This window comes from Bufo bufo, chromosome 6 (genome assembly GCF_905171765.1).
Source record: "Bufo bufo chromosome 6, aBufBuf1.1, whole genome shotgun sequence".
Classification (NCBI taxonomy): Eukaryota; Metazoa; Chordata; class Amphibia; order Anura; family Bufonidae; genus Bufo; species Bufo bufo.
In genome coordinates, this window is record NC_053394.1 from 395421827 (window position 1) to 395493915 (window position 72089).

At 45.1% G+C, this 72089-nt stretch overlaps 1 protein-coding gene across 1 annotated transcript; it reads right to left on the reverse strand.

Annotated features, from left to right (window-relative positions):
- Window positions 1-6952: 6952 nt before the first annotated feature.
- On the reverse strand, window positions 6953-27880 carry LOC121003543 (gastrula zinc finger protein XlCGF26.1-like). The gene is made up of 5 exons (XM_040435445.1): window positions 27739-27880; window positions 27533-27656; window positions 27355-27449; window positions 26384-26552; window positions 6953-8425 (listed from the first exon to the last, which is right to left on the reverse strand). Exons 4-5 carry the CDS (start codon window positions 26511-26513, stop codon window positions 6990-6992), a joined length of 1566 nt encoding a protein of 521 aa, XP_040291379.1. The 5' UTR covers window positions 26514-26552; window positions 27355-27449; window positions 27533-27656; window positions 27739-27880; the 3' UTR covers window positions 6953-6989.
- Window positions 27881-72089: the final 44209 nt, after the last annotated feature.

The following is a 72089-nucleotide window of genomic DNA, read 5'->3' on the forward strand; positions in this document are numbered from 1 at the left end:
TGTAAAGTAATAACTATTATATGAGGTATCACTATCTATTATAAAAGTAGAGAATTTGAAATTAGAAAATTTGAGAATTTTTAAAAAATTTGGGTAAATTTGGGATTTTTTCACAAATAAAAGGTGAAATATATTGACTCAAATTTATGACTGTCATGAAGTACAATGTGTCACGAGAAAACAATCTCAGAATAGCTTGGAAAAGCTATTACCACATAAAGTGACACATGTCAGATTTGCAAAAAATGGCCTGGGCAGGAAGGTGAAAACTAGCCCTGGGTAAAAGGGGTTAATGGATTATTCTGCAATGTTATTTTGATGTTGCTGCCATCTAGTGGTCAGAGGTAGTTGTTATTATGCCTAGTTAAATCAGGACCTAACAGGAAGTGGTAATTTTCACAGAGAGAGAGACCGTATCCTTTAACCTTGAAGGAGATGAGGGAGTCTCTGGAGCTGAATAGGAATTCTGCCTCTCCTATATGGGTTTGGGAAGCCTTAAAAGCATTCATAAGAGGTCTGTATATTAGTAGACCTAAATCAAAGCAAAAGAAAGGGTTGAGGTCTCTCCAACTTCAGGTCGTGGATTTGGAAAGTCTGTATGTTAGATCCCCGATCGATTATCATAGGGCCTAATGGCTGAAAATCTTACACAAAATATTCAGCTTAGAGTGGAAAATAAGAGGTTTTTTAATTCTTTGAGATACTTTAAAGCAGAGGAAGGACCGGGCAAGTTACTGACCCAGGTCATTAAAGGGGTTATCCTAGACTAAAACATGTCCCCCATATGTCCAGGCCCCTCACACAGAATCTACTTACCTGGCTCCCCGCACTGCTCCTGGTCCCCGCACCGCCGCTGCTGCTTCTCCCTGTGCACGGTTGAAAACATCCAGTGTCGGCTTATTTGTCTGGTATTCCAATACCTGTCTTGAATGACAGCCAGAGACAGGATCTGGAGCGACCGCTTACAGTGGAGGAATTGTCTGAGGCGCTTAGGAAATTCACCAATGAGTAGGCCCCTAGGGTTGATGGATTGCCAGGGAAATTCCTTAAGGAATATCAAGACTTACTACTACCGGAACTCTTAGATGTATTTTAGACAGCATTGGTGGTGGGCAGGATACCTGATTCGATGAGACAATTATTGTGGTTATTCTAAAGCCCAGTAAAGATCCTACTACCCCCCACTTCGTATCGGCCAATATCTTTGCTCTGTAATGATGTGAAATTGTTGGATAAGGTGCTTGCAAACAGGTTCAATAAACATGTTATGAGTCTTAGAAATTTCGTTATTTATTATCATACTTGGTAAAAATAATAAAAAAAACATACATAGAAGTTCACATTGCAAGGTTAATGACTCAAAGGAGGGACTACTGGAATGAGGCTAGCAATGGACTATTACATATATGAACAAGTCAGCATAAAAAAAGGCATATCAGTATTTTATTATATGCAATCTAAGTTTAAAAGGAGCCCAGCCTATAAATGCCATGCAATCAAATCAGTAAAAAGGCAGAAGAAGCCTATAACAATAATTAGCATATTTAATGGCAATTGTCTAACAATGTCTCATCTAAAGTATCCCTGCCATACCAGTGTCCCTCACTTACCCAACGCGTTTCGCCCAAAGGCTTTGTCTGCCTTTTTACTGTTTACTAATCCTGTTCAGTTTCTCTATTGCTGTGTCCTGCACTGACTCAAAACCTGACATGGCCAAAGTCCTATGTGAACTACAACAGCATACCATTCATAAGCAAGTAACATCATATCTCCAGCATGTGACTGCTCTTAGGGATTCCTTTTCTGCAGCTATTGAACTTATGGTATCATCTGCCACTACTCCTCTGACTACTACTGCTTTTGATGTTTGTTTGTCCCTGCCTTCCCCCTATAGCGGAGATCCCAAGTAATGAAGAGGATTCCTAATCCTGTGCACTATCCATTTTGAACTTTTACCTTACCAAATTCCTTCTAAAGTGGCATTTATTATTACTCATCTTAGCATGGGCAAATCCTACCTGGGAGAGAGCCAGTCCAATCACTTACAATATCGCTGTATTTCTGGACTCATTTCGCAAAGTGTTTGAAGAACCCAGTCGTCTCTCCTCTGCATCCTCAGCTCTTCTGCGCACCTGTCTAGGTGCACGCTCGGTTGGACAATATGCTATTGAATTGAATTCTGTACCTTCTCTCAGAGACCAGGGTGGAATAAGCCCTGGGGAGGTTTATTAGAACCTCCCTCTCCCTATGCAACTTTATGGGAAGTCAGACACAAGCACATTTTCATGACACACAATCACAATATTAAGGAGTGTGTTTTATGTCACTGCATATACACTTCCAGAACTGTCTTATCCTCTCCATTTGGGCTGCCTGTTTCCGAGTCCATGAACCCTTCGTGTATTGGAAATCAGAAGAAATAATCTGCTGGGGACAGTTGTACTAGAGCAAAAGCCTGACTTTTGTACAGCCTAAAGTTCACTCCCAACCACCTGCAAATTTTGAAGGCCTACGGACCGCCTACAATCGCAGATGTCTTTAATAAAAAAGAAGCAGAGACTCCTCCCCATTGTCCATAGGACTGCCCCATTGATCTGTTGCCTGGATCTACTCCTCCATGTGATAGGGTGTATCCCCTCTCACCCGCAGAATCTCAAGCGAAGGCTGACTACATCAAGGAGAATCTGGAAAGGGGGTTCATTTGCCGTTTTTTAGGAATTTATAAATGACATTTTCAGAAACTTAATATACTGTATATGCATGGTCGTATACCTTGATGACATCCCCATCTTTTCCAACGATCTTCCTTCTCACCACAAACTTGTTCAACTGGTCTCAGAGAGAACCTGTCACGAGGGTGTCAAGAGCCACGCCTGACTCCGTTATACCCGGGGTCAGGAAGTCGCAGCGGGTGGCTGCACGCTCTATGTATAAAGATTGCGCTGTTTCTTAATGGTAACTTTCTGGGTTTGCCTTGCAACCCTTTTTGGCTCACTCAGGGATCCGTAGCTTCTTCTCCTCAGCTGTTTCTTGTCCAGCACTCCCAACCTCCTTATATTCCCCTCTCCCACTTATCTGGTTGCCAGATATAGAGCTTCCTGCCTGGACTTCTATACTGACCCACTGGAGCTGAGTAGCTGAGATTCCTGGTTGTTGTTCCAGAGCGTTACCCTCCGGATCCCTGTTGGGCTTTTGTTGTCTGCAGTTGTCGCCCACCTGGGATTATATGTTTTGTCTGTATTGTCTGTCCTCTCCTTGGTGTTTTCCTTTAGTGTTAGTGGTGCGAACTAGTGTTCCCACCGCCCTATTCACTACGTAGGGCTCATCTTAGGGAAAGCCAGGGTTTAGGCACGTGATCGGCGTACGGGTGAGGAACCCGTCTAGGGACGTCAGGGCAGTCAGGTGCCAGCCTCAAGGTAAGTTAGGGGTCACCACCTTTCCCTCTCCCTTGGACAGGGCCTTCCCTTTTCCCTCCCCGTGCGTCACGTATGTGATCGGCACGCCGGTCATGACAGAACCTTTTATATGCAAAATTTGAAAAGTGTTTTTTTTTTAAATCTTTAATCTTTACCTTTCTTAGGCTACATTATAATCAGATCATGGGCTTTAAATGGATCCTGAAAAAGTTACTGCTATACTTGATTGGCTCTCTCTTCATCACATCCCATTCTTCATTGTCCTGATGTCAATAGACAATTTTTCATGGAGGTGGAATCATCCTCCACCGTTGCTGGCATGGTGCTTTCTCAAAAAAATTCTTCTGGCAGGTTATTACCATGTGGCTTCTTTTCCAAGTCTTTTGTCTGTTGAAAGGAATTATTCAATTGGCGAGAGAACTACTAGCAGTAAAAGAGGGCCTTTGAAGAATTATGTTATTTATTAGAAGGAGCTCTTTATCCTGTAATTGTCTTCACTGATCATAAAAATTTGACCTATATTCAGACTGCTCAGAGGCAAAATCCCAGACAATCTGGATGGTCAATGTTCTTTGCACGCTTTAACTTTCAGCTTCATTTCTGTTCTGCAGATAAGAACATTAAAGCCACTGCTCTTTCTAGGTCCTTTGAAGTTTCTGATGTTGAGGACGATCCACAACCCATAATTGATCCTTCTAGATGCATTTTTGTGGCGACTGTCAAACAATCAGAAGTACCCATGGGTAAGATTTTTGCTTCAATTTTTGCTTCAAGTCCTTCAATGTGGTCATGCCTCCAAGATGGCTGGTCTTTCTGGAGTTGGGGGAACTCAGAAATTAATTGCTCGTCATTACTGGTGGTCCTCCATGAACAAAGATATTCAAGACTTTGTATCCTCTTATACCCTATGCGCCCAAAATACAATAAGTCTTCTAAGTTAAAGGAGCTATCCAATATTAGAAATACCCCCTCAGACACACACACAATTCCCGGTCCTTTCCTATAGACGATACTTACCCGGTCCCCGGAATCCATGTCTGCTGCTGCTGTGGCCATGTGGGGATACGGGGGGATGCAGGTGTCGGGGACCAGGTAAATATTGTCTTAGGAGGGGCCTGGGCATTGTAGGGGGTTATTTATACTATTGGCTAACCCCTTTAAAACCAGCCAGTCTCCTCCTTCCTCTGCCTGAAGTCACTTGGACAACATATAGGAATTAACTTTATTACTGATCTTCCACCCTCTAAAGGTAGCATAGTCATCTTGGTGGTACCTGACTGTTTCTCTAAAATGATGCATTTTGTACCTCTACCTGGTCTACCTTCTGCTTCTCGTCTGGCTGAACTGTTCCTGCTCCATATCTTCAGATTACATGGATTTCCTCTCCACATTTTTTCTGATGGGGTTATACAATTTTGGAAATTTTTTGGGAAATAGCTCACTAGCCACACAATCACAGAAGGTGCACAGTCTGATGAATTCACCCTTCAAATTAAGTAACTGTCGATAGAAGATTGGCACACTCATACATACGGAGCCACCCGGAATCTAAACAATTTATTATAACTGTATCTGGTTAAAATACAATAAACATGCACGTGTAATAAAATATCAAAAATAAAAATGAATTAAACAGTGGATTCAATTGCTCCCAATGTTACAAAAGATTGCAAATGCCCTGGGTATTTCTTTAATATAGCCTACTCTGCTGGTGTGCAGGCGGCTATAGATGCACATAAATTATGACTACTATCTTAACAGACGTGTTGTTTCTGTGTCTGATTAATGCATATCACAATGGTTGAGATAGGAATACACCCAATTGCAGATATCTATTATATCTCAGCAGCGAACCAACGGCACACAGGTATGTACCACTACTTATCAATGCAGTCCATGTGCTTCCCAAATGCTCTGTAATTGATTCTCATGAGAATGTTCACAAAATGTTGCATATACTTTCGTGTAGGTTTTCGTTTGAAAAAAACTACATGAAAAAATTGTGTAAAACAATCGCATTGGCAGGATCAGTGCTGGTATTATTTCACAGGGTGTAAGTCAAAGTCAATGCCAATAACCCACACTCATGGGCTTACCTTCCCTTTTGCTCAGCTGGTTTTTCGAGTTGTTGTTAGATCCGGCTGCAGGTCGGCGTCCCGGCTTCTGCTATGTCGGCGTCTCGATAATCTGTATGTCACGTGGGTTGTGTTCCCAGTGATGGTTTCCAGCTGGTTTAAGGAAGGTTGTGCGAAGCGTCTATTTTCAAATCCTCGAGGTCTTTGTAAATAACAGTGCACTGTTCAATCGAGGTTCAAATCTTTGTGGGGTGATGCTTTTACCAGACGCATTTCGGGGATGGCGCTCCCCTTCCTCAGTGGCAACACCACTGCACACCAGCAGAGTAGGCTATATTAAAGAAATACCCAGGGCATTTGCAATCTTTTGTGGACACCTGTATATGTCAGTATCCGCAATAAGAAAACTCGAGTAACATTGGGAGTAATGGAATCCACTGTTTAATTCATTTTTATTTTTGATATTTTATTACATGTGCATTTTTATTGTATTTTAACCAGATACAGTTATAATAAATTGCTTTTATTCCGTGTGGTTCCGTATGTATGAGTGTGCCAATCTTCTATCGGGGGTTACACAATTCACTTCTCGTTTTTGCAGAGAATTATGCAAATTACTGGATGTCACATTAGATTTTTCTATTTTTAATCTCGACAATAGTTTCCCAGATTTATTACCATGATCATAGAATTTAAGATAATTTTTTTTCTAATGTTAATATAGTGGCTTGCCACCCTGTATATCATGAGCTGTGAAGAGACGCATGTGTAGAATAGACTGAGGTTCACCAAGAGCCTAAAAGGAGCACGTAAGTCTGTGCCTCACAGTAGAGGACACACCAACCAACAGTTCTTTTCCAGGTGATCCCCCAACTCCAGTCACAACACCTCACTGGGGACGCAGTGAGCGAACACTAAAACAATAGTGTAAAAGAATCAAGTAATCGTAAATATTACAAATATCAACATTCAAGGCCTTTATTTTTATTTTTAGTATTTGCACTTAGCCTATTACAAAGTAACAAAAAGAATATCAGATGCATATAGAAACAAATGGACATTGTTGGTAACAACAAAAAGAACATTTCAATAATTCTCACTAAAGTCAGAATACTGAACTTAAAGGGGTTGTCCGGGTTCAGAGTTGAACCCGGACATCCCTCCATTTTCACCCCGGCAGCCCCCTTGACATGAGCATCGGAGCAGTTTATGCTCCGATGCTCTTCTTAGCCAGGGCAAATGCATTTTTTGGAGATCCGGTGACGTACCGGGGCTCTCCATGGGGCTGCCAGGAAGCCTGGTGACGTCACCGGCACTGATCGGGGGCTTTTTGGCTGCCCTAGCCAGTAAAATGGCTAGGGCAGCACTAAAGCCCGCCCAGCAGAGTCGGTGACGTCACCGAACACACTGCCGGGCGGAAGTTTCCGCCCGGCAGTGTGTTATTGAAAACAAAAGAGTTAATGACACTGACTACCATAAAAACAAGTAAGGGTGGTTACTAACGGGCTAAGAAGGAAGATAGCTTCTCTCTTGTGTGAGCATTTTTATGTGCATTAAGACCTGATTGCTGCTTAAAACATTTCCCACATTCTGAACATGAATATGGCTTCTCTCCTGTGTGAAGATTTTGATGTGCAACAAGAGCTCCTTTCTGCTTAAAACATCTCCCGCATTCTAAACATGAAAATGGCTTTTCTCCTGTGTGAATTCTCTGGTGTACAACAACAGCCGATTTATGCTTAAAACATTTCCCACATTCCGGACAGGAAAATAGCTTCTCTCCAGAGTGAACTCTCTGATGTGTAACAAGATCTGAATTCTGGTGAAAACATTTACCACATTCAGAACAGGAAAATGGCTTCTCTCCTGTGTGAATTTTCTCATGTATAGTAAGAATTGATTTAGTGCGATAACAGTTCCCACATTCAGAACATGAATATGGCCTCTCCCCTGTGTGAATTCTCTGATGTTCAACAAGAATGAATTTATCCCTAAAACATTTCCCACATTCCGAACATGAAAATGGCTTCTCTGCATTGTGAATTCTCTCATGTATATTAAGACGTGATTTATCATTAAAACATTTACCACATTCTGAACATGAAAATGGCTGCTTTCCTGTATGAATTATCTTATGTTTCCGGAGAGATGAATAAGAGTGAAAACATTTTCCACATATGGAACATGAAAATGGCTTCTCTCCTGTGTGAATTCTCTGATGTTTAAGAAAAGATAAATTATAGTAAAAGCATTTCCCACATTCTGAACATGATAATAGCTTTTGCCCTGTGTGAGTTCTCTTATGGGCATCAAGAGCTGATTTGCGGTAAAAACATTTCCCACATTCTGAGCAAGAAAATCGCCTCTCCCTTGTGTGAATTTTCTGATGTGTAATAAGAACTCCTTTCTGCTTAAAACATCTCCCACATTCTAAACATGAAAATGGCCTCTCTCCTGTATGAACTCTCTGGTGTACAACAACAGCCGATTTCTGCTTAAAACATTTCCCACATTCCGAACATGAAAATGGTTTCTCTCCTGTGTGAATTCTTAGATGGTCATCAAGACCTGATTTAAGGTTAAAACATTTCCCACATTCTGAACAAGAAAATGACTTCTTTCCTGTGTGAATTCTCTGATGTTCAACAAAAACCATTTTCTGCTTAAAACATTTACCACATTCTAGACATGAAAATGGCTTCTCTTTTACTTGAGCTGTTTGATGTTTAACACCATTTCTGTAACTTTTATTTTGTGTTACAGTCTGTGATGAATCAGAAGATTTGACCTGTTTAGAAGGATCAAATGATACTTTTTTTCCATGCTTGGATGAAGCTATATCTTGGATATTGGCATGCTCTTCATATGTATCTTGTGTGATACCACAATCATCTGAAGATACCAGCTGTTTCTCTATGTTCCTATTACAGTCATCTGCCAAGAATAAAACACAATAGTTATCTCCCCTTAGTGCCTTTTTCACGGTGGAATTCCCATATAGTGCCAACTTCACAGTTCTGATGCAGCCTTAGTGCCCCCACGGAGCAGTTATGCTGCCTTTGTGCCCCTACAAGGTAGTTATGACCCTTTACTATATTGATGCTTCTTAGTGGCCCCATGCAGAAGCTGTCCCATAGTGCCCCCCTTTACAGTAGTGAAGCTTCAGTACTGTCAATAAAATAAAATAAAGTAATACCTAGCACATCATGCTCTTCCCAGCAGCAGACGTAATGAGATCATCTCTCCTGCTGAGCTAAGGAGAACACACAGACCGGGGGATTATCTCTGGCATGTATGCTCTCCCACTCAGCCCAGCAGGTGTAATAAGATTAGTGCATCACACCTGCTGCTGGGGAGAGTGCAGGCCAGGGAATGAGACCTAGGGTATAATGGATGACAGATAAAGGAGCTGGACTCGGAGGGAGGAATATGAGTAGAATGGCAAGTAGGAATGTCACACATAATGGGGAAGGGACAACACAAGAAAACACACAGAAGGAAATAAACCAGAGTCTAGGCCTCAAAGCGAAGGAAGAGGAATGGTGACCTCCTAGGAATCCCTAGACCTCTCCGTGACTCCTGCCAGTATGAGCAGACCCTGAAGGTGGAAAAACTCATACACCGGAACCTAGGCCCTGGAGACCCAGGAAGTCCTAGGAACGGTGGCAGGGAATAAGACCACTGGTTCTTTCCCAGGTGAAGGACTCAGCATCTCCCTGAGGCCTAGAAACACAACACACAAGTGTCACAACAAAATGCACAACAAAAGCACTTATCTTTAAAGAGAGAATGGAGAAGCCAGTGATCCACAGGAACAACACACCATCTCAACAAACACCAAGCAGGAAATATCAACTGCATGGTAAGCAGTGCGAGAGTGATCTAAATAGAGCCTCAGTGATGACCACAGGCAATACCTGACAAGGGGTGTGGTCATCACTAAACAACAAACTGCAAGGTGAGAACAGAGACTGTCAGATAGCCTCACGTGCTGCCAATCTCCCTGATCTTCTCACATCTGTCATGGGAGGGGCCATGACAAGGAAGCACAGTAAGCTGTCACTGAACATTGCAGAGCTTCTCAACATGATTTAAATGGGGTCCATCTGGCAGTTACACACAGTAGCACTAGCCACTTTTCTAGCAGACACACAGTAACCTAAACAGTTATACATTTAAGACGGAGTTAAATGGGTCTGTTGTAGGTTAAAAGACAAACCATTAAAGAATTTGATGTAAAATATTGTACAGTACTTAGTTATAAGAAATAGACATACATACAGGTGTGCAAAACAGTTATAAAAATAAAAAGGATGAAACAGAAAAGAGTCTTTATACTTGGTACAAGTCCTGGGGATAGTGAGAGAAATCTAAACACAACCCAATGTTGATCCGGATCCTCAAATTGTGTAGACCAGTCAATATCCTCCCTCTTGATTGGCTGTGAGGCTGACTGCAAAGAATTATGGGGAAACCCTGCTGGCGAGGGTCCTGCGATCCTCTCTCTTTCCTGCCCAGTGAACTGAATATGATATTTAAAATTATGAGCGACATGTTGAACCATTCAGCCGAACCAAAATGCCAAAACTTCAGCTTCGTTGGGAAATAGATTTTTGGGGAAATTTGTAATGAATCCAATGAGTTTAGAATTGATTTGCTCATCTCTATGTATAACTAATCTTGTGAATGTCCAGTAACTTTGATGAACTTGGGTGGAAGTAGTCCAATAAGGTCCAGAGAGCAAGCATTAACACATCTAGGATGCTTGAGGAAGAGGGAGAATCCCCAAAAACATTACAGGTGAGCTAATACTGGCCCTCTGGAGTCAGATAAGATAAAACATACACATTGTAACGGGCAGTGGGTGTGGTCAAGATCAGAATAAATTACAGTAGCCAATAGCAATACACAGGAACAAGCAAGGAAAGGAATTTAACTCAATCACCGGCAGTACATGCCAGGATGATTCCTCTCTAATCATTGAGCTAAAATAATTATATTTTTTTATATGGACCAACTTGAAATCCAGAATTTGCTCAAGCTTTAAAAATCAGTTGTGCATTTGAGGGCAGAGGTAACTCATTAGTGCTGAGCAAAGGAACCATTTGAAGCGGAATTTGGTCCAAAGTTTAAGAAGCCTTCTATTTGCAACAAAGCCAAATTTCCTTGCGCTACATGGTAACCACATTCAGAATTAAACCCTTAATTTAGTGATACAGTTATGTTGCGTCCGTATTCTAGGACGGTATAATTTTTTGCCCTCTAGATGTGTGCAGTAGAGCAAAATTGATTACAGCGAATGCCATTTGTACTTATCCCTGTACATGTGTGCATTGTAGCAAAATGTATCATAGCGAATGCCTTTTGTTGGCTGTTGTGTTACATGGTGTCTGTATGACGCCACAGTTAAATACTTCGCACTGTACATGTGTGAAGTGGAACAAAATTGATTACAACGAATGACTTCTGTTAGCTGTTGCGTTACATTGCATCAGTATGATGCTGCAGTTAAATACTTCACCCTGTACATGTTTGCAGTAAAACTCAATTGATTATAGGGAAACTATAGGCCAGTTAGTCTAACATCTGTCATTGGTAAACTGTTTCAAGGTTTTCTAAGAAATGCTATCTTGGAGTACCTCAATGAAAATAAGCAAATAATGCCATATCATCATGCTTCATGAGGGATCGGTCATGTCAGACTAATTTAATCAGTTTCTATGAGGAGGTAAGTTTTAGATTTGACCAAGGTGAATCAATGGATGTTGTATATCTGGACTTCTCCAAAGCAATAAAGTTAGTATATAAAATGAGAATGCTTGGACTGGGAGAAAATGTCTGTATGTGGGTAAGTACCTGACTCAGTGATAAAAAACAGAGGGTGGTTATTAATGGTACACACTCAGATTGGGTCAATGTCACTAGCGGAGTACCTCAGGGGTCAGTATTTGCCCTATTCTCTTCAATATACAGTCAGATCCATAAATATTTGGACATCAACACAATTCTAAAATTTTTGGCTCTATACACCACAACAATGGATTTAAAATGAAACAAACAAGATGTGCTTTAACTGCAGACTGTCAGCTTTAATTTGAGGGTATTTACATCCAAATCAGGTGAACGGTGTAGGAAATACAACAGTTTGCATATGTGCCTCCCACTTGTTAAGGGACCAAAAGTAATGGGACAGAATAATCATCATAAATCAAACTTTCACTTTTTAATACTTGGTTGCAAATCCTTTGCAGTCAATTACAGCCTGAAGTCTGGAACGCATAGACCTCACTAGACGCTGGGTTTCATCCCTGGTGATGCTCTGCCAGGCCTCTACTGCAACTGTCTTCAGTTCCTGCTTGTTCTTGGGGCATTTTCCCTTCAGTATTGTCTTCAGCAAGTGAAATGCATGCTCAATCGGATTCAGGTCAGGTGATTGACTTGGCCGTTGCATAACATTCCACTATTTCCCTTAAAAAACTCTTTGGTTGCTTTTGCAGTATGCTCTGGGTCATTGTCCATCTGCACTGTAAAGCGCCGTCCAATGAGTTCTAAAGCATTTGACTGAATATGAGCAGATAATATTGCCCGAAACACTTCAGAATTCATCCGGCTGCTTTTTTCAGCAGTCACATCATCAATAAATACAAGAGAAACAGTTCCATTGGCAGCCATACATGTCCACGCCATGACACTACCATCACCATGCTTCACTGATGAGGTGGTATGCTTAGGATCATGAGCAGTTCCTTTCCTTCTCCATACTCTTCCCTTCCCATCACTCTGGTACAAGTTGATATTGGTCTCATCTGTCCATAAGATGTTGTTCCAGAACTGTGAAGGCTTTTTTAGATGTCTAATCCGGCCTTCCTGTTTTTTGAGGCTCACCAATGGTTTACATCTTGTGGTGAACCCTCTGTATTCACTCTGGTGAAGTCTTCTCTTGATTGTTGACTTTGACACACATACATCTACCTCCTGGAGAGTGTTCTTGATCTGGCCAACTGTTGTGAAGGGTGTTTTCTTCACCAGGGAAAGAATTCTTCGGTCATCCACCACAGTTGTTTTCCGTGGTCTTCCGGGTCTTTTGGTGTTGCTGAGCTCACTGATGCGTTCCATCTTTTTAAGAATGTTCCAAACTGTTGTTTTGGTCATGCCTAATGTTTTTGCTATCTCTCTGATGGGTTTGTTTTGTTTTTTTCAGCTTAATGATGGCTGTGACAACTCTTTGGATCTCATCTTGAGAGTTGACAGCAACAGATTCCAAATGCAAATAGCACACTTAAAATGAACAATATATATTGTGAGGCAGTGACAGGCCTCATGGTTGTTAGGGGAGATATATGGTAGGATTTGCTGTGTCTTCCCCACAATCACCAGGTCTGAAGCAAGACCAGGTGCAGTAATCACCTGGGGATAAAGGATTCCTCAGAGTGAGAGGGGGTGGTGTCTTGCACACAGAAGCCTGGAATGGTTCTGTGTGGTCTGAGCCGTGAGGGCTGAGAGACCACAAGGCTGGGTTTAGCCTGAGGTTTGGGGAGGGGGGTCCAGCAACATCTAAGGAAGAGGGTCGCACGGTCAGCGTTGGGAAGACTTCTAGACCACTATCCCCCAAGAAACACTGTTGTGGGAGCAGCATGGAGGCTGCTGGAGGTTAGGCTGGGAAAGCAGCATCTGATCACTGGTGTGAACTGTGTTATACAAGGCGAGACAGGGATACGTTATTTGTGTAATAGGTAGTGCCTAGACGGGCAGGTGTTTATTTTGTTTTGTTGATGCTGAAGTACGATAATAAATCACAAATTTGGACCTTAAACTTGGTGTCTGGCGAGGAAGTCTGTGAGAGTGACCCCCTGTAGTAAAGCGATCCCTTACAATAGTTATATATTACAGAGGACAATATACTGTACAGTGCTCCAGACTAAAAAAAATACCTAGTAGCCATTGGCTCCTGAACTGAAAAATTTAGGAGCCAAATCAAATTTTTAGTCGCCAAATCGAAACTGAATCAAAATTTTGCTATCGTGACAACGCTACGCTGATCAGATCGGCGTAGGGTTGTTTTGAAACCAAAATTTTGATTCGCTTTCGTCACCATAAAAAAGTATTTCGATACTCAATACCGCGCAAAAAAAAAAAAAAAAAAACACCAAAAAAAGCCGCGTGCATTTAGCATTTTATGAAACGTTCGGCCCATAATAGAACAGTCCTATGCTATTTTTTGGGGTGACAAGGTGACTAAAAAATGGCGAATGCTCACCGCATAGGAGATACTTTTTAATAATTTAATAGTTTGGACTTTTCGGACGCAGCGCTATGTAATATGTTTATTTATTTAATGTTTATATATTTTATATGTAAAATTGGGAAAGGGGGGATTTAAACTTAATATTTTAGGCTACTTTCACACTAGCGTTTTTCTTTTCCGGCATAGAGTTCCGTCACAGGGGCTCTATACCGGAAAAGAACTGATCGGGCATATCCCCATGCATTCTGAATGGAGAGTAATCCGTTCAGGATGCATCAGGACGTCTTCAGTTCAGTCATTTTGACTGATCAGGCAAAAGATAAAACCACAGCATGCTACGGTTTTATCTCCGGCGAAAAAAACTGAAGATTTGCCTGAACGCCGGATCCAGCATTTTTCCCCATAGGAATGTATTAGTGCCGGATCCGGCATTCAGAATACCGGAATGCACCCGCACTAAATCCGGACCCATTCACTTCTATGGGGCTGTGCACATGAGCGGTGATTTTCACACATCACTTGTGCGTTGCGTGAGAATCGCAGCATGCTCTATATTCTGCGTTTTTCACGCAACGCAGGCCCCATAGAAGTTAATGGGGCTGCGTGAAAATCGCAAACAAGTGCGGATGCGGTGCGATTTTCACGCACGGTTGCTAGGAGATGATTGGGATGGAGACCCGATGATTATTATTTTCCCTTATAACATGGTTATAAGGGGAAATAATAGCATTCTGAATACAGACTGCTAAGTAGAAGGTCAATATAATAAACATTGGTGGCGCAGTGCGCCCCCCCAACACCCCAATATAATAAACATTGGTGGCGCAGTGTGCCCCCCCAACACCCCAATATAATAAACATTGGTGGCGCAGTGTGCCCCCCCAACACTCCAGTATAATAAACATTGGTGGCGCAGTGCGCCCCCCCATCACCCCAATATAATAAACATTGGTGGCGCAGTGTGCCCCCCCATCACCCCAATATAATAAACATTGGTGGCGCAGTGTGCCCCCCCATCACCCCAATATAATAAACATTGGTGGCGCAGTGCGCCCCCCCATATAATAAACATTGGTGGCGCAGTGCGCCCCCCCCATATAATAAACATTGGTGGCGCAGTGCGCCCCCCCCCCATCACCCCAATATAATAAACATTGGTGGCGCAGTGTGCCCCCCCCCCCCAATATAATAAACATTGGTGGCGCAGTGCGCCCCCCCCATATAATAAACATTGGTGGCGCAGTGCGCCCCCCCCCATCACCCCAATATAATAAACATTGGTGGCGCAGTGTGCCCCCCCCCCCCAATATAATAAACATTGGTGGCGCAGTGGGAAGTGCCAATAAGGGTTAAAAAATAAAAAAATAATTTACTCACCTCCTCCAGTTGATCCGTAGCTGCCGGTCTCCTGTACTTACTTCTTTCTTCAGGACCTGTGGTGACATCACTGTGCTCATCACATGATACATCACCATGGTAATGGGCCATGTGATGAGCTCAGTGATGTCACCACAGGTCCTGAAGAAAGAAGTAAGTACAGGAGACCGGCAGCTACGGATCAACTGGAGGAGGTGAGTAAATTTTCTTTTATTATTTTTAACCCTCATTGGCACTTCCCACTGAGCCACCAATGTTCATTATACTGGGGGGGGGGCGCACTGTGCCACCAACGTTAATTATACTGGGGAAGGGGGGGGCGCACTGTGCCACCAACGTTTCTTATACTGGGGGGGGGGGGCGCACTGTGCCACCAACGTTTCTTATACTGGGGAAGGGGGGGGGCGCACTGTGCCACCAACGTTTCTTATACTGGGGGGGGGGGCGCACTGTGCCACCAACGTTTCTTATACTTGGGGGGGGGCGCACTGTGCCACCAACGTTTCTTATACAAATACAGGAGGCGGGTGCCGGAATCAAATAGCTGGCACCCGACCTTTGTGACAGGGAGCTGCGATCAGCTACAATTAACCCCTCAGGTACCGCACCTGAAGGGTTAACTCAACTGCAGCTGATCGCAGCTCCCTGTCATAGAGGTCGGGTGTCGGCTATTTGATTCCGGTACCCGCCTCCTGTATTTGTATTACAGGTCAGTTATCTTCATTGGTGGCGCAGTGGCCACAGCCCCTCCCCTCCTCCTCCCGTCTCTTCTTATTGGTGGAGGCGGCGGCAGCAGCAGCACAGGGGGGAGGGAGAGACTCCTCCTGCGCTGCTGAGAATGATCATCTCCTGTGCCGCCGCTGTATTGAGCAGAGCTGCGGCGGCGGGTCTAGTCGCAAATGGCGACAAGACTAAAAAGTCTTGTCGCCATTTGTAAATTCTAAGTCGCATTGGCGACCATTTTGGTCGCCATCTGGAGCCCTGCTGTATATATACTACAGAGGACAGTACTGTATATTCAGACTACAGAGGATAGTGTATTGTATATACTAATTACAGAGGACAGTATATATACTACAGAGGGGAGTATATACATACACACACACTAGAGAGGACAGTAGGACTGCATACTGCTACAGATGGATCTGGATAAATGGGAGGCTTGGGCAGAAAAGTGGCAGATGAGGTTTAACATTCATGAGAAGGAATAATGCAAGTCACCTGTACATACTAAATGGTAAAACAATGGGTAACACCGACTTGAAAGAGGACTTTTAGTGGACAGTAAACTTTAGAAACCAGTGCCAGGCAGCTGCTGCCAAGGCCAATAAGATAATGGGTTGCATCAAAATGGGCATAGATGTCAGTGATGAGAACATAGTCCTGCCACTTTACAAATCATTAGTCAGACCACACATGGAGTACTGTGTAACAGTTCTGGGTTTCTGTGAACAAGGCAGATATAGTAGAGCTGGAGAGGGTTCAGAGGAGGGCAACTAAAGTAATAACTGGAATGGTTGGACTACAATACCAGAAAGATTACCAAAATTAGGGTTATTCACCTAAAAAATAAAAAATTACTAAGGGGGAGATCTAATAACTATGTATAAATATATCAGGGGTCAGTACAGAGTTCTCTTCCATCATCTATTTATCCCCAGGACTGTGACTGTCGAGGGGACGTCCTCTGCGTCTGGAGGAAAGAAGGTTTCTACACAAACATAGAAGAGGATTCTTTATGGTAGCAGAGCAGTGAGACTATGGAACTCTCTGCCTGAGGAGGTGGTGATGGTGAGTTCACTAAAGGAATTCAAGAGGGGCCTAGATATTTTTTCTGGAGGGTAATAATATTACAGATTATAGTCACTAGAGATGGGTTGTTGATCCAGGGAGTTATTCTGACTGCCTGATTGAAGTCAGAAGTTTTTTTTCCTTAAATTGAGGAAAATTGGCTTTTACCTCACATGTTTTTTTTTTGTCTTCCTCTGGATTAACTTGCAGGATAACAGACTGAACTAGATGGACAGATGTCTTTGTCAGCCTTACACACTATGTCACTATGTTACTATATATGTTACCATGAATGCCTTATGTTAGCTTTTGTGTTACATAGTGTCAGTATTAGGCAACAGTAAAATATTTAAGCCTGTATGTGTGAAGTGGAGCAAAATTTATCATAGCGAATGCCTGTATACAGTTGTTATACATTACAGCCAGCAGACAGTTGGGTGGGCCTTCCAAAGGAACATGAAGTGGCAAAAATGATGCTGTAGCTGGCACAAGTAGCAGCAGAAGAAGTAGTGGTGGTAGCAGCAGCCACAGCAACAGGCCATAGCTGCCAGTGTCATCCAGTGGTCCTGTTTTGACCAACAATCCAGTTGTACTGGAATGGTTGACTCTCTCTTCAACATCATATCAAGTGACAACAAATACACACAGCCAGCAAATCGGTGGGTTCTTCTGACACTACGCTTAGTTGGCATGGCCCAATACTGCCTCTATGCAACCTGCCCTGAACCTGTCTCTTGCTTTTGCTGCTCGGTATGTTAGCCAATTAATTAAATTAATGATAGCCGGAGGCTCTGCTCCGCTTTTCAGTGACTATGACCTTTGGGGGGACAGTTGGCAGTTACAGGACAGGACAGACTTGGAGCAAAGGTCCGCTGTGGACTCCTTTAGACATGCAACTATGGATGATGGGAGCATATGTGGGAGCACATGTTGTGAGAGGTCAGGGACGTGCGCAAGAGTCAGATGAAGATGGCTCTCAAAAATATGTAGATGATGATGTATCTGATCGCACGTGGGAGCTGGATGAACAGCGGACATAGTCATCAACAGGAGGTGAGGGTGGACGCGTGCCCGAGAGACAGCAGAGTGGAAGCAGTGGGAGATCTAGAGCCAAACGTGGGAAGGGTACACCTTCGGCTACTCAGGAGACTACCTCTGAGGAACACACTAGCAGTGCACAGGTTAATCAAATCAGCGGCAGGCATCATGCAAAGGTGGAGGGTAAAACGCTGTACATGTGTAAAAACTGTGCCACTCATTTAGTGGTACAGCCTGATGCAGCAACCGCTGCATCTCCCACTGGGCCGCACCCACTCTCCAGCAGTCAGGCCTCGTCAACGTCAGCAGAAGTTGTTCTTTCCCATTGGTTTCAATGTCGTCTATTGCTCCTGATAGTTCTCCTCCTCCTCGTCACTTGTTTCAACAGCAATCGATCACCAAGGTGATTTCAAAAAGACAACAGTATGTGTGCACAACGGTGCAGAAGATGAACGTGCAAGTTGCTGGTATTACAGTCCCTCCCTTTTCAGGTTGTTGACTATTTTGCTGGCTTTACTTCAGCCAAATCATCCTTTGCATTTTCCATGTCTGAGAAAAGTCAGCAAGATGTAGAGAAAGGAGGAGCTGGATATTATTGAGCAAAATGTATATAGTGGTCAACTATTGACCCCATGTGGCCCCTCTATGTAATTCTCATACAAAAGGGGCCTTTTCAGCAGTTTACAACAGCAATAATTTGCATATTGTGCTATGCACCTAACCAGCCAAACCCCACATCAGCAACAGCCCCTGTTTGACATATTTTTGACATATTACCGTATTTTTCGCCCTATAAGTCACACTTTCCACCCCCCAAAAGTGGGGGGAAAAATAGCAATGCGTCTTATGGTGGCGAATGCTGCGACCGTCGGGTGTATGGCTGAGAGGGAGGAGGGGCTGGGGGCCGGCATCTGTTTCTGTAATGGCAGCGGGGCCCGGTGCAGTCACTGTATTCTACTACACCGGGCCCCGCTCACTGTAGTATACGGTAATCATATCTAAATTGTGGGTATTGTTAAAGTATTCAAATCCTCTTAAATCCAGTGCTGTACTACTTACTACTAACTTCTTGGCAGTCAGGAGGGCGGGCGGGCGCTCGCAGCGTAGCTCACTACGTCACGCGCCTGCTCCGCCCACTTTATGAATGAAGCAGGCGGAGCAGGCGCGTGACGTAGTGAGCTACGCTGCGAGCGCCCGCCCGCCCGGCCTCCTGACTGCCAAGAAGTTAGTAGTAAGTAGTACAGCACTGGATTTAAGAGGATTTGAATACTTTAACAATACCCACAAGTTAGATATAAGTATACTACAGTGAGCGGGGCCCGGTGTAGTAGAATACAGTGACTGCACCAAGCCCCGCTGCCATTACAGAACCAGATGCCAGCCCCCATTCACTACACAGGGACACTGTTATGGGGGATCTGTGGATGACACATTAGATAAGATTCTATATATGTGTCATCCACAGATGCCCCCACAATGATCCCCCATAACAGTGCCATCCACAGATGCCCCCATAACAGTGCCATCCACAGATGCCCCCATAACAGTGCCATCCACAGATGCCCCCATAACAGTACCATCCACAGATGCCCCCATAACAGTGCCATCCACAGATCCCCCATAACAGTGCCATCCACAGATCCCCCATAACAGTGTCACCCACAGACCACCATTAGTTCAAAACCCACCAAAAGCACACCTTTTGGTTCAAAATATTTATTTACCTCCTCAAAAACCTAGGTGCGTCTTATGGGCCGGTGCGTCTTATAGGGCAAAAAATACGGTATATGGCAGCTACTAGTTTTCAGGCTCCTGTCCCTTATGGCAATAATCCAGCGGCCATGTTTGATCCATCCACCATGTTCGGCCACTCTGGTTTTAACCCCAATACATTTTTTAAGTGAAATACCACCCGGTTAATAGTATATATTTCTAAAGATTTCGATTTTACACATGGAATATGGAAATATATATATATTTTTTAAAGGAATTCATATCTACAGTGTTAGGGCTAATGACCGCTAGCCAGCCATGCCCGTGCTGCGGTTCGCAATGCATGGGCACCGGCCGTGTAGCTGCCATTTGCAGATGTGGACCATTCGCTTGAATAATAATAATCTTTCCATTCTGAATTTTTATTTTTTTTTAAATAAAGAACATGTTACATTTTTAAACGGTGCGGAAGGACGGACTGAAATCCCACGGGAACACGCCAGAATGCTTCCGTAAGCTTCCTTTCATCCGCCCCCAAACCTTCCGGATTACAGACCCTGTTTGGGGCTTCATATGCCTGTGTGCATGAGCCCTTAAAAAATCATTTCTGTACTCTTCCAAGTCAGGATCTCATTCATTGCTACCAAGTTCCTCAATTACTCCTACTAGCAACACACTCATTTTATTGCAAGTGAGCCAGGATCCAGGAGTCCAGCCGTACCAAGGTAGGAGACACCATTGACACTATTACTGCTACCACACAGAGACATTATACCACTCTGGCATTCCTAACCTGGTACGTGAGTTGCAACACCTTAAGGCCTCTTTCAGACGGGTGTTGCGGCAAAATGTGCGGGTGCGTTGCGGGAACACGCAGGATTTTTCCGCGCGAGTGCAAAACATTGTAATACGCTTTGCACTCGCGTGAGAAAAATCGCGCATGTTTGGTACCCAAACCCGAACTTCTTCACAGAAATTCGGGCTTGGGATCGGGGTTGTGTAGATTGTATTATTTTCCCTTATAACATGGTTATAAACGGGAAAATAATAGCATTCTGAATACAGAATGCATAGTACAATAGCGCTGGAGGGGTTAAAAAAAAATAATAATAATTTAACTCACCTTAGTCCACTTGATCGCGCAGCCCGGCATCTCCTTCTGTCTCCTTCTTTGCTGAACAGGACCTGTGGTGAGAATTCATTGCAGGAACAGGACCTGTGGTGACGTCACTCCGGTCATCACATGATCCATCACCATGGTAAAAGATCATGTGATGACCGGAGTGACATCACCACAGGTCCTGTTCCTGCAATGAATGCTCACCACAGGTTCTGTTCAGCAAAGAAGGAGACAGACGAGATGCCGGCAGCGCGAGCAAGTGGATTAAGGTGAGTTAAATTTTTTATTTTTTTAACCCCTCCAGCGCTATTGTACTATGCATTCTGTATTCAGAATGCTATTATTTTCCCTTATAACCATGTTATAAGGGAAAATAATAATGATCGGGTCTCCATCCCGATCGTCTCCTAGCAACCGTGCGTGAAAATCGCACCGCATCCGCACTTGCTTGGGGCCTGCGTTGCGTGAAAAATGCAGAATATAGAGCATGCTGCGATTTTCACGCAACGCACAAGTGATGCGTGAAAATCACCGCTCATGTGAACAGCCCCATAGAAATGAATGGGTCCGGATTCAGTGCGGGTGCAACGCGTTCAACTCACGCATCGCATCCGCGCGGAATACTCGCCCCTGTGAAAGGGGCCTAAAGGGCCCTGCGACAGTACCCTACGCACGCTGCAATTGGCGTCACAAACAAAAACCATAGACTATTATACTCATCTCCTGACCCACTGCATAATTGGTGTCCGTGTAACTGCACCCACGGTCCGGCTCACTGCAATAGCAATAACTTTTCTAATTATCCATTCATATGAGGGTTTATTTTTAGGGCATAAGTTGCACTATTTAACCTCAGCTCCCCTAGCTTAAACCCCCTTAATGACCAGACAATTCTGCACTACACTACTTTCACGGTTTATTGCTCGGTCATACAACTTACCACCCAAATGAATTTTACCTCCTTTTCTTCTCACTAATAGAGCTTTCATTTGGTGGCATTTCATTGCTGCTGACATTTTTACTTTTTTTGATATTAATCAAAATTGACCGAAGTTTTGCAAAAAAATGACATTTTTCACTTTCTGTTGTAAAATTTTTCAAATAAAACTACATTTCTATAAAAAAAAAATCAAAATTTATTGTTCTACATGTCTTTGATAAAAAAAAATGCAATAAGTGTATATTTATTGGTTTGGGTAAAAGTTATAGCGTTTACAAACTATGGTGCAAAAATGTGAATTTACGCACTTTGACTTTCTGAGCACCTGTCAAGTTTCCTGAGGTTCTACAATGCCCAGACAGTAGAAACACCCCACAAATGACCCCATTTCGGAAAGTAGACACCCTAAGGTATTTGCTGATGGGAATAGTGAGTTCATGGAAGTTTTTATTTTTTGTCACAAGTTAGCAGAAAATGAATTTTTTTTTTTTCTTACAAAGTCTCATATTCCACTAACTTGTGACAAAAAATAAAATTTTACATGAACTCACCATACCCCTCACGGAATACCTTGGGGTGTCTTCTTTCTAAAATGGGGTCACTTGTGGGGTATTTATACTGCCCTTGCATTTTAGGTGCCCTAAAGTGTGAGAAGTAGTTTGGAATCCAAATGCATAAAAATGCCCTGTGAAATCCTAAAAGTATTCATTGGAATTTGGGCCCCTTTGCGCACATAGGCTGCAAAAAAGTGTCACACATGTGGTATCGCCGTACTCAGAAGAAGTAGGGCAATGTGTTTTGGGGTGTATTTTTACATATACCCATGCTGGGTGAGATAAATCTCTCTGTAAAAGACAACTTTTCCCATTTTCTTTATACAAAGTTGTCATTTTACAGAGATATTTCTACCACACAGTATGGGTATATGTAAAAATACACCCCAAAACACATTGCCCTACTTCTCCTGAGTACGGCGATACCACATGTGTGACACTTTTTTGCAGCCTAGGTGCACAAAGGGGCCCAAATTCCAATGAGTATCTTTAGAAATTCACAGGGCATTTTTTACACATTTGGATTCCAAACTACTTCTCACGCTTTAGGGCCCCTAAAATGCCAGGGCAGTATAAATACCCCACAAGTGACCCCATTTTGGAAAGTAGACACCCCAAGGTATTCCGTGAGTGGCATGGCGAGTTCCTAGAATTATTTTTTTTGCATAAGTTTAGCGGAAAATGATTTATTATTATTTTTTTCTCTTAAAAAGTCTCATATTCCACTAACTTGTGACAAAAAATAAAATTTTACATGAACTCGCCATGCCCCTCACGAAATACATTGCGGTGTCTTCTTTCCAAAATGGGGTCACATGTGGGGTATTTATACTGCCCTGGCATTTTAGGGGCCCTAAAGCATGAGAAGAAGTCTGGAATATAAATGTCAAAAAGATTTTACGCATTTGGATTCCGTGAGGGGTATGGTGAGTTCATGTGAGATTTTATTTTTTGTCACAAGTTAGTGGAATATGAGACTTTGTAAGAAAAAAAAACAATTTCCGCTAACTTGTGCCAAAAAAATAAATCTTCTATGAACTCGCCATGCCCCTCAAAAGTGATCTTTATAGCGCCGCAGCGATTTTACTGTGTTTTTGCAGTGATCAGAAAAAAAAAATTCTGTTACTGCGGTGGGGCGGACTGAACGCAAGTGTGCGCACAAGATCAGGCCTGATCGGGCGAACACTGCGTTTTTTGTAGAGCCTATAGAACATGTCCTATTCTTGTCCGCAATTGCGGACAAGAAAAGGCATTTTCTATATAGTTCTGTCAATGTGCGGATCCGCAAAATGCGGAAAGCACATTGCCGGTGTCCGTGTTTTGCGGAACCGCGGTGTCCGTGTTTTGCGGATCCGTGGATCCGCAAAACACGTACGGACGTCTGAATGGAGCCTTACAGGGGGGTGATCAGGGAGTCTATATGGGGTGATCAGGGGTTAATAAGGGGTTAATAAGTGACAGGGGGGGGGGGGTGTAGTGTAGTGATTGGTGCTACTTACAGAGCTGCCTGTGTCCTCTGGTGGTCGATCCAAGCAAAAGGGACCACCAGAGGACCAGGTAGCAGGTATATTAGACGCTGCTATCAAAACAGCATCTAATATACCTTTTTGGGGTTAAAAAAAATCACATCTACAGCCTGCCAGCGAATGATCGCTGCTGGCAGGATGTAGATCATCTTCTTAGCTGCGCATCGCTGTGTGTGCGCACGCGTTCACGCGAAATCTCGCCTCTCGCGAGATGGCGCGCCGATGCGTCAACGAGGAATAACCCGGCCGCTCGCAGGACGCATCCCTGCGTTAGGCGGTCGGGAGCTGGTTAAAGGGCACCATTCAATTTATCAAGGGAAAAATAAAAACGATACCAAACTTGTGGGTTTGTTTTACTACATAAAAAAAACAAAAACTTAGCATCACCATTTTTTAACAGTGTTGAGCGAATCAAAGCATCTGAAGTGGAATTTGATCCGACGTTTAGTCTTGTGAGAAATCAGAAATTAATTTCTACTGTAAAAAACCTTTGTACCGGACCACTTGGAACCGAACCAGAGTTCGGTACAAAGGTTTTCTACAGTAGAAATTAATTTCCAGAGTTATTACACAAAGTATCACAAGACTTTGCAAAGTAATAACTTCAGCTCATCGGAGCTAATACATTCTAATACTGTACAGAGCGCCCATTCTGTACAGTATTAAAACAAAGTTTTATGCAAATCGACCTCGGATAATGGATAACTTTTTTCCTAAAATGACAGCTACACGTGTTACAAAATGAAAGTAAAAAGCCCTGTAACACCCATAAGGCAATGCAGCCAGCCAATCAACAACCCCTGTGATGTCACAGCAGTTTAAAAGCCTTATACCGCATGGTCTTTGCCATTTCACTGTGAGCTGAGCATAGGAACAGATGTGACAAGTGCTAGTGACAGTATTTAATAAAGCTTAAAATGTAGAATCTTGGATAGGGAAACTGCAGGGACAGTGCACGGAGACTGCAGGGATCCATAGGAGACTGCCAACTTTGTATAAATCCCTGCACAGAGCTATCGAATTGAACAGTGTCCACCTTGTTTAATAGATAAGCAATTCCATTAGACCTTGATTCTCAAGTTGGGTTGAATAATTTGTGCAATTGAATTGTTATTGGGATGCCCACCTTGTTACATAGATAAGCAATTCTATTACGCCTTGATTCTCAAATTGGGGTGAATAAGATGTCTATTTTTACTGTGCCTTGTGCACAGCACAGCAGGGAGCTTACCATGGCAGCCATAGAAAGCTTCAAAAACATCCAGGCTGTCATGATAAGCCATCGGAGCCCCGCAATTTCAATGTAGGGGCTCAGATCAGAAGGCAGAGGAAGCCGCATCTCACAGCCTTACCTCACAGATGCATCGATCGGAGTTGATTGCGGCGTCTGAGGGGTTAAATGACGGCATCGCTATTCCCCTCGATTGTGGCCGAGTGCATATGGAGTGGGCTCACTGCACCAGCCCTCTCCATACATTCCCGAAGCCACATGACAAACGGGTATACTTGATTCATAGCAATTCGTGACTAATTGAAAACAAATAACATTTTTGGGCAAAATTTTGTGAATCGGCCAAATCAAATTTTTCAAAACTTCGTCCTAGTTACCATGATAGAGGGAGTAGCAGGTGTGGCTAAGATGTGCAGATGAAACTGTCAAGCACCTAGTTTCAGTCTTTGGCATGTGGGAGGGACATAAAATCCTGATGGCAGCACAGTTATCACCACTTGTTGACACTGAGCTACAAGTCAGATGTACAACTACAGGAGTTCCATTGACCTCACTTCACCTCTTTCAAAGGCTATCATGGAGCACAACAAGACACAGCAATGGAGGCTGCAGTGGTGGTCTATCCTATTCAGCAATGTGAAATGCATGTGTCTCGGATACAATGAGAGCAAGAGATGGATCTGAAGACCACATGGGCAACGCCATGAAAAAGCCTTCACAAAAGACTGCCACACCCGTCCCACTCCTGGGATTATGGTGTGGGGTGGCATATTGTACAGTAGCCAGGCCCCTCTATTTCTGGTACACTTACAGCTTAACATTACATTCATTTGGCCGTGGAACCAGTGGTACAGTCATTCCTCCAAAATGTCCAAAGGAGCTGTTTTTCAACAAGACAGCACAAAGCTGCATGTTGCTCATTCTACTGTGAGCAGCCTGCATGGCCTACATGTGCTACCATGTCCTGCAGTGTTTCAGGACTTGTCTCTCATCGGGCAGCAATTGCAAAGTTAGATACCATCAGCAGATCTTCCTAATTTGCTTGCCCAAATGCATTCAGCATGGCAGAACATTCCTCAGACAATCATTAGTAACCGTCTATTACATAGTGGCTGTACTTGGCATTGCAGCTCAGACCCATTTTACTGAATCAGACGGAGCTGCGCCCATATGACCGATCACCTATAACGCTATCACATTTTCATTAATATTTAAATTAAAATTTTAACTGAATCTGTGAATATAATGCTATAAAGACTGAAAGACAGAACCTAAAAATGCAACATAAAATAGTAGTATCCAGTAAAGGAGTAGAATCTGTGGGTCTTCTCTGCTTTACTTAGTGGTCACTACTCACCTGGGCGGTTATCTGTAGGGATGTCCTCTGTACTCTGCTCATCACCCCTCACATATGTCTCTGTAGGATTAATATTGTTCAGATCTTCACCCGGATTCACAAGCTGTGAAAGAAATATTGTAGAAGTCATCAGACGGTTGGAGAAGTCGTGTGGAAGGTTTTATATGACCTGAAAAGATCAGTAATTAGAATGAGGACCAAAAGTGACCGGACAGCAGGAGTTATCTGACCCAAATATCTGTATAAATCCAATCTGATTGCTGAGTTATTCCAACCAGAAGTTTGTAATGCAGAAATGTGTAACTGTGCTGTCAATCAACTAATTAACAAGCAAAACTATTCTTCATCGGGTGGGTTCATCATTCATGCAGCACATTAGATCATTGTTTCTAGACATCAGACTGTGATGTGTGAACAGCGATCTGCTGCCCAGAAGCAATGAATCTGTAGCAGAAGCCATCGCTCATACAGTCGAGGAGATTGCAGCATGTAAAAGCAGGAGAGAACACATCAGGTGAGAACTGACAACAACAGAACTCCTTTCTCTGTGCATAGTGCAACTCAGTGTGAAATTCAAGGCAGGCTATAGGAAGGGAATAGCCATCTAGAGATCTAAAGATGCATTGTAGGAGAGGCAAAAGCTGACAATTTGGGCACAACTCAATGCTGGTTGACAAGTTGCAGTATCACACAGTCTCAGCTGAGGACTGCTCTGAGAACTGTAGTCCCACCTGTGTGCAACCACAAAAGTCTGCAGCAGTTCACAGAGAAGGCCAATGTAAAAGTCGCCATGGGCAGAAAATTGTGAGAACCAGAAAGCTATGGTCAGCTGTAATCCTGCCATCTCCACCTTTCTCATTATACAAGGATAAAACATATAATACTGGTGGATAAAACAAGACTGAACACAGGATCTTCACAGCCTTCTACAGATCATAGGGGACATTTCATGAGATCTTATCTCTATCTACCTGATCATCCTGTGGGACATTGTGAGATTCTTCTGAACCATCCTGTGGAAGAAGAGGACTGGGACATCTCTCCGGTGTTCTTCTCTCTTCCTTAACTGTAATAAACACATCCATTGACCGAATTCATCCCTTACATACAGATAATGAGAGGACATGTTTATTTAGTCGTGTCTATTACCTGGGGATGTGAGAGGCCGGTGATTCTCCATCATGACGTCCTTGTACATATCTTTGTGTCCTTCTAAATACTCCCACTCCTCCATGGAGAAATAGACTGTGACATCCTGACACCTTATAGGAACCTGACAACACAATGATACAGTCATCACCCAGATCCCTTCATAGCGTTCCTGTATAATGTCCCAGCATTCCCAGCAGTGTCACCTCTCCAGTCAGCAGCTCAATCATCTTGTTGGTGAGTTCTAGGATCTTCTCTCTATTGATTTCCTCATGTATCAGGGGGTGAGGTGGAGACCCCGTGATTGGGCTTAGGGTTCTTCCCCATCCTTCAGACACAGGGGCCTGACAGCGCTCACTAGAGGTCTTCTTCACTACAGTGTAGTCCTGGATATGGAGAGACACAGTAATAACTATCACTCCATACATGTCCTAGGCCCCTCACTTCTCCAGTCATGTTCATCTGTTAGTAACATAGATAAGATGATGTAATGTGACATCATCAGAACCTCTCACCTCTCCAGTAAGCCGGAAGAGGATCTCTAGGGAAAGATTTATTATACTCTCCGCCATCTTGTCCCTGTCCATTCTTGACAGGTCAATCAGGAGAAGGATCTTATATAGAAGATCTCCACTGAGCGGATCCTATATTGTAGGAACCTGAATGGGAAGAAGATGAGACAATGTAAAATACCAGAAGGTTGCAACTGTAGCCGTGCTGGAAGAGGAAGTAAAGGACCTGTAATGATGTCACCGACACTCGGCACCCCTGCTGATCAGCTGGTTGAAGAGAAGGCTGACTTCTCCTCATTATTCACCTGCTCGCCGTCGAATTTGCAGCGCCACGCAGTGGAATTGCCTTAGCTCCTTCCTATACACTTGAATATGACAGAGACGTCCATAGAAGTGAATGGGACGTCTTAGGTGTAATTACACAGCGCGGTGCTGCGATGTCGACCAGGTAAACAATGAGGAAAACCTACATATGTGGGATAGGGGATAACTATCTGATCTGTGGGGGTCTGACGGCTGGGACCCATGTGATCCTGAGAACAACGTCCTGTGTTCCCCCCGGGCTGATGGAGCGGCACCTGCGATTCCATCCTTTCTCTACGGGACTGCCGGACACAGCCGCGCACAGCGCTCTCAGCTAATTCTGGCGTTTCCACAGAGAACAAGTACAGCAGCAGAGCGAGCTTCTCCACCAGAATGGGGAAACAGACCCCTCCTCTCAAGATCAGAGTTACCGTATTGTTTTGAATTTAAGATGCACCTAGGATTTAGAGGAAGAAAATTTTAAAAAATATATATTTTCCATCAGACCTCGGAGTAGACCTCCAATCCTTATCAGACCCCCAACCTCCATCGGCCACACATCAGAGATTGAAAAACCCCAAAAAACAAACCTCTGCTGCTCTTCCCGCACCTCCATTAGCATTCGCTGTATAAGACACTACAATTTTTCCACCACTTTTATTGCATCTTAAAGAGCGAGAAATACGGTAATTATCAAAAAAAATGATATATATATATAGCCAGACGTCCGGTTTTTAGACTCCTGGTTCTCCGTCAGGCACAAGGCCAGGACGGACGGACAGAAGTCCTCCTTTTTTGTGGTTATTGGCGACTCTCGCCGAGACTAGTACGGGACACTTTAAGTTTCACTCACAATGATCCGGATCACGCAGAGCGCACTGACGTCACACGTTTGTCAGCGCTTCCTGCAGCGCACCGGTCAATTCTGCTTTGTGCAGGAAGTGGAAGGAACAGAATCTGAGGAGAGGTACTCATACACTGGTCTGACTTGTGCTGTGGCTGCTAGCCAGGGATTGCTGAAAGAAGGGAAGGCGCTGCTGATTTTGAAAGGGGTTAATAATAACTACTGTGGGAACAGCTAAGGGGGGAATAAGTAAATATTGTGAAGAGGGGACTAAAAGGGGTTAATAAATACTGTGAATGGGGGACTGCTGATTTTGCTGAAAGTGGTTAAAACTACTGTGAAGGGCCTTCACATTAAGCCCTTTCAGCAGTCCCCCCCTACACAGTAGTCATTAACCCCTCAGCAGTCCCCCCTTCAGTGAAGCAGGGACTGCTGAAAGGGGTTAATAAATACTGTGAATGGGGGACTGCTGAAAGGGGTTAATAACTACTGTGAAGGGGGGGACTGCTAAAAGGGGGGATAAGTTATAACTACTGTGAAGGGGGGGACTGCTGAAAGGGGTTAATAACTACTGTGAATGGGGCACTGCTGAAAGGGGTTAATAACTACTGTGAAGGGGGGGGGCTGCTAAAAGGGGGGGATAAGTTATAACTACTGTGAAGGGGGGGGCTGCTAAAAGGGGGGGATAAGTTATAACTACTGTGAATGGGCCTGCCCCTATAATATACATGCCAGCCATTGAGTCCTGCTTGACATCCAGGTGCCTTACCTTCTTTAGGCAAGTGAAGTGCCCAGAGACAGCCAGGCCCAGCAGCAGCCCTCCGCCCCGGGCCTCAACTCAGCCAGCCACCTAGTAGAAGCTAGGTTTGGTGAGAACTAGTGTTGAGCGAACTTGTGTTTTAAGTTCGGCGTCTAAAGTTCGGGTTCGGTTAGGGTGGCCAGACGTCCGGTTTTTAGACTCCTGGTCCTCTGTCCGGCCGCAGGCCAGGACGGACGGCCAGAAGTCCTCCTTTTCTGAGGTTATTGGCAGAATGGCAGACGGCAGGTACTGGCACTTTAAGTAACCCTAAAAAAAAAATCGGCCTGCACTCACATTTCAATTTGTCACATCCCACTGACGTCACACGCTGCCTGCTTCGCGCCACTAAGTCACTCTCACGCAGCAGCACAGCAGCACACAACAGGTTAGAGCAGCTTGTCGGAACTCCAGTCTCTGTCCACCTCCTCTCATGCTGTCTAGACTAGTCTTGTGTTGAGCCGCCTGCCGCCCGGAGGTGAATTTTATTATAGTCCTGTGAGAGTAACTCCTTCCTGTCCTTCTCCTGCAGTCAAACAGCTCCTCAGGTTGGAGCTTCTTCACTTGTGTACTGCGGTTGTGTCATTCATATAAATGCAGGAGGAGCTGCTGGTGGTGACTCTCAAATTCTCAATCAGCACCTGGTTGGTTGCTCACCTGGTTGCTATGCAATAATGCATCGTTTGATTCGTTTAGACCCTCAGCATCTTCCTCAGACAAGTAGCTGCGTTTAACACAGGTAATTGTCTGAGGAAGATGCTGAGGGTCTAAACGAATCAAACGATGCATTATTGCATAGCAACCAGGTGCTGATCGAGAGTCTATCTAAGGCTGCATGCACGTGGCAGTGACTAATGGCCGTGTGTAACGCCCGTCATACAGCCATTTTTAGCACCAATGAAAGTGTATGGGGCTATTCACATGGCCACTCTTTTTAACAGCCAGTGAATAGCGTCCGTCCAAAAATAGGACATGTCCTATTTTTGTCTGTTTCCACGGCCATGCGAACCCCATTGAAATCAATGGGACCGTTTTTTTACGATAGACAGGAGTGCACCCGTCTAACAGCCGTTAAAAACGGGTACACTTTAATTAGGGGTTAAAAAAATTGTCCCCCATTGTTTAAGTAATGCCCCCATAGTGTCCCGCAGCAAAAAAATATATAAAACTCACCTCATCCACTTGCTTGCGGTGCAGCAGTCTCTTTCTTCATTGAGCAGGACCTGCGATGTGCATGGTGACGTAACCACATGGGAGCGCGCAGTGACATCATTGCGCACATTTGCAGATCCTGTTCAGTGAAGATAGAAGAGACTGCTGCAGCACGAGCAAGTGGATGATGTGATTTTTTATTTTTTTTGTAAAATCAACAAAACGAAAACAGCGGTGGGCCATTATGGGGGCATTATTTAAGATGGGGCATTAAAAAATAATTACTACACTATGAGGGACATAATTTAAGATGGGGACCTACATTGGGGGCATTATTAAAGAAGATGTATAACGTATACCAGCTGTACATATATAATTATATACAGGAGATACCCAGGTTATACCAGCATGGTCCATATCACTTTATACAAGAAGATGTATAACTTATACCAGCTGTACATATATAATAATGTAGTATCTTGCATGGTGTAATATTGAACTATTGTGTGCCACTGTCCCCGGTACGATGTCCTCCTTTTCAGGGTTTGATGTCCTCCTTTTTGGGGTTCTGCAAGTGGCCACCCTAGGTTCGGGTTATCGAAGAATCGCGTTATGGATTCCGCTACCACGGACCATAACGGAATTTAGAATCCATAACGCGATTCTTCGATAACCTGAACCCAAACTTTAGACGCCGAACTTAAAACACAAGTTCGCTCAACACTAGCGAGAACATTTCTTACCGATTTCTTGTTTTATTCAGCTGATTCTGTAATATAGATGAATGTTTTCTTCATAATAGTATCTGTATAATGTAGTAGGATCTTGCATGGTGTAGTATGGAACTACTGTGCGCCACTGTCCCTGGTACGATGTCCTCCTTTTCGGCGTGTGGTGTCCTCCCTTTTGGGGTTCTGCATGTGGCCACCCTAATGTATATACACACATTTATATAAATACACGTGCATACATAGATACTGTATATAAAGACAAATACACACTGATATATATAGACACATATATACACACGCATACATAGATAGAGATATATATATAGACACATACATCACACAGATTGGTCACTTACCTTCCTACTTTTGCAAGTAGCTGTTCTGCAAAAGGAAGCAAAGGACCTGTGATGATGTCATGACCATGTGACTATGTGTGGGAGGAGTCAGGCTCCAGGCTGTGCTGCAAGAGAAGGTACAGGACCTGTGATGATGTCATAACCATGTGATCATGTGTGGGAGGAGTCAGGCTCCTGGCTGTGCTGCTGGAGGAAGTAAAGGACCTGTGATGATGTCATGACCAGGTGATCATATGTGGGAGGAGTCACAGAAATCACATGACCATGTTGTTTATCTGGTGTATGGGGGTCTTTGCTGTGCAGTTTTTAATTCCAGTCTGTATGTAGCAGAGCTGTAGAGCTGTAATGTTTGTATAGTTGAGCTGTATGTGTATACAACCAAGCTGTTTATGTGTAATATGCCTCTGAAGACTTGTATCAGTGTGTGCAGCAGAGCTGTGTATGTGTAATGTTCAGTTACTACAGCTGAGTCTCTGTCATGTCCATGTAGCAGAGCCGGCGATGTAATCTGCTGGTGTCGGGGCTCTGTGTGCGCTCAGGAGATGTTTAGGGGTAACTCTGTCCCCTTTATCCATATCAGTTATTAGAAATGATGTGATATCTTATGTCGGGGCAGATGTAGGATTTCCACTGTGGGGGGAGAATGTATTCTCTTCTGTTATTTCTAGTGTTAGCACATAAATGGCCGCGCTGTGTCTCATCGCTGGGGATTTTCTTTGTAGTTGATTTGAGCTTGTCTGCTGCTCCATTCCAATGGGCCCCGTTCTCATGACTGGCAGGGGCCCCCAGTGGATGGACCCCCACAATCAGTGGACAGGAGATAAGTTCTCTTCATGGGACAACCCCTCCTATAATATCACTGCTGTTATGCCTGCACAAGCAGTAATATCTGTTTTATGCCTCATTCACACGTCAGTGTTCGGTCAGTGATTTCCATCAGTGATTGTGAGTAGTGTTGAGCGAATCGAATTTGACGAAGTGAAATTCAATCCAAATTTCAGGAAAAATTTGATTAGTCCTGAAGGCCAATTTCCTCGCACTTCGTAGTAATGAATTGTATTTTTTCTAAAATGACTGCTGCACATGTTAGAATGAGGAAGTAAGAAGCCCAGGAACGAGGGATTACCCATAATGCCGTGCAGATAGCCCATCAGCAGATAGCCAGCCCCTGTGATGTCACAGCCCTATAAAAAGTCTCCTCCTGCTTGGTCTCCGCCATTTTCCAGTGAACTTAGTCCCGACAGAGACGTTACAGGCACTAGGGACAGTGATCAGGAAAGACTTTATTAACCTAAACTTACAATTGAATAGTTCAGGGACAGATTATTCATAGTGTAGGGATATAATAGGGAGGCATTACTCACACTATAGGGAGAGAGCAGGAACCAATTGAACTGTGTAAAGCCTAGGTAAAAGGAGATATTCTATTACACCTTGCTGCAGTAATTGGGGTTAAAAGTAATTATGTAATTGGGGTGAAATTGAGGCCTGATACTACATATTTTAGGGTGCTCACATTCTCATATATAAGTACATTCATTCATCTTTGTTTCGAGGGTGAAATTACAGCCTGATACCACTGGTATTTTACGCTTATAACAAAATAATAACAAGGACAGGTGCACTCTGCGGTCTTACTAAACCCTCAAACAGATTTTAAAATTGAGAGATTAGCCAACATGTCCTACGGTGTAGGACATGTCTGAGCACGAGCACCGCGCCAAGGTTTCTCAAGTAGCTCGGGGACCTAACACTCACCTACCGGTGCCATATGGGCAATACCAGGAGCCAGTGGGCAAATTACAGGAGCACGAGGCCGACTCACAAACAACTCACCAGTTACCTCCAGCATGTAACCATGCTAGCAATGGGAGGAGGGAGGAGTCTGCGAGTCCCACTCAAGACTGGCTGATATGGCCAGGCCTGACAGGTGCACCTAAATGTAACCTGTAGATGGAAAGCAGGGACATTTAAATTGGAGTTTATACACCTCCAGGCATCTCTATAAATATACAAACTGAAAAGAATGGCGTGGTATTAAACGCTTACAGTTACTATTACGGTACAGTATATCTGACAGACAGGTGACAGGCCCTTCTAAGGGAACAGGCAGTGGTCAAAATGTTTCTGGAGCTGGCAGAAGAAGAAGTGGTGATAGCAGCAGTCGCAGTAACAGGCCAGAGCTGCCAGTTTCATCCAGCGGTCGTGTTTTGACCAGCAACCCAGCTGTCCTTGAATGGTTGACTCGGTCTTTAACATCATCTCAAGTGATATCAGACAGGAGTTCCTCTGACACCTCATTTAGTTGGCATGTCCCAGGAACAAGCTCTGTGCCCCCAACAGTGCTGAACCTGCCTCTTTCATTTTCTGTTCCTTCTGCTCAGGAAGTATTTGCCACGGACTAGGAGACTGGCTATATGTGATGTAATCTAACAGCCTCTCTGGTTTCACTCTTCTGTGTTGTTGCTGGGTATTACCACACCTCTGGTCTCAGGTGTAGCTTAAGTGGTAATTCCTACTCCTCTATTTAGTCTGGCCTCACCCATCATGATATGCGGTTGATAGCTCCTTTTGGTTGTGAAGAACTGGTGTCTGGTTCTCCTCTGAGTTCCTGCTCGTCTGCATATTTTGGAGTTAAATGTCTTTTCCCTATTTCTGGTTTGTGGTTTTACCCTACCTTTTTGGTATTAGGCCTGAGGGAGTCTCCTGTTCCTTCAGCTGGGAAGGAACAGGTCATCTCTTGTCCTGACACTATTTCCAGGGCCCTTTAGGGTCAGATAGGGCCCTAGGTTCCAGCGTATAAACATTCCTACCATCTAGGTCTGTTCATATTTCTGTCATGGCTCGGGTTAGAGATTCACAAGGTGGTGACCTTTTCCCCTTTCCCTAGTTTCCAGGCCTAGTACCTCTTCCCTTCCCTCTTGTGGTCGGTGTGGAGTTATCCTCCCACACAACGCAGTGACAGTATTGTATGTCGTCAGCTCAGCTCTGCTTTTCAGCGAGGACAAGTTGCTTGAGGACAGTCAGCAGTGGAGGAGAGATTCGCTGCTTTCTCCGGCAGGCAGGCAAGTAGCGATGAGAGTCGAGTGGGAGCTGGTGTTGTGAGCAGTCAGGTACGTGACCCTGATACTGCTGAGGGTGAAATCAGTGACGTGTAGACAGTAGTGGATGATGATGCTGCTGCCGATCACACATGGGAGCCGGGGGCTTCAGCATCATGAGGAGAGGAGGGTAGCAGCTTGTGTGTGATTTAGCGGCTGAGCCAGCAGGGTGGTAGCGTGGACATAAGTCAGCAGGGTGGCATCAGTATGAGGTCTGGAGCCAAACGTGCCTGGGGTAGTGTCACGGTGGGGAGTGGGGGAAACCCCCACTGTGCGGTGTCAAAGGGTAAAAGGGGATCAGCCTGGCCAAAAGGAGTAATAAGTGAGCAGGTCACCTCCTACAACATCCCTAATCCTCTCCCTGACTCCTCACCGTATGAGCGGACCCCGATGGTAGAAGGACTCATACTCAGGATACCTAGAGACCCTAAGTCGCCCTGGTAATCCCTAACCAAGGAGCAGGGAAGAGATGACCTGTTCATCCCAGTAATGGAGGAACAGGAGTCTCTATCTGAGGCCAGGCTGCAAGGAGAGGGGAACACATACAGCATAAGGAGATGGCAGGTAAGCGAAACCAATAACACACTTACCTGCCACAGACACACTGACTGGAACCCGTGCACTAGTGCTGCTGTCCACACCAACATTAAAGGACACAGCGCACACCACAAACCACACAGGGACCCAGGACACCCATAGCTGCAATAAACATTAGACAGGGGATTGTCTAGAAAACATGACACCAAACACCACCAGACATGTAACACCAAACTAGACATACAAACACCCTGAACATAACCCACTCCATACAAATAGGGACAGGAAGGGAAGGAGACACCGGGATAACATTGATGACCACAAGGGTGGCCCTCACTGGACAGATGGATCACCCTGGACTGGAGCAGAGCTCCAGCACCAACCACAGCTGAAGTACAACTGACTCCAGCCAGGAAACCACAGAAGAAATAAGCCAAGTGACCACACCCAGTCAAGGAGTAACCCTTACAGCACCAGACAGAGGGAGGCTACAACTTAAAGGGGAAGTGCACACACAAGCATACTAAACCACGTTACCACCGGCAACAGCATGCATGGCAACCATGTCACGGCAATCACCCAGAAGGCCGAGACACTGCCAGCGCATGCTCTCACAGCAACCCGTTGCCGCGGGCAACCGCAAGTGTGGCAACAGTATCACAGCGTACACCATAGGCCGTGACAGGTAGACTCTCTGCTATGCAGGAGTATACCTGTCCGGAAAGAACTAGCGGTGCACGGGTTCACGGAGGCAGCAGGAAGTCAGCATAGAGTGGTGGGGGTAAAATGCCATACTCGGCGGTGTGGGAATTTTTAATCAAGCCGTCGAGGGACATCACCGTGGGGATTTGTAGAATCTGTGGGCAGAAGGTGAAGCGTGGCCAGGGTGCCAATGTTGTCACCATGGCCCTCTGTCAACACATGCAGCATCACCATAAAAAGGCCTGGGAAAACCTTGGAGCTAATATAGTGGTACACCCTGAGGCATCAACCATTGCATCACCCAGTGGCCCGCACGCCTTCTCCAGCAGTCAAGGCTCCCCCACCTCAGCAGAAGGGGGCTGTGTTTCCTTCCCATAATCTCCTGGTCTGATGCTCCTGCTCTTCCTCCTCGTCACTCGTTTCATCAGCAATTGATCACCGAGGCGATTGCAAAAGACAACAGTATGCGTGCACTCATCTAACAGCGCAGAAGGTGAATGTGCTCCTGGCCAAATTGCTGGAACTACAGTCCCTCCCCTTCCATGTGGCAGGACTCTGCATCTTTCAGAGAACTGATGGCTTGTGCAGAGCCAAAATGGAGATTCCCAAGCATTCATTACTTTTCAGCCCTGCACACAATGTTGAACAGAAAGTGGGCCAGTTCTTGAGCCTGTTGGTGTCTGGTAAAGTTCAAGGCAGCTCCGACGTGTGGAGCTGTAACTACAGTCAAGGACAATATACGTCCTCTATGGCCCACTGGGTAAATGTGGTTCTGGCTCAGGCACACCAGCAACTTGGCCAGGTGACGGCCGCCTTCGTGTTCTCAAGTTGTGAGTCCATATCCTCCTCATCCTCCACCTTGTCCTCAGCCTCCACTGCAGGCACAATTCTGAGTGCTCCTCCAGCATACCACCTATACAGAGCACAACGGTGTCACGCTGTTCTGCACGAGTCACACCAGGGAGGAACTGCTCCACGTCCTTCAAGAGGAAATCTAATTCTGTGTCTCTCCTCCCAAACTGAAAATCGAAAACCATAGTCAACAACAACGGCAGAACATTGTGTTGACGCTGCATCAAGAAGGGCTGACCCATGCGCCCTGCATGGCACACGTCTTTAATCTGGTTGTAAAGCAGTTACTGAAGTCTTCTACCCAACTGCAAGACATCCTGAAAATGGCCAGGAAACTGTTAATGCACATTAGCCATTCCACACTGCAAAACACGCCCTCCTTGAACTGCAAAGGCAGAATAGTATTCCCCCAACATCGCTTGAATATGTGATTCACCAGTTGGAGCACCACCCTCCATATTTTGGACTGACTATATGAGCAAAGGAAGGCTGTAAACAATTTCTTGATGATGCATGAGGACAGGAGCACTCCCATATGTAACTTCGATGTTAGCCAGTGGCAGTTTGTGCGTTACACCTGCCATTTGCTCAGGCCCTTTGAGGAGGCCACTTTATTTGTCAGTCGCCAGGGCTATGGGATGAACAATGTCATTCCACTCCTTCATGTCCTGTAGCAGATGCTGATAAATCTGGCTAGGCAGGGGGCAGGAGATGTAGGGGCTGAACTGGAGGAGGACATTCACGCACAAGCAATGTATACAGAAATTGGTGGTTATTCTGCACAAGTGACAGGAGAGGAGCTGGAGGGCGATGAGGAATACCAGGCAGATGACTCTGACACACAGTGGCAGTATGCAGTGGAGATAGAGGCAGGGAGTCACTCTGAGTCCCTTGTGCAAATGGCCAGATGCATGCTGAGTTGCTTCCGTAGTGACAGCCGTATTATCACCATTCAGCAGAGGGATCACCACTGGCTCTCCACCTGCTGGGAGGGTGGATAAACTCAACTACTATCGAGACATCCTATATAGTCTGTCTGACGCTGTCTATGCGCGCCATCGTCCATCCTCATGAAGGTCTGAGCGGGGAAGCACGTTGTGCTCATGCTCCACTGCCATGACTACTGGAGGGGGGGCATTAGAAGCACCAGCTCCATCAGCAGCAACTTAAGTCTGGAGTCTATAATTTGAGATGTCGCGAACATAAAACTGCCATAGACTTTAATAGGCAGGCGAATTTCAAAACCCACAGGGACTCTTTCTGGCCACAATAGTGATGGAAAAGTTGTTTCAAGGGGACTAACACCTGGACTGTGGCATGCCGGAGGGGGATCCATGGCAAAACTCCCATGGAAAATTACGTAGTTGATGCAGAGTCGGGTTTTAATCCATAAAGGGCATAAATCACCTAACATTCCTAAATTGTTTGGAATAACGTGCTTTAAAACATCCAGTGTGTGTATACGATCAGGTATGATGTTGTATCGATCAGGTAGTGTAAGGGTTACACCCGCTTCACAGTGACAGACCAAACTCCCCGTTTAACGGACCGCAAACTACCACAAAGAGTTGTCAATAGTTGACACACTCATGACATAAAATGTATTCCTCTATGCGTCAATCTTGGTGTAGTGTATTACTTTCACCTCTTCCTCTGTTAGATTCCCATTGTGCTGTGACATCACCCTTATACGCTGTGTAAAGCATACTTTTTAACTTGTTTTGAAACTGCTGCATCCTTTCCGACTTCCAGTAATTCGGTAACATTTCAGCCACTTTCTGCTTATACCGGGGGTCTAGTAGCGTGGCCACCCAGTACAGGTCGTTCTCCTTCAGCCTTTTTATACGAGGGTCCCTCAACAGGCATAACAGCATGAAAGACCCCATTTGCACAAGGTTGGATGCCGAGCTACTCATGTCCCGTTCCTCGTCCTCACTGATCTCATTGAAGGTCATTAAATTACTTTTTTATCTGCAAGGTACTGTGCCACCCTATATGAGTGGTGGGCAGTGGGCACAGTACTGTCAGTGGGCCTGACACTCACTGGCAGGCAACTGCAATTATATTACAGAGGAAAAATTAAATGAATTTTTTAACAGCAAGGTGCTGTGCCACCCTATATGAGTGGTGGGCAGTGGGCACAGTACAGTCTGTGGCCTCTCACACACGGGCAGGCAACTGCAATATACACTGCTCAAAAAAATAAAGGGAACACAAAAATAACACATCCTAGATCTGAATTAATTAAATATTCTTCTGAAATACTTTGTTCTTTACATAGTTGAATGTGCTGACAACAAAATCACACAAAAATAAAAAAATGGAAATCAAATTTTTCAACCCATGGAGGTCTGGATTTGGAGTCACACTCAAAATTAAAGTGGAAAAACACACTACAGGCTGATCCAACTTTGATGTAATGTCCTTAAAACAAGTCAAAATGAGGCTCAGTAGTGTGTGTGGCCTCCACGTGCCTGTATGACCTCCCTACAATGCCTGTGCATGCTCCTGATGAGGTGGCGGACAGTCTCCTGAGGGATCTCCTCCCAGACCTGGACTAAAGCATCTGCCAACTCCTGGACAGTCTGTTGGTGGATAGAGCGAGACATGATGTCCCATCCTAGATCAGAATTAATTAAATATTCTTCTGAAATACTTTGTTCTTTACATAGTTGAATGTGCTGACAACAAAATCACACAAAAATAAAAAAATGGAAATCAAATTTTTCAACCCATGGAGGTCTGGATTTGGAGTCACACTCAAAATTAAAGTGGAAAAACACACTACAGGCTGATCCAACTTTGATGTAATGTCCTTAAAACAAGTCAAAATGAGGCTCAGTAGTGTGTGTGGCCTCCACGTGCCTGTATGACCTCCCTACAACGCCTGTGCATGCTCCTGATGAGGTGGTGGACGGTCTCCTGAGGGATCTCCTCCCAGACCTGGACTAAAGCATCTGCCAACTCCTGGACAGTCTGTGGTGCAACGTGACGTTGGTGGATAGAGCGAGACATGATGTCCCAGATGTGCTCAATTGGATTCAGGTCTGGGGAACGGGCGGGCCAGTCCCTAGCATCAATGCCTTCGTCTTGCAGGAACTGCTGACACACTCCAGCCACATGAGGTCTAGCATTGTCTTGCATTAGGAGGAACCCTGGGCCAACCGCACCAGCATATGGTCTCACAAGGGGTCTGAGGATCTCATCTCGGTACCTAATGGCAGTCAGGCTACCTCTGGCGAGCACATGGAGGGCTGTGCGGCCCTCCAAAGAAATGCCACCCCACGCCATTACTGACCCAATGCCAAACCGGTCATGCTGGAGGATGTTGCAGGCAGCAGAACGTTCTCCACGGCGTCTCAAGACTCTGTCACGTCTGTCACATGTGCTCAGTGTGAACCTGTTTTTATCTGTGAAGAGCCCAGGGCGCCAGTGGCGAATTTGCCAATCTTGGTGTTCTCTGGCAAATGCCAAACGTCCTGCACGGTGTTGGGCTGTAAGCACAACCCCCACCTGTGGACGTCGGGCCCTCATATCACCCTCATGGAGTCTGTTTCTGACCGTTTGAGCAGACACATGCACATTTGTGGCCTGCTGGAGGTCATTTTGCAGGGCTCTGGCAGTGCTCCTCCTGTTCCTCCTTGCACAGGCGGAGGTAGCGGTCCTGCTGCTGGGTTGTTGCCCTCTTACGGCCTCCTCCACGTCTCTTGATGTACTGGCCTGTCTCCTGGTAGCGCCTCCATGCTCTGGACACTACGCTGACCTACACAGCAAACCTTCTTGCCACAGCTCGCATTGATGTGCCATCCTGAATAAGCTGCACTACCTGAGCCACTTGTGTGGGTTGTAGACTCCGTCTCATGCTACCACTAGAGTGAAAGCACCGCCAGCATTCAAAAGTGACCAAAACATCAGCCAGGAAGCATAGTAACTGAGAAGTGGTCTGTGGTCACCACCTACAGAACCACTCCTTTATTGGGGGTGTCTTGCTAATTGCCTATAATTTCCACCTGTTTTCTATCCCATTTGCACAACAGCATGTGAAATTGATTGTCACTCAGTGTTGCTTCCTAAGTGGACAGTTTGATTTCACAGAAGTGTGATTGACTTGGAGTTACATTGTGTTGTTTAAGTGTTTATTTTTTTGAGCAGTGTATATATAGAAATAATACATAAAAGCAGATTGATGTACCAGCCCTAAAAAGGGCTTTTTGGGGTGCTGTCAGGACGCTGTCCTTACAGCAGATGAGTCTTTAAGGACTGGAGTGGACACAGAACACTGGCCTAGCTAACGATTTCCCTATTAATTCAGCAGCAGCAGCACTCTCCCTGCTCTAACACTGCAGCTTCAGAATGAATCTAAGAGGGCTGCCATCCTTGCTTTTTTAGAGGAGGTGGGAGGGTCTGGGAGGGAGGGTATGCTGATTGGCTGGAATGTGTCTGCTGACTGTGAGGTACAGGGTCAAAGTTTGCTCAATGATGACGTATAGGGGCGGACCGAACATCGCATATGTTCGCCCGCCGCGGCGAACGCGAACAAGCGATGTTCGCCGGCGAATAGTTCGGGACATCTGTTTTTGTAGACTGTGACACCTGTTGTTGTAGACTGTGTAAGTCACTGCCTCCCTTTTGGCAAAAGCATCCAAGATTAGAGCTTTAACCCCTTAAGGACCGGGCTCATTTTCACTTTAAGGACCAGACCATTTTTTGCAAATCTGACCAGTGTCAGTTTATGTGTGAATAACTTTAAAACGCTTTTACTTATCCAGGCCATTCTGAGATTGTTTTTTTGTCACATATTTTGTGATGTAAGGCTTTTTTTACACCGTTTTTATATATTTTTTTGACTGTGCTCATCTGAGGGGTTAGGTCATGGGGTATTTTTATACTTCAGGTTTTTATGGATGCGGCGATACCTAATATATATACTTTTTTTATTTATTTTAGTTTTACAAAATGATAAGAATTTTTTATTTTATTTTTTATGGGCGATTGTCTGTGGCCAAATAGAATTAAAATTGGGGAAGGGGATTATAAATTTTGTACTCCATGGAAGTGTGGTACTCCCTGAAGCAACCATCAATGCAGAGGCCCGGATGATCGGGGCACGTGTCACACTGGTGTGGTGGTGTCCTTCCGTATCCCCCTCCTGTGACACACTCTGCACTTTTTTTGGGACCGTCCCTTCTTTCCAGTATGGGGGACCACACCTGGAAAGTGTTCGCCAGGGACGATCCGGGCGCCTCCAGTTCCCGAGGTAAAAGATCAGGGCCTTGAGGACTGCAGGAATTTCCCTGTGTTGCCAGCCCTCCGGGACAGCACAAAAGAGTTGTGCAAGGCAACCTGTACCAAGTAGACCGCAACTTTTTTGTACCATGCCCGGGTTTTATGCATGGCGTTATATGGCTTGAGGACTTGATCAGAGAGATCAACTCCTCCCATATACCGATTGTAGTCCACAATACAATCGGGCTTGAGGACCGTTGCCGCAGTACCTTGCACAGGGACAGGGGTGATGCAGTTACCGTGAATTGTGAACAGTACAAGGACATCCCTCTTGTCCTTATATCTGACCGGCAACATGTTTCCACTGGTAAGGGCACGGGTCTTACCCCTGGGGATAGGTACCTGGAGGGGGTGGGTAGGGAGACCGTGTTGATTTTTCTGCACGGTCCCACAAGCGGACGTGGATCTGGCAGTGAGGGACTGGAACAAGGGGATACTAATATAAAAGTTATCTACGTATAAGTGGTAACCCTTATCCAGCAGTGGGTGCATAAGGTCCCACACAAGTTTCCCGCTAACACCCAAAGTGGGGGGACATTCTGGGGGTTCAATACGGGAATCACGCCCCTCGTACACACGAAACTTGTAAGTGTACCCTAAGGTACTCTAGCAAAGTTTGTACAGCTTCACGCCATTCCTCGCCCGCTTAGAGGGAACATACTGGCGGAAAATGAGTCTCCCCTTGAAAGCAATGAGAGACTTATCAACAGTGACCTCCTTTCAAGGTACATAGGCCTCCAAAAATTTGACCCTGAAGTGATTGATGACCGGCCTGATTTTGTACAAGGAGTCATAGGCAGGGTCACCTCGGGGGAAGACATGATGCATTATCTGCATAATGCAGGCATTTCCGAATGGCCTCAAAACGGGAACGTGTCATGGCCATACAGTAGAGTGGTGTCTGGTAGAGGAAGTTCCCACTCCAGTACTGCCTGACACTGTTTTTTTTTTACTAGGCCCATGTGCAGCATGAGGCCCCAAAACATCCTCATCTTGGCTGCACTGACCGGAGTACAGCCACTGGACCTAGCCAAAAAGGAGCCCGGGTGTTGAGCAATGAACTGTTGGGCGAACAAGTTTGTTTGCTCCACCATCAGATTCACAAAGTGGTCACTGAAAAAAAAACTAAAAAAGTCATATTCAGTGAAGCCCACTGTGGGAATCTGTCTTTGGAGCATCAGTAAGGCCTGTATCACAGAGTCCCTAGTTAGCATCAGGATATGCTCATGATTTGGAAGCCAAAAGCAAGAGTGGGTACAAATCACAGAAGACATGCAAACATTCCAATCTCTAGTGACAAAGTAGATATCCAATATTTTATTTTTCTTGCCACAATTAAAATAAAATGAACAGGGAGGCTATCGTGATCTTTCATTTTTACTTTGGATGGTCCATATTCTATATGTCATAAATAAAACCATGGGTCCAATCCATATTGTCTTTCAGCCAACTTAGTTATTAAAGAATTTGACATTTTCCCCAGAACTTTTTTAGGCTGGGACATGACCAAAGACTATGTGCTAAATCAACTTTTTCCTCCGCACATTTCTCAAATGGTAAATTAAAAGCATAAAGGCTTGATGCATTATTCTCCAAAATAATTCTCTCCATTTTTCCCGAATGTGTCGTTTACCTTATCTTGGAGTAATTGTCCATAAATTTTGGTCTGTGATTCCGCTGCCACTTCACATCTATCTAATATTTTTTCCATCTAGACCCTATTAACCCCTTCTGGTCCTGTTCTTCTAACTCATGTCTTAGGTATTTAAATAGATATGATATTCAACATTTGTTCCTTGCTGTACTCATTAAGTTAAGTTATGCACTATTATCAACATTTCCAAGTGTCTAAGGAGACTTTTAACCCTCAAAAATAGACAGTGATAATCAAGAAACAAAAGATTCCTTTATGAGATTAGGTTGGTGTATCTCAATAAATGTCTACCCTCTTCATCCATCAGATCCTTTACGTTTTTTATACCTAATCCCTGGATATAGTCCTATTTCATTGTGTTAGAAAGTCAACACAGTGCGGGGTGAATTCTTATGTCCATATCAAGATCATAGTGAATAGGTAAATTAAACATTTTCCTAATAATCCCCCATCCCTTTATTGTGTCTTTTAGTATTAAGGCTGATATCAGCCTGTATTTGTGGGCAGGGCGTAAGTTCCCTATATATATCCGTAACTCCTACCCACCAGGGGTGTGTCTCACTTACCTCCGTGGGAGGAGCCACATCTTCCTGCCGTCACATGCAAGCACCACGGTCGTTTCAAAGTTCGATTCACTACACGGTATAGTGCAATACTTTGTGTTTCGGGTCCGTCACCAGGTAAGTACTTGCACATGGCATACTTACGGCCACGGGTCGGTCCCCCTTCTCGCAAATGGCGTGCGGTTCACGGTAGAACGCACACGTGACCGCCGGGCCTCCGGAGGCGTCTGTTTTTCTTTAGTGCGCTTCGCTGCACAGCGCTTCGTTCCTGAGAGAGGTCTTCGTCTCAGGTAAGTTCCTGGAGCACGGTGCTCCCGCATATTCACGGTCGGCACCAGCGCTCCCCTCACGAATGTCCTGCGGTCCAAGGTGGAACGCACCCACTTCCGCCCGCCTCCCTAAGGCACTCCAGCAGAGCACCGATCGTTTCCCTCCCACACATGTCCACCGTTCCCTCCGGAGCACGCACCCCTATCATTTTCTTGCGCAGGTTAGCAAAGGCGTCACAGGTGGAAGCAGGGTGTGCGCCGGGTACCCCCAGAGCTCAGCCTGTGTTGTTGGCAAGAATTAGGGCTCATTCGGGTTGTTTTTGGGCTGGGGCTGCGCCGTGACATGGAGGCTGTGCCACGCTGGATTCGGTGGTTGTTAGGGGGGTCGCAGTGTCAACAGGTTCAGGGCTCCACTTGCGCGCGGCCTTAACATGAGTCAACAGGGAAGAGTGAAGGCGGTTAAATTGCCACATGCCAGTAGTATTGTCACCTGGATTGCCAGGCCGAGTTAAGTATTGTATGTCACCTGGATCGCCCAGGTTCAGCTCGCTCTTGTGGCTACACCATGTCACTGTCTTGTCACCTGGCTCGCCCAGGCCGAATTGAATGTTGTGTGTCACCTGGATCGTCCAGGCCAAGTTTCATGTTTGTGTGTTACCTGGATCGCCCAGGACGAGTTAAATGTTGCATGTCACCTGGATCGACCAGGTTCCGCCACTGTAGTTTGCACGCAATATGCCATTGTATGTTACCTGGATCGCCAGGACGAGTTAAATGTTGCACGTCACCTGGATCGACCAGGTTCAGCCATTTCAGTCAACATGCAAAAATGTCATTTGTCTCGTTACCTGGATCGTCCAAGTCGATTTGAAGGTTATGCGTCACCTGGGTCGCCCAGGTTCGGCTGCTGCTCATTCCACGCTATATGTCATGGTTTGTTATCAGGTTTATCCAGGCTAAGTCTTTCACATGTCCCTTCAGGTTATTCAGGCTCAGTCTCTAGTTAGGAGTCCCCTGGATCGTCAGGAGATCTTGCGGTCCTCTGCCTACCTCCACGGTTACAATATTGAGTCAATCAAACAAAAAAAAAAAAAAAACAGAGATGCACAATGTAGCAGAGGCGGCACAGGTAAGAAGCAGTGGGCACATTGGGTGCCGGCGGCAAGTAGGGCAGTGGCAGCCCGGCACCCAGCCTGTGTCTGGGGCAATATTGCAAAATATATACTTATTAACTTGACAAACACAACGGGTCGGTTAAGGTTCATTTGGAACGTGCGGGCATGGGTTGCTTCATAATATGGAGGCGGGGCCTCACAATGCCAGCAGGTTCCAGGGGTCCACGATTGCACGTAATAGGCTCATCACTTCCAACACATGTCCTAGCCGGGAGGATTTGCCAGTGACGAGTGAACAGTCTCAAACAGGCCCGCACGTTATCCAGTCCGTCCGAAGTTCAGCCGCTGCAAATACCGGCTCTGTCATTTGTTTTTCGCCTGGACCGTCCGGGCCGAGTTCAATGTTGTATGTCACCTGGATCGTCCAGGCCGAGTTCAATGTTGTATGTTACCTGGATCGTCCAGGCCATGATAAATGTTGCATGTCACCTGGATCGCCCAAGTTCAGCCGCTGCCGTTACCAGCCATGTCTTTGTATGTCACCTGGATCGTCCAGGCCGAGTTAAATGTCATATGTCACCTGGATCGTCCAGGCCGAGTTTAATGTTGTATGTTACCTGGATCGTCCAGGCCGAGTTCAATGTTGTATGTTACCTGGATCGTCCAGGCCATGATTAAATGTCATATGTCACCTGGATCGTCCAGGCCGAGTTCAATGTTGTATGTTACCTGGATCGTCCAGGCCGAGTTCAATGTTGTATGTTACCTGGATCGTCCAGGCCATGATTAAATGTCATATGTCACCTGGATCGTCCAGGCCGAGTTCAATGTTGTATGTTACCTGGATCGTCCAGGCCATGATTAAATGTCATATGTCACCTGGATCGTCCAGGCCGAGTTCAATGTTGTATGTTACCTGGATCGTCCAGGCCGAGTTCAATGTTGTATGTTACCTGGATCGTCCAGGCCGAGTCCAATGTTGTATGTTACCTGGATCGTCCAGGCCATGATAAATGTTGCATGTCACCTGGATCGCCCAGGTTCAGCCGCTGCCGTTACCAGCTATGTCTTTGTATGTCACCTGGATCGTCCAGGCCGAGTTCAATGTTGTACGTCACCTGGATCGTCCAGGCCGAGTTCAATGTTGTATGTTTCCTGGATCGTCCAGGCCGAGTTCAATGTTGTATGTTACCTGGATCATCCAGGCCATGATAAATGTTGCATGTCACCTGGATCGCCCAGGTTCAGCCGCTGCCGTTACCAGCTATGTCTTTGTATGTCACCTGGATCGTCCAGGCCGAGTTAAATGTCATATGTCACCTGGATCGTCCAGGCCGAGTTTAATGTTGTATGTTACCTGGATCGTCCAGGCCGAGTTCAATGTTGTATGTTACCTGGATCGTCCAGGCCATGATAAAATGTTGCATGTCACCTGCATCGCCCAGGTTCAGCCGCTGCAGTTACCAGCTATGTCATTTGTTTTTCGCCTGGACCGTCCGGGCCGAGTTCAATGTTGTATGTCACCTGGATCGTCCAGGCCGAGTTCAATGTTGTATGTTACCTGGATCGTCCAGGCCGAGTTCAATGTTGTACGTCACCTGGATCGTCCAGGCCGAGTTCAATGTTGTATGTCACCTGGATCGTCCAGGCCGAGTTCAATGTTGTATGTTTCCTGGATCGTCCAGGCCGAGTTCAATGTTGTATGTTACCTGGATCGTCCAGGCCATGATAAATGTTGCATGTCACCTGGATCGCCCAGGTTCAGCCGCTGCCATTACCAGCTATGTCTTTGTATGTCACCTGGATCGTCCAGGCCGAGTTAAATGTCATATGTCACCTGGATCGTCCAGGCCGAGTTTAATGTTGTATGTTACCTGGATCGTCCAGGCCGAGTTCAATGTTGTATGTTACCTGGATCGTCCAGGCCATGATAAAATGTTGCATGTCACCTGCATCGCCCAGGTTCAGCCGCTGCAGTTACCAGCTATGTCATTTGTTTTTCGCCTGGACCGTCCGGGCCGAGTTCAATGTTGTATGTCACCTGGATCGTCCAGGCCGAGTTCAATGTTGTATGTTACCTGGATCGTCCAGGCCATGATAAATGTTGCATGTCACCTGGATCGCCCAAGTTCAGCCGCTGCCGTTACCAGCCATGTCTTTGTATGTCACCTGGATCGTCCAGGCCGAGTTAAATGTCATATGTCACCTGGATCGTCCAGGCCGAGTTTAATGTTGTATGTTACCTGGATCGTCCAGGCCGAGTTCAATGTTGTATGTTACCTGGATCGTCCAGGCCATGATTAAATGTCATATGTCACCTGGATCGTCCAGGCCGAGTTCAATGTTGTATGTTACCTGGATCGTCCAGGCCGAGTTCAATGTTGTATGTTACCTGGATCGTCCAGGCCGAGTCCAATGTTGTATGTTACCTGGATCGTCCAGGCCATGATAAATGTTGCATGTCACCTGGATCGCCCAGGTTCAGCCGCTGCCGTTACCAGCTATGTCTTTGTATGTCACCTGGATCGTCCAGGCCGAGTTCAATGTTGTACGTCACCTGGTTCGTCCAGGCCGAGTTCAATGTTGTATGTCACCTGGATCGTCCAGGCCAAGTTCAATGTTGTATGTTACCTGGATCGTCCAGGCCATGATAAATGTTGCATGTCACCTGGATCGCCCAGGTTCAGCCGCTGCCGTTACCAGCTATGTCTTTGTATGTCACCTGGATCGTCCAGGCCGAGTTAAATGTCATATGTCACCTGGATCGTCCAGGCCGAGTTTAATGTTGTATGTTACCTGGATCGTCCAGGCCGAGTTCAATGTTGTATGTTACCTGGATCGTCCAGGCCATGATAAAATGTTGCATGTCACCTGCATCGCCCAGGTTCAGCCGCTGCAGTTACCAGCTATGTCATTTGTTTTTCGCCTGGACCGTCCGGGCCGAGTTCAATGTTGTATGTCACCTGGATCGTCCAGGCCGAGTTCAATGTTGTATGTTACCTGGATCGTCCAGGCCATGATAAATGTTGCATGTCACCTGGATCGCCCAAGTTCAGCCGCTGCCGTTACCAGCCATGTCTTTGTATGTCACCTGGATCGTCCAGGCCGAGTTAAATGTCATATGTCACCTGGATCGTCCAGGCCGAGTTTAATGTTGTATGTTACCTGGATCGTCCAGGCCGAGTTCAATGTTGTATGTTACCTGGATCGTCCAGGCCATGATTAAATGTCATATGTCACCTGGATCGTCCAGGCCGAGTTCAATGTTGTATGTTACCTGGATCGTCCAGGCAGAGTTCAATGTTGTATGTTACCTGGATCGTCCAGGCCATGATTAAATGTCATATGTCACCTGGATCGTCCAGGCCGAGTTCAATGTTGTATGTTACCTGGATCGCCCAGGCCGAGTTCAATGTTGTATGTTACCTGGATCGTCCAGGCCGAGTCCAATGTTGTATGTTACCTGGATCGTCCAGGCCATGATAAATGTTGCATGTCACCTGGATCGCCCAGGTTCAGCCGCTGCCGTTACCAGCTATGTCTTTGTATGTCACCTGCATCGTCCAGGCCGAGTTCAATGTTGTACGTCACCTGGATCGTCCAGGCCGAGTTCAATGTTGTATGTCACCTGGATCGTCCAGGCCGAGTTCAATGTTGTATGTTTCCTGGATCGTCCAGGCCGAGTTCAATGTTGTATGTTACCTGGATCGTCCAGGCCATGATAAATGTTGCATGTCACCTGGATCGCCCAGGTTCAGCCGCTGCCGTTACCAGCTATGTCTTTGTATGTCACCTGGATCGTCCAGGCCGAGTTAAATGTCATATGTCACCTGGATCGTCCAGGCCGAGTTTAATGTTGTATGTTACCTGGATCGTCCAGGCCGAGTTCAATGTTGTATGTTACCTGGATCGTCCAGGCCATGATAAAATGTTGCATGTCACCTGCATCGCCCAGGTTCAGCCGCTGCAGTTACCAGCTATGTCATTTGTTTTTCGCCTGGACCGTCCGGGCCGAGTTCAATGTTGTATGTCACCTGGATCGTCCAGGCCGAGTTCAATGTTGTATGTTACCTGGATCGTCCAGGCCATGATAAATGTTGCATGTCACCTGGATCGCCCAAGTTCAGCCGCTGCCGTTACCAGCCATGTCTTTGTATGTCACCTGGATCGTCCAGGCCGAGTTAAATGTCATATGTCACCTGGATCGTCCAGGCCGAGTTCAATGTTGTATGTTACCTGGATCGTCCAGGCCGAGTTCAATGTTGTATGTTACCTGGATCGTCCAGGCCATGATTAAATGTCATATGTCACCTGGATCGTCCAGGCCGAGTTCAATGTTGTATGTTACCTGGATCGTCCAGGCCGAGTTCAATGTTGTATGTTACCTGGATCGTCCAGGCCGAGTCCAATGTTGTATGTTACCTGGATCGTCCAGGCCATGATAAATGTTGCATGTCACCTGGATCGCCCAGGTTCAGCCGCTGCCGTTACCAGCTATGTCTTTGTATGTCACCTGGATCGTCCAGGCCGAGTTCAATGTTGTACGTCACCTGGATCGTCCAGGCCGAGTTCAATGTTGTATGTCACCTGGATCGTCCAGGCCGAGTTCAATGTTGTATGTTTCCTGGATCGTCCAGGCCGAGTTCAATGTTGTATGTTACCTGGATCGTCCAGGCCATGATAAATGTTGCATGTCACCTGGATCGCCCAGGTTCAGCCGCTGCCGTTACCAGCTATGTCTTTGTATGTCACCTGGATCGTCCAGGCCGAGTTAAATGTCATATGTCACCTGGATCGTCCAGGCCGAGTTTAATGTTGTATGTTACCTGGATCGTCCAGGCCGAGTTCAATGTTGTATGTTACCTGGATCGTCCAGGCCATGATAAAATGTTGCATGTCACCTGCATCGCCCAGGTTCAGCCGCTGCAGTTACCAGCTATGTCTTTCTCTGTCACCTGGATCGTCCAGGCCATGTTAAATGACGTTTGTCACCGGGACCGCCCAGGTTCAGCTACTGCCGATAGCATGCCATGCCATTAATCTTGTCTCTTAGATCACCCAGGACAAGCTAAATGTCTGGGTGACAACTGGACCGTCAGGCCCAACTGCTGCTGTTACCACGCTATATGTCATGTTAAAGCTGCCACACCCCACTTCAGTCTATCCAGGCTCGGCCTTTAGTTAGGGGGCTCCTGGACGGTCAAGGGGTCTCGTGGTCCTCATCCGATTTCCACGGCTACGTTATTCAGTCTCCTTAATGTTCCCCTCAGATTCCGAGAAGTATCTTCCGGCCACTATCGTTTTCAAATCAGACAAAGCCTCCACAAGGTAAGAAACGCGCAACAAGGGTAAAGGCGGTTTCAGCAGCGAAACATCTCATAAGACAGTCGTTAGCTCCAAACACGACCAGGAATTACAGAGCTGGGTTGAAAGCGTTCGATAGTTTAGACTTCTCTATACTCAGGGCAGTTGGGATGAAATACTTTACATATTGGCGTTCATAGCTTTCTGTTTCTCCCAACAGAAGCTTTCGTCCAATGCCATCAGGATTGAGCCAGCAGGCCTCTAACACCACGTCATACGTAGTAACCCAGGTCGCTCTTCCAAAGATATATTAAATATAAAAATAAATAAAATACAAAGCAGGCTTCCGCCCGCAGACGGCCAGTGTCCAGCGAGTTGTTCAGGGAATTGTCTTCTGCACTGGATGGCAACCCTTTTGGGCCTTTTTCCAGCGGTAATTCAAGCGGCCATGTTTCCATGGCTTCCCCCGGCTAGGGGAGTTCACTAGCAGCTCTCTGGGACACGGCTGTCTCCGCGTAGAACAGCTGTCTTGGCATAATAACCACTACATACTCCGTATCCCATTGACCAAGACAAATCAGATGGGGCCGCCCACGGAAGTTAAATATTTCGCACCCAGAATAAATGGCGCCCAGTGCAGATCCTCAATAAATCAATGTCCCTGTTGCAAACAGCACCTACTGACAGTCCTCTCCTGCCCTCCAAGAACAAGCCCCTCTCTTAAACCAATTCACGTCCCTCATCCGCTCCCTGACAGCAGGTCTTGGGTTCGACTCAAGAGTCATTTCGGGCCATTCATTCCACATCGGGGCAGCATCGTCAGCTCAAAACACCAGGTCCCCGCTCATGTTACCCGATCAACGGGGCGCTGGAAATCGTCTTGTTTCAGCAGGTACGTTCCCAGTCCACACAGGGAGATCTCTCAGGATTTTCAGTCATTAGCGTTACAGTTCATGCGTGTTGGGAAAAATATGAATAAATTGGTCTAGTCAACATAGTGTCCTTGACTTTTTGCCCTCTCCAGGCCTACCCACGCCTGTGGCTCCAGGCACAACTCAGCCATATAGTTCAGGTTTGGCATGTCTTACCCACGACCAATACGTTTTCAGCCCTGCCCATAAGTATTAAGGCTGATATCAGCCTGTATTTGTGGGCAGGGCGTAAGTTCCCTATATATATCCGTAACTCCTACCCACCAGGGGTGTGTCTCACTTACCCCTCCCTCCCATCCCCTTTTTTTCACACACTCCAATAGGGTACGCCCTCTCCAGGCCTACCCACGCCCGTGGCTCCAGGCACAACTCAGCCATATAGTTCAGGTTTGGCATGTCTTACCCACGACCAATACGTTTTCAGCCCTGCGCATAAATAATATATTTGTACCATGACAATTGTTAAGATCCATTTTCCTTGAATATATAAGGGTCTGCAGGGATATAGGATTGGCCAATTCAGACTCCAGTTGGTAATCAAAAATATGATTGACTATTAAACCATTCTTTGACATTTCTTGGAATGCATGCTACATTAAAATAACATATGTCAGGAAAGGCAATATGTCCATTTGTTTTACTGCCACTCTAGCTCTTTTGTTTCGCCATATAAATTTAAGAAAACAGTTTTTTTGATCACCTTAACCCTTTCACACATTTGGACGTAACTGTACATCTAAATTGCAAGTAACTCACTGCATTTGGACATACAGTGGCGTCCAAACTGCTTACCGGGGCTGTGACACTATAAAGTGTCACAGCCCCAGAGTCTCTGCTCTCCCGGAGAGCAGACACACCAGGGAAGCCGATAAGGGACCAATCAGAGTGGTCCCTTGCCGCCAAGCGCTCCGATTGGTTAGTCTCTGCAGACTAACTAATCAAAGTGCTTCATTTAGAAAAATGATGATTACTTACCGGTAATTTAATTTTCCAGAGCCAATGACAGCACCACGAGAGAGAGGATCTGCCCCCACAGTCAGGAAACCTGCAGAATAAAAGGGCGGACACTCTCCTCCGAATTCGTGTTATATCCAAATATTGGAGGAAGTCCGCCAACATAGTGTTAGATGATTATTTTTTTTATGTAACACCCGTGTGAATATAGGAGAATCAAGAGAGCCGAATAAGGGAGGGAAAGGGTGCTGTCATGGGCTCTGTAAAATCAAATTACCGGTAAGTAATCATAATTTTTCCCTTTTGCCTATGATAGCACCACAAGAGATTTACTAAAGGAAAAATCATGGTGGGAGAGTAGAAAGAAGCACCTTTTCCCCAAAGGACGACCCCGAAGGAGAGAAATTAAAATCAAGCTGAGGATCTTTCCGCCCAGGAAGTAGCAACTGCCCTGGTAGAATGTGCCTTAAGACCCACCGGAGGAGACAACCGGGAAGCAAGATAAGACAAAGATATAGCAGAGACAATCCACCTAGCTTATTGTGGCCGCCTTTCCCTTATTCACTCTTTGGAAGTATATAAAGAGTGAAGAAGATCTGCGCCAGTCTCTAGTGCGAGATTACTGTAATTAATCAAGGTCCTTCTACATTTAGGCAGTTAAGAGAGTTTTATTTTTACTGAATAGTGTAGGAAGAACAATCTCCTGAGACCTATGAAATTTGGAAACGACTTTTGGAAGAAAAGCAGGGTCTGGCGGAATCAAAACTTTATCCTCTAAAATAGTGGTATATGGAGGATTAATGGAGATGGCCTGAATCTCATTAATCCTGCGAGCAGATGTTAAGGATATTAGAAGGCACAACTTCAAGGTGAGACATTAAATGGAGATGGTCTCTAAAGGCTCAAATGGAGGTTGAGTTAAAGCCTTTAACACTAGGTTTAAATCCCAAGGAGTAGGTCTAGTGGAAGTTGTTGGGGTGGATCTGGCTACTGCTGAGAAGAACCTGGACACCCATGGGATCCCTGCTATGTCCTGATTAAACAAATCTGACAGAGCCGAAACGTGTAACTTCAAAGTACTACTTGCTAGTAGTGTTGATCGAGCACCAAAGTGCTGAGGCCGAACACCCGAGCACAATGGAAGTCAATAGGAGAACCCAAGCATTAAACCAGGCACCCCCTGCTCTGAAGAGGGAAGGGTGTCTGGTTCACATGAAAAGGTCAGAAATTGATGGAAACACCACTGAAATGGTTCAAGAACAGCATGGGGAAGATGTCTGGATGCATCTTGGACTCCCAACGATGTTGTCTGAGTAGTACGCCACTTTTACAGACTGACAATATTACATACAAAGATAAAATCGATTATAGAGGAAAAATTGTTAGGAAACATTCTTTCCTGTATATTTACTTGTATATAAAGTGCAAGTGCTGTCAAACATTACAAAGCAGAGGCACTCCGATACAACCTGTATATCACATAAAGGAGGGCCTCATTCACATTGTGGTACAATTGTTCAGGTAGTTGGACTCCTACACTCATAAAGCCTATGCACTAAAGTGAAAGGGCTGCCAAAAATTACAAGGAACCAGCACTCCAATACACCCTTTATTAGATATAAAGGAGGGCATCATACACCCTTGAAAAATTATGATTGATGGCCTGCTGGTGAGCTGACCCTCTAAAAAATTATATGCGAGGGCCTGCAGGTAAGCTGACCCTATAAAAGATTGTAGGTGAGGGCCTGCTGGTGCGCTGACCCTATAAAACATTATATGCGAAGGCCTGCAGTTGAGCTGGCCCTCTAAAAAATTATACAATCCTGATCAAAAGTTTAAGACCACTTGAAAATGGCAAAAAATCATATTTTACATTGTTGGATCTTAACAAGGTTCCAAGTAGAGCTTCAACATGCAACAAGAAGAAATGAGAGTGAGACAAAACATTTTTTGAGCATTCAATTAATTGAAAATAACGATTAAACTAGGCTGCTTTTCAGCTGATCCAAATTTTAGGACCACATGCCTTTAAAAGGCCAAATCTTGGCAAAGGCAAAAAAACTCTCCCTTTTTGAACGTGGTTGGGTTGTTAAACTGCAAAAGCAGGGTCTCTCACAGCGCGCCATCGCTGCTGAGGTGGGACGCAGTAAGACAGTCATTTGGAATTTCTTAAATGATCCTGAGGGTTATGGAACAAAAAAGTCAAGTGGAAGACCCAAAAAAATTTCATCAGCACTGAGCCGCAGGATCCAATTGGCTGTCCGTCAAGACACTGGGCGATTCACGACCCAAATTAAGGCCCTTACTGGTGCTGACTGCAGCCCCATAACCATCAGACGGCATCTGAGACTGAAGGGCTTCAGAAACAAAAAACGTCTTCAAAGACCTCGTCTCCTTGAACGCCACAGAACTGCTTGTTTGGACTTTGCAAGAGAGCACCAAACATGGGACATTCAAAGGTGGAAGAAAGTTTTATTCTCTGCTGAGAAAAAATTTAACCTTGAGGGTCCTGATGGTTTCCAACGTTACTGGCATGACAAGCAGATCCCACCTGAGATGTTTTCTACGCGCCACAGTGGAGGGGGCGCCATAATGGTCTGGGGTGCTTTTTCCTTCAGTGGAACAATGGAGCTTCAGGAAGTGCAGGGGCGTCAAACGGCCGCTGGCTATGTCCAGATGTTGCAGAGAGCATTCCTCATGACTGAGGTCCCTCGTCTGTGTGGTAACGACTGGGTTTTTTAACAGGACAACGCTACAGTACACAATGCCCGCAGGACAAGGGACTTCTTCCAGGAGAATAACATCACTCTTTTGGCCCATCCTGCGTGTTCCCCTGATCTAAATCCAATTGAGAACCTTTGGGGATGGATGGCAAGGGAAGTTTACAAAAATGGACAACAGTTCCAGACAGTAGATGGCCTTCGTGCGGCCGTCTTCACCACTTGGAGAAATGTTCCCACTCACCTCATGGAAACGCTTGCATCAAGCATGCCGAAACTAATTTTGGAAGTGATAAACAATAACGGCAGAGCTACTCATTACTGAGTTCATGTTTGGAAGTTGTATTTCTGTTTTGGGGGGGTTTAGTTTTTTTTGGTGTGGTCCTAAACTTTTGATCAGCTGAAAAACAGCCTGTTTCAGTTTATTCGTTGTTTTCATTAAATTGAATGCTCAAAAAATGTTTTGTCTCACTCCCATTTCTTCTTGTTGCATGTTGAAGCTCTACTTGGAACCTTGTTAAGATCCAGCCATGCTAAATAGGATTTTTTTGCCATTTTTCAAGTGGTCTTAAACTTTTGATCAGGACTGTATGTGAGGGCCTGCAGGTGAGGTTACCCTGTAAAAGATTGTAGGTGAGGGGCTGCTGGTGAGCTGACCCTCTAAAAAATTATATGCGAGGGCCTGCAGGTGAGCTGACCCTGTAAAACATTATATGTGAGGGCCTGCAGGTGAGCTGACCCTGTAAAACATTATATGCAAGGGCCTGCAGGTGAGCTGACCCTGTAAAACATTATATGTGAAGGCCTGAAAGTGAGCTGACCCTGTAAAAGATTGCAGGTGAAGGCCTGCTAGTGAGCTGACCCTCAAAAAAATTATATGCAAGGGCCTGCAGGTGAGCTGACCCTGTTAAACATTATATGCGAGGGCCTGCAAGTGAGCTGACCCTGTAAAAGATTGTAGGTGAGGGCCTGCTAGTGAGCTGACCCTCTAAAAAGTTATATGCGAGGGCCTGCAGGTAAGCGGACCATTTAAAAGATTGTAGGTGAGGGCCTGCTGGTGAGCTGACCCTCTATAAAATTATATGCTACGGCCTGCAGGTGAGCTGACCCTTTAAAACATTATATGCGAGGGCCTGCAGGTGAGCTGACCCTGTAAAACATTATATGCGAAGGCCTGCAGGTGAGCTGACCCTGTAAAACATTATATGCGGGGGCCTGCAGGTGAGCTGACCCTGTAAAAGATTGTATGTGAGGGCCTGCTGGTGAGCTGACCCTCTAAAAAGTTATATGCGAGGGCCTGCAGGTGAGCTGACCCTGTAAAACATTATATGTGAGGGCCTGCAGGTGAGCTGACCCTCTAAAAAAATTATATGCGAGGGCCTGCAGGTGAGCTGACCCTTTAAAACATTATATACGAGGGCCTGCAGGTGAGCTGACCCTGTAAAACATTATATGCGAAGGCCTGCAGGTGAGCTGACCCTGTAAAACATTATATGCGGGGGCCTGCAGGTGAGCTGACCCTGTAAAAGATTGTATGTGAGCGCCTGCTGGTGAGCTGACCCTCTAAAAGTTATATGCGAGGGCCTGCAGGTGAGCTGACCCTGTAAAACATTATATGCGAGGGCCCTTCAGGTGAGCTGACCCTGTAAAACATTATATGCGAGGGCATTATATGTGACGAATAAACATGTTGATATGATGGAAGAGGAAGAGGAGGATGAGAAAAGGAAGATTCAACCATATACCCCCTATTCAACCAAATACCGCCATGTGCAGAGCATCGAGATGCTCGAGCTGAACTGGTGTTCGGCCGAGCATGCTCGATTAACACTACATGCTAGCCCTAAATCCAGTCCCTTCTGAAGGAACTCTAAAATTAGATGAATGGGAGCAGAAGAGGGGATGTCATTAATCTGGATCTGAGCAAAGTCTAGGATTTTTTGCCAAACCCTAGCATAAATAGCCACCGTCACTTTTTTCCTACTCTTAAAGGGAATCTGTCACCAGGATTTTGGGTATAGAGCTGAGGACATGGGTTGCTAGATGGCAACTAGCACATCCGTAATACCCAGTCCCCATAGCTCTGTGAGCTTTTATTGTGTTTAAAAAACGATTTGATACATATGCAAATTAACCTGAGGATGAGTCAGAGCTTGAAAATATGACTCTTCTCTGGTCACACAAGTAAGATATGACTCTTTTATGTTAATTTGCCTATGCATCAAATCGTGTTTTTTTTACACAATAAAAGCACACAGAGCTATGGGGACTAGATATTGCGGATGTGCCAGCGGCCATCTAGCAACCAATGTCCTCAACTCTATACCCAAAATCCCGGTGACAGGTTCCCTTTAAAAAGGGTAGAGATTAGGGCGTCAGAGAATCCCTTCTAACCTAACAAGTACCTTTCAAGTTCCAGGCCGTTAAATGGAGATTTTTATATGCCGGGGTGAAAAACTGGGCCTTGGCTCAATAGATTCCAGTTCTCTGGAAGAACCCAGGGATCCCAGATTGACATGATTCGGAGATATGTGAACCAAGATCTTCTTGGCCGAAATGGGGCAATGAGCACAACCCTCGCCCCATCTTCCCTGATTTTGCATAAAACACAAGGAATCAAGGGAAGAGGAGGAAAGGCGTAAGCTAGGGTAAAATCCCATTTTTGAAGGAAAGCATCTATCCTGCAATGGGATCCCGCTGGGTCTAGGGAGAGGAATCTCTTGACCTTCCTGTTCTGGTAAGTAGCAAAGAGGTCGATGTCTGGTTGTCCCCAGAGGGCCGTTATTTTCTTGAAAATGGATTGATCTAGAGTCCATTTGCCCTGAGAGAAAAAATGGTGACTCAGAAAGTCTGCCTGTCCATTTTCTATGCCTCTGATATGTACTGCAGAGATCGAGGCACACTCCTTTTCTGCTAATAAGATTTTCTGGGTTTTCTGCATCAGAGTTCTGCACCTTGTGCCCCCCTGCTTGTTCAGATATGAGTCTACTGTCTTGTTGTCTGTCATGACTCCGAGATCTTTTCCTCTTATTCTTGGGAAGACAGAGGTCATTGCAAGGCGTACCGCTGCTAGTTCTTTTAGGTTGGAGGATCCTATTTCCTGGATATCCCTTCCAATGACCCTGAAGGGAGTTCTCTTGGATGTGAGCACCCCACCCCCAGGGGCTTGCGTCTGTAGTTAGAAATACCAGGTCTTCCAGCTTCCAAGGCACCCCCTGAATCAGATTTTTCTCCTCCATCCACCACCTCAAGCTCTGAAGAGTAAGGTCTGATAATCTTATTTTTGCCTCTAGGGACTCATTCTTCTCCAAGAATGACAGGATTTCCCACTGGAAAACCCTCGAGTGGAGTTGCACCCATCTTAATGCTGGAATGCATGATTTGAGGGACCCCAGAATAGACATTCCCTTCCTCATTGTGATCACAGGGTTCCTGATCAGATCTTTGATTGATTGATCTTCTGGACAAGGATAACTTTTTCCTGTGGTAAAAAACATTTCTGGCAGGAGGAATGTAATATCAGTCCCAGAAAAGACTGTCTTTTGGTGGGATCTGGTCTTGACTTTTTCAGATTCAAAATCCAGCCCAACTTGCTCAGAATTTCTGATACTGTCAATACTGCAGTTCTGCAAGCTTCTTCTGTTCCCCCTATTATCAGAAAAACGTCCAGGTATGGTATGAAGAGAAAATCTTTTTCCCTTATGTGAGCTGCCATTTCTGCAATTATTTTTGTAAATACTCTTAAAGCCATGGACAGGCCAAATGGGAGAGCCTGGAACTGAAAATGTCGAAGGTGACCCCCTATTCTCACAGCGAATTTTTGATGCTCTGGAAAGATTGGGACATGATAATATCCATCTTTGAGATCAAGTACTGCCATGAAACAGTGTGGAGGAAGGAGGTTTATAGCTGATTTTATAGTTTCTATTTAGAACTTTTTTATCTGTAAAAACCAGTACAATTTTAGTACAGTTTATTATTGTCCTTAAGGACCCATCAGTTTTTTTCACTAAAAACAGGGTAAGGTAAAAAAAAAAGACCGATTTTTCTACTAATTTTAGCACCTCCTTTTCCATGGACGAATTTCCTAGAGCCCAGGCCTGATCTTTTGTAATTAAGAATCATGCTGGCAGGGACAAACAAAATTCTAGTTTAAATCCGTTGTGGATGGTGTCTAGTATCCATGAACTTGAAGAAATCTGGGACCAGGCATGACATTTCTTTTTTTTTTATCTGCCCCCTACCTGACTTCTGGCATCATTGTTGGTCTTGTTTCTTTTTGTCTCCAAGGGATTGGTTGAAAAAGTTATTTCTACCTCTCCTTTGGTTCCGAAATCTCCCTGGATTTTTTGTCTCCTTCTTGATTACTTCTAAAAGGATGAAAAGGGCAGATGAACCTATTTCTGGGGGCAAAGAACTCTGAAACACTGGGAATTGTTTCTTTTTGCCAGCTGCTTTATCTAGTAAGTCATCTAGGGTTGGTCCAAAAAGGTATTCCCCTTCACAAGGAACCCCACATAGTTTATTTTTAGATGGGTAATCTCCCACCCAATTTTTTAGGCAGAGTGCTCTACAGCCTGAGTGAGACAAAGAGGCAGATGTGGCCGCCAGTCTAACAGAGTTAGCTGAGGCGTCCGCCAAGAAATCAGCTTCTTTTTTATAGTTGGCAATGCTGATAAAATCTTTTCCCTGGGGCATCTATTTCTTAATTGATTTTCTAATTCAGAGAGCCATACTATCAGAGACCGGGCCGTAAAAGTAGAGGCAATGCTTGGTCTGAACGAAGAAGTAAATGCTTCCCATGCCCCTTATAAAAAGGTATCAGGCTTTTTATCAAGTGGGTCCTTTAATATCCCCATATCATCGAAGGGAAGAGCCGTCTTCCTAGATACTTTAGAAATGGCCACGTCTATTGTCGGTGCTTTATCCCATGTGGCATAATCTTCCTCTTTGAAGGGATATTTACGTTTAAGATTTTTAGATATGTAAACTTTTCTGTTAGATTTTTTCCATTCTCCTTTGATTAAAGCTGAAACATTTTTATGAACCGGAAAGGTGCTATGGTGTCTAGATTCCATCGCCCCCAAACATAATATCCTGGATGGACCTGGGTTCTTTTGTCTCTTCAACGCCCATAGTTGAACGTACGGCTCTTAGGAGTTTCTCTGTGTCTTCTATAGGGAAACGGGGTCTACCACTAGTTTCACCTTCTTCAGAAGATGATAGGGATGAATCCTCAGACTGGATATATAATGAGAAATGTATGTCGCCTTCATCAGAATCAGACGAATTATGTTCCTCTATAGGATCATGTCGTCTAATTCTAGATAATTTTTAGATAATAAAGTAGAATTAACTTCTGATTTGACTAGTGTCTGAAGACATTTGTAAAAAGATGGTGATTCCTCAGCCACTGTTTTATCAATACATGGCTGACACATCCTCTTCTAACATTCAGATGACAACCCCGTTTTACAAAGAACACATTCTTTATTCTTCCTTTTTGTCACCACTTTTCTAGGTTTTGTCTGTAACACATTAGTATAAGTACATCAGTAGAGAGAAACACAACATTATGCCCAGAGCACTCACCCCCTCAGAGGTACCAAGGCTGGAGGGACTGGAGACTCTTTCACATGTTTGTCCTCCTCCATGCTGTTAGGACACTGGCTATCCATCCACAATGCACCCTTCTCATAGGCGCTTCTGTGATGATGTCAAGCTCGACACTGCGTGCTGGACACGTGACACATGCCGCTCTCCCCGACCTAACTGCTTGCCAGAATCTCCTCCTCCTCCCCCTGGGGTCCTGAAGTCTGTGCCTCTACTGCAGGCTTCCCCAGAGACAGAAAACCACACTGAATTGGGAGGAGAGTGTCCGCCCTTTTATTCTGCAGGATACCTGTCTGTGGTGGCGGATCCTCTCTTTCGTGGTGCTGTTATGGGCGAAAGGGAAAAATGCCGGTTTCAGGCTGTGATCTCCATGCTGGAAAACACAGCCTGAAATCAGGCACGACTGCCACCCTGCCCCAAGTTCCCCTGATAAATTTAAGTGCCCCAGAAGCGCCCTGCTGCGATGTCCTCTGTGCTAGCTCTGATAGCAGCGGCTGAGGAAAGGAGCCGCTGCCATCAGCAGAGAGTGTCTGCTGTAACTTACAGCTAACACTCTGCTGCAACGGCCGAAATCAGTGCTGGCACCGATCTCGGCCATTTAACCCCATAGATGCCGCGGTCAGCAGCCGCCCACCACATCCATGGGGTTGAGAAGGAGGGAGCTCCCTTTCTCTTGCATCAGGCCGCCGCTGCTGCAATGGCAGCGGCCCGATGGTTGCCCTGGCAACCGGACACCTTATAAAGGCTAAGGGTCTGATCAGCCTTAGTGTAAGTGTAGCACCGACTATACAGTGCATTGCAATAGATGACTATTTCAATGCACTGTATAGCCATCAGGCCCACTGGATCTTCAAGATCCAGATGGGTCTTGATAAATAAAAAAAAAGTGTAAAAAAAAAAGTAAAGGAAAATGTAAATAAAAATAAAATAAAAATGGTCTTTTCTCATATCCGTTTATTTATGTCATAAAGAAATTAAATAAATAAAAAAACTACACATAATTGGTATCGCCGCATCCGTAACGACCTGATTTATAAAAGTATCATATTACTAATCCAGCATGGTGAAGGCCGTAAAAAATAAAAGAAACAAATGACATATGTACCCCAAAATGATACAAATAAAAACTACAGGCCATCATGCAAAAAACAAGCCCCCAAACAGCTATGTTGGTGAAAAAATAAAAAAGTTATGGACTTTAGTATATGGTGATGCAAAATATGATTTATTTTTAACACAAAAGTGATTTTATTGCTGAAAAAGTAGTAAAACATAAAAAAAACTATATAAATTTGGCATCTCCATAACCGCATCAACCCACAGAATAAAATAATCATATAATATTTACCACAAGAGGAACCCAATAAATATAAAAAACACTGACAGAATTGCAATTTTTGACCACTTCACATCCTCATAAAATGGTATAAAAAGTGATCAAAAAGACATATGTACCCCAAAATGATACCAATAAAAACAGCCCGTCCTGCAAAAAACAAGCCCCCAGACAGCTATATTAGTGAAAAATATAAATGTTATGGACTTTAGTATATGGCAATGCAAAATATCACTTATTTTTAACACAAAAGTGATTTTATGCTGAAAAGGTAGTAAAACATAAAAAACAACTTAAATTTGGTATCCCCATACCCGTATCAACCCACAGAATAAAATAATCATATAATATTTACCACAAGAGGAACCCCATAAAAAAAATTAAATAAACCACTGACAGAATTGCCATTTTTGACCACTTTACCTCCACAAAAATAGTATAAAAAGTGATCAAAAAGACATTTGTACCCAAAATGATAACAATAAAAACTACAGCCCGTCCCGCGAAAAACAAGCCCCCAAACAGCTACATTGGTGAAAAAATACAAATGTTATTGGCCCTAAACTAATTTCAGCAAATCACATGTTAGAAAATCCCGATGCCGCTTTTACCCTTCTGAATGCTGCCGCGCCCCCAAACAACTGTTTATGACCACGTATGAGGTGTTGCCGTATTCAGGAAAAAATGCATAACAAATTGTGGGGTGCATTTTCTCCTGTTACCCCTTGTGAAAATGAAAAATTTGGGGCTAAAGCATCTTTATATTGGAAATAAAAGTACATTTTTCTTTTTCAAAGCCATGTGTTTCTAAATTCTCTGAAACGCTTGTTGGTTCAAAGCATTTACTTCACAACTAAATTCATTCCTTGAGTGGTGTAATTTTTTAAAATTGGGTCACTTTTTGGGGTTTTCTTTCTAGGGGTTTCTCAGAGTCTCTTCAAATATGACATGGCACCTGAAAACCATTCCAGCAAAATCTGCCCTCTGTTAACAATATGGCGTTCCTTTCCCTCTGCACCCCGCCATGCGCCCATACTGCAGGTTACGACCACACGTGGGCTGTTTCTGTAAATTGCAGAATCAGGGTAATAAATATTGAGGTTTCTTTGGCCGTTAACCATTGCTCTGTTACAGGAAAATTGGATTTAAATTGATAATCTGCCCAATAAGCCTTCTAACTTCCTAAAAAAATTTAATAAAATTACAATTACAAAATGATGCCAAGATAAAGTAGAAATATGGGGAATGTAAAGTTATAACTATTTTATGAAGTTTCACTATCCGTTTTAAAAGCAAAGAAATTCTAATTTTATCGACTCAAATTCACCACTAACATGAAGTACAATGTGTCACGAGAAAACAACCATAATGGCTTGGATAAGTAAAAGCGTTCCAAAGTTATTACTACATACAGTCAGGCCCATAAATATTGGGACACCGACACAATTCTAACATTTTTGGCTCTATACACCACCATTTGAAATTAAACAAACAAGATGTGCTTTAACTGCAGACTGTGAGCTTTAATTTTATGGTATTTACATCCAAATCAGGTAAACGGTGTAGGAATTACAACAGTTTGCATATGTGCCTTCCACTTGTTAAGGGACCTAAAGTAATGGAACAATTGGCTTCTCAGCTGTTCCATGGCCAGATGTGTGTTATTCCCTCATTATCCCAATTACAACGAGCAGATAAAAGCTCCAGAGTTCATTTCAAGTGTGCTATTTGCATTTGGAATTTGTTGCTGTCAACTCTCAAGATGAGATCCAAAGAGCTGTAACTATCAGTGAAGCAAGCCGTCATTAGGCTGAAAAACACAACAAACCCATCAGAGAGATAGCAAAAACATTAGGCGTGGCCAAAACAACTGTTTGGAACATTCTTAAAAAGAAGGAACATACCGGTGAGCTCAGCAACACCAAAAGACCCGGAAGACCACGGAAAACAACTGTGGTGGATGACCGAAGAATTCTTTCCCTGGTGAAGAAAACACCCTTCATGACAGTTGGCCAGATCAAGAACACTCTCCAGGAGGTAGGTGTATGTGTGTCAAAGTCAACAATCAAGAGAAGACTTCACCAGAGTCAATACAGAGGATTCATCACATGATGTAAACCATTGGTGAGCCTCAAAAACAGGAAGGACAGATTAGAGTTTGCCAAATGACATCTAAAAAAGCCTTCACAGTTCTGGAACAACATCCTATGGATAGATGAGGCCAAGATCAACTTGTGCCAGAGTGATGGGAAGAGAATAGTATGGAGAAGGAAAGGAACTGCTCATGGTTAGGGTTGAGCGAACCCGAACTGTAAAGTTCGGGTTGGTACCGAACTTTAGGATTTTTGGACCCCGGACCCGAACCTGAACATTTTAGTAAAAGTTTGGGTTCGTGGTTCGGCGATTTCTCTGCGCTTTTTAAAAAGGCTGCAGAGCAGCCAATCAACAAGCGTTTAACTGTCTGACCTTCGAAGCCATCACAGCCATGCCTACTAATGGCATGGCTGTGATTGGCCAGTGCAGCATGTGACCCAGGCTCTATATAAGCTTGAGTCACGTAGCGCTGCACGTCACTCTGCTGTTACTAGTGTAGGGAAAGTATGCGGCTGGTGATTTCAGGGAGAGAATAGGAGAGAATCTTTGGTTCAGAACGTGAATCTAACTTTTTACCCTGCCCTGAGCCCAGTGACCGAATAAAAAAACCTTTTAAACGTCTGTTAGGTGGGCGGCGGCGGCGGCCATTTTATGCAAGCTAAATGCACCAGCACTGGATCTGAGCTTTTGTGACATTGAAATCCAATCTTGGAAAACTGCACTAATAATCTGGTTGTAAAAAAAATCACCCTTTTTTGGGCAATATACAACATCTGGTGCATTTGCATGATTAGTCAGTGTGCAATTTAAGCTAGAAATACAGCCATAATTTTCTGGGTTTTTAAAAACACACTTTTTAGCCAAAATACACAATTTTTCCGCCCTTGCAGCATCAAGACGTTTGAAATTCCAGGGTTATATACTGCTGTCATATTCAGATACTGCAGATGTCATTGTGAGATACACCCTTTATATACTGGGGTTATATTCAGTTAATTGAAATACAGGCATTTTGTGCACAAATCTTTAATTGCAGCCTAGTGTGGGTCAGGGCGTGTGAGATACACCCTTTAAATACAGGGGTTATATTCAGTTATTTGAAATACAGCCATTTTGGGCACAAATCTTTAATTGCGGCCTAGTGTGGGTCAGGGCATGTGAGATACACCCTTTTTATACAGGGGTTATATTCTTCTATTAATAAAACACCCTTTTTTGGGCAAAATACACAATTGTTGCGCCCTTGCAGTTTCAAGACGTTTGAAATTCCAGGGTTATATACTGCTGTCATATTCAATTATTAAACAAAAACACGTTTGGGCAAAAAAAATGTATTTGGCAGCCTTTGCTGCAGATGTCATTGTGAGATACACCCTTTATATACAGGGGTTATATTCAGTTAATTGAAATACAGGCATTTTGTGCACAAATCTTTAATTGCGGCCTAGTGTAGGCCAGGGTGTGTGATATACACCCTTTAAATACAGGGGTTATATTCAGTTATTTGAAATACAGCCATTTTGGGCATAAATCTTTAATTGTGGCTTAGTCTGGATCAGGGCGTGTGAGATACACCCTTTATATACAAGGGTTCTATTCAGGTATTTGAAATTCAGCAATTTTGGGCAAACAAATTTAATTGAGGCCTAGTCTGGTTCAGGGCGTGTGAGATACACCGTGTACATACTGTTGTTCTATTCTACTATTAATTAAACACCCATTTAGGGCAAGATCCTAAATTCGAGAAATATGAGGAGAGCGTCAAATAAGGGACGTGGCCCAGGTCGTGGTGCTGCTGGTGGAGCTCCTGTTGCAGGGAGAGGTGCCTAATGCGGCTCTACGAATGGTGAGGCCTGAACAAGTACAGGCGATAGTAGATTGGGTTGCTGACAGTGCCTCCAGTTCCTTCACATTGTCTCCTACCCAGTCTCCTGCTGAAAGATCAGAGTTGGCACCTGCAGCCGATGTCCATCAGTCTTTCACCTCTCCCCCTTGCAAATCAGCCAAGCAGTCTGAGCCCCAAGTCATGCCGCAGTCTCTTCTGCTTTTTGATGACTCTGTTAGCAGGGTTTCCCAGGGCCATCCACCTAGCCCTGCCCCAGAAGTGGAAGAGATTGAGTGCACCGATGCTCAACCACTTATCTTTCAAGATGAGTACATGGGAGGACCATCGCAGCACGTCTCGGATGATGACGAATCACAGGTGCCAACTGCTGGGGCTTTCGAAAGTGTGCAGATCGACAAGGAGAAAATTATGTGGAGGACGATGAGGTCCTCGACCCCACATGGAATCAAGGTCAAGTGACCTATGTAGTTCGGAGGAAGAGGCGGTGGTCGCACATAGCCACCAGCACAGCAGAAGAGGGAGCCGGGTGCAAAAGCGGAGCGGCCGTTCTCTAGACAGTACGCCTGCTACTGCCCACCGCAGCAAGGGACCGAGCACACCAAAGCCAGCTCCAAGGAGTTCCCTGGCGTGGCAGTTCTTCAGACAATGTGCTGAGGACAAGACACGAGTGGTTTGCACATTGTGCAATCAGAGCCTGAAGCGAGGCATAAACGTTCTCAACCTGAGTACAACCTGCATGACCAGGCATTTAAGTGCTAAGCACGAGCTGCAGTGGAGTAGACACCTCAAAAACCAAGAAAGATCTCTGGCTCCTCATGCTTCCTCTTCTGCTGCAGTCGCGGCCTCTTCATCCACCTCTGGAGTGACAGTGCCATCTGGCACCCCACAAACAGAGGATCTGCCAGCAACACCAACACCTGGGTCACCAAGCATCTCCACAATGTCCCACGGAAGCGTTCAGCTCTCCATCTCCCAAACACAGCTCTCCATCTCCTACCCACCCGCGATCCCTAGCCCTGAATGCCAGCATTTCTAAATTACTGGCCTTTGAAATGCTGTCATTCCATCTGGTGGAGACGGATAGTTTTAAAGGCCTTATGGCGGTGGCTGTCCCACAGTATGTCGTGCCCAGCCGTCACTACTTTTCCAGGTAAACCATCCCTTCCCTGCACAACCAAGTAGGGGACAAAATCAGGTGTGCACTGCGCAACGCCATCTGTGGCAAGGTGCACCACACTATGGATACGTGGACCAGTAAGCACGGTCAGGGACGTTATATCTCCATAACAGCACACTGGGTAAATACAGTGGTGGCTGGGCCTGAGGCGGATAGCAGTTTGGCGCATGTCCTTCCACCACAGAGGATTGCAGGGCGCTTCAGTTTGCCTCCTGTTGCTTCCTCCTCCTACTCCGCTTCCTCATCCTCTACCGGCTCCTCATCTGGTCAGCGTAACACCTTCACCACAGCCAGGGGTAAACAACAGCAGGGAGTTTTAAAACTTATCTGTTTGGGGGACAAACCCCACACCGCGCAGGAGCTGTGGACGGGCCTTGAAAAACAGACCGATGAGTGGTTAGTGCCAATCAGCCTCAAGCCCGGCCTGGTGGTGTGCGAATATGGGCAAAATCTCGTAGCAGCTCTGGGACTAGCCAGTTTGATGCACATCCCTTGCCTGGCACATGTGCTGAATTTGGTGGTGCAGAGATTCCTTAAAAATTACCCTGATAAGTCAGAGCTGCTGCATAAAGTGCGGGCCGTCTGTGCGCGCTTTCGGCGTTCTCACCCTGCTGCTGCTCGCCTGTCAGCCCTGCAGCATAACTTTGGACTTCCCTCTCACCGCCTCATATGCGACAAGCCCACAAGGTGGAACTCCACCTTGCACATGCTAGCCAGACTGTGCGAGCAGCAGCAGGCGATAGTGGAGTTTCAGCTGCAGCACGCACGGGTGAGTCGCTCTGCGGAACAGCACACTTCACCACCAATGACTGGGCCCCCATGCGAGACCTGTGTTCTTTGTTGCGCTGTTTCGAGTACTCCACCAACATGGCCAGTGCCGATAACGCCGTTCTCGGCGTAACTATCCCACTTCTATGCCTCCTTTAAAAAACGCTGCTGGTGATGGAAGAGGATGTGGCACAGGATGAGGAGGAGGAGGAAGAGGGATCATTTCATAGGGTTTCCAGCCAGTCATTCACAAGTGGCTCCGGGGGTGGGTTCCTGCACCCACAAATGCCAGGTACACAGATGTCCAGCCAGGGCACAGTTCTGGAGGATGACGAGGTGAAGGATGAGATGGAGGAGTAGGAAACATGTTCACAGCAGGGTGGCACCCAGACCAGCTCATGGCCATCACTGGTGCATGGCTGGGGGGATACAGAGGACACAGACGATACACCTCCCACAGAGGACAGCTTTTCGTTGCCTCTGGGCAGCCTGGCACACATGAGCGATTACATGCTGCAGTGTCTCCGCAACGACCACCGAGTTGCCCACCTTCTAACTTGTACTGATTACTGGGTGGCCACGCTGCTGGATCCCCGTTACAAGGACAACGTATCGTCCTTAATTCCCTCACTGGAGCGTGATCATAAGATGCGTGAGTACAAGCGCACGCTGGTAGACGCGCTGCTGGTGGCATTCCCACCTGACAGCCAGGGCACAGTGGAAGCACAAGGCGAAGGCAGAGGACGAAGAAGAGGTCGCCAACGCAGCTGGGGCACCACCAGCACCTCATAAGGCAGGGTTAGCATGGCCTAAATGTGGAAAAGCTTTGTCAGCATGCCACACCAACCAGCACCACCAGCTGATATGGAACGTCTTAGCAGGAGGCAGCATTTCACCAACATGGTGGAGCAGTATGTGTGCACACGCCTACACGTACTGAATGACGGGTCTTCCCCCTTCAACTTCTGGGTCTCCAAATTGGGCACATGGCCTGAGCTTGCCCTTTACGCCTTGGAGGTGCTGGCCTGCCCTGCAGCCAGTGTATTAGCTGAACGTGTGTTTAGCACGCCTGTCCACAGCCAATGTGGACAAGCTCACGTTCATTAAAATGAACCAGGCATGGATCCCACAGGACTTGTCCGTACCTTGTGCAGAATAGACATGTATACCGGCCTCAACCAGCCATTGTTATACTGCAGCGCAATTGCTCATTCTTGTATTTTGGATATTTCACACTCTTTTGGAGTGTACCCTAATAAAAAATAAATAAAATTAAAACCAAAAAACAGTGTTGGCTACCTCGTCCTTCTCGACCGCCGCTTCAACCTATACCGCTACGTCCACCGCCTCCTTAAACTCCTACTTCATATGGACCTCCACATCATAAATCAAATTGTAATTTTTTTATTTTATGTAATTTCACTACTTTGTCAGTTATATTTTCTGGTGAAATGCACCAATTTTTGGGTGTGATGTACCACTGCTATACCTATTAGACCGGTAAAAAAAAAAAAAAAAAAAAATTGTCAGTTACATATACTAGTGAAATTCACAAATTTTTAGGTGTGATGTACTACTGCTATACCTATTAGACCGGTAAAAAAAAAAAAATTATTGTCAGTTACATTTTCGGGTGAAATTCACAATTTTTTGGGTGTGAAGTACCACTGCTATACCTAGTAGACAGGTTAAAACAAAATATTTGTCAGTTACATTTTCTGGTGAAATTCACCAATTTTTGGCTGTAATATACCCCTCCTCTACCTAGTTGACAGCTTAATACATTTCGATAATTTTTCTTTTACATTTTCGAGTGACAATAAACAATTTTTTTCTGTCATAGACCCCTGATCTACCAAGTAGACAGGTTAATACATTTCTGTAATTTTTCTGTTACATTCTTGTGTTGACATTTTACAATAAGTTTATCTCCCTTAAATTTGGTCTCTTTTTCTCACGCTCCCTCTCCGGCATGGAACCCTGATTCACCGATAACCGTGATCAACATGGTAGGTGCAGAAAAGAACATTGATAGTTGATAGAGCAGATATCCAATTGGATTGTAAACATCACGGGGACGTGCGACATGGTGGGGCAGTATGTTTGCACACTACACGAACTGACTGATGGTTCTGCCCCCTGCAACTTCTGGGTCTCCAAATTGGGCACATGGCCTGTGCTTGCCCTTTACGCCTTGGAGGTGCTGGCCTGCCCTGCAGTCAGTGTATTGTCTGAACGTGTGTTTAGCACAACTGGAGGGGGTTATCACAGGTTATATTTCCCAATGTTTTGGGGTGTACCCTAATTTAAAAAAATATAAATAAATTTAAAACCAAAAAGCAGTGTAGGCTACCTCCTCCTCCTCCACCGCCACATCCCCCTCAACCTCCTACTCCATATGGACCTAGTCCTCCTAGATCAAGATTATTATTTCTTATTTTTACATATTTTATGGTATTTAATAGTGATGAGCGGCAGGTGCCATATTCGATTTCGACGAAATATTCGTCATTATTCTTGTTATCGCGATTAATATGCGATTTAAATAATCGCGTATTGCGATTTTAACTTAAAGGCTACTCTCCTATTGAAATAGCAATGCGATTAATTCAAGTTATAATAATCGAATTTCGATTTTAACTTAGCACTGCTATATTCCATATGCCAATATGGAATATAGCAGTGCTAAGTTAAAATCGAAATTCGATTATTATAACTTGAATTAATCGAATTGCGATTTCAACTTGGACCTGATTTACTATGGTTGGCTTGGTAGAATTAGCGAATATGACGAATGTAGTCGTCATATTTCACAAAACGAAGATAACGAATGTATTCGTTATATTCCACAAAACGAAGATAACGAAGTATTCTGCATCTTCGTTTTATAGCTACCTATTCATCAACTTCGCTAATTCTAGCAATCATATAGGAAAGTTTACTATAGAGACAGCTAAGTTTAATTCGCTATGCGATAATATTACTTTGCTTTTTTTTAATAAATAGAATAATAATAATATTTATCAGGTATTATAATTAT

What these genes read in the sequence shown, in the direction of transcription:
- LOC121003543 (XM_040435445.1), bottom strand. Translation starts at nt 26,513, where the DNA reads ATGACTTCTACAATATTTCTTTCACAGCTTGTGAATCCGGGTGAAGAT. An exon ending in CCCTACAGATAACCGCCCAG is followed by an intron (nt 8,426 to 26,383) that starts GTGAGTAGTGAC and finishes TATTCTTGGCAG; the next exon opens with ATGACTGTAATAGGAACATA.